We start from the raw sequence: 71,076 nt of genomic DNA, 5'->3' as shown, positions 1-71,076 counted from the left end.
CGTGAACCATGAACTTCCTGATGTTCAAGCTGGTTTTAGAAAAGGCAGAGGAACCAGAGATCAAATTGCCAACATCCTCTGGATCATCGAAAAAGCAAGAGAGTTCCAGAAAAACATCTATGTCTGCTTTATTGACTATGCCAAAGCCTTTGACTTTGTGGATCACAATAAACTGTGGAAAATTCTTCAAGAGATGGGAATACCAGACCACCTGACCTGCTTCTTGAGAAATCTGTATGCAGGTCAGGAAGCAACAGTGAGAACTGGACATGGAACAACAGACTGGTTCCAAATAGGAAAAGGAGTACGTCAAGGCTGTATACTGTCACCCTGCTTATTTAACTTCTATGCAGAGTACATCATCAGAAACGCTGGGCTGGAAGAAACACAAGCTGGAATCAAGATTGCCGGGAGAAATATGAATAACCTCAGATATGCAGATGACACCACCCTTATGGCAGAAAGCGAAGAGGAACTAAAAAGCCTCTTGATGAAAGTGAAAGAGGAGAGTGAAAAAGTTGGCTTAAAGCTCAACATTCAGAAAACGAAGATCATGGCAACTGTCCCATCACTTCATGGGAAATAGATGGGGAAACAGTGGAAACAGTGTCAGACTTTATTTTGGGGGGCTCCAAAATCACTGCAGATGGTGATTGCAGCCATGAAATTAAAAGACGCTTAACTCTTGGAAGAAAAGTTATGATCAACCTAGATAGCATATTCAAAAGCAGAGACATTACTTTGCTGACTAAGGTCCGTCTAGTCAAGGCTATGGTTTTTCCTGTGGTCATGTATGGATGAGAGAGTTGGACTGTAAAGAAGACTGAGCGCTGAAGAATTGATGCTTTTGAACTGTGGTGTTGGAGAAGACTCTTGAGAGTCCCTTGGACTAAAAGGAGATCCAACCAGTTCATTCTGAAGGAGATCAACCCTGGGATTTCTTTGGAAGGAATGATGCTAAAGCTGAAACTCCAGTACTTTGGCCACCTCGTGCGAAGAGTTGACTCATTGGAAAAGACTCTGATGCTGGGAGGGATTGGGGGCAGGAGGAGAAGGGGACAACAGAGGATGAGATGGCTGGATGGCATCACTGACTCGATGGACATGAGTCTGAGTGAACTCCGGGAGTTGGTGATGGACAGGGAGGCCTGGCATGCTGCAATTCATGGGGTCGCAAAGAGTTGGACATGACTGAGCGACTGAACTGAACTAGGTCATGAGGGTAGAGCTCTCATGAAATGGGATTTAGTGCCCTTAGAAGAAGAGGCCGAAGAACTAACTTGCTCTCATTCTGCCATGTGAGGAAACGATGGAACTGGTTGGTATTCAGCAACCAGAATCAGCTCTCAGGAGAGCCCCGCACCTCAGACTTCAGCCTCCAGAACTGGGAGTAATCAATTTCTGTTATTATAAGCCACCCAGCCTGTGGTACTTTGCTATATAGCTGTCTGAACTGATTAAGACAGGAGGTGATATAAAGCATCCACACTAGTCAGCTTTAAACAACTGCCAAGTCCAGAAAACAATGCCAGATTCCCACGCCTGCACTAAGCAAGTGGGAACTTCCCTCCTTTTTCCTGCTCCAACACTGTAAGCATCAAAAACTACAATTAAAAAGATGGAAGAGTAATTTTCTAATAAAAAAAAGATATCCAACATCTAAAAAATAACAGATGGAAGAGGAGGGACAGAGGTGTTGCTGACTGTGTCTCACCTAAGCTGAAGGAGATGGGAAAAGCCTTAATTTTACATCATATTTGGAATGTTAATGACTATATGAACTTTTTAATCACTGAGTTTTTACTTACTCCAAGGGCCCTTCCTGACTCAGGGATCGCACCCATGTCTCTTGTGTCTCCTGTAGGCGGATTCTTTACCACTGCGTCTCCTGGGAAGCTGGTCTATATTCAGGCTTGGATGAATACAGGCTAAGAAAGATCAGGAAAGTCACAGAGCCTGCCTGAAATTTTATCCAGGTGCAGCAGATACAACAGCCCCACCCAGTGAATTTAAAGGCTTAACAAGAGAGAAAGCTTAAGGTTCTTTACAATTATTTCCCATGAAGTATTTGTTTAATGTGACAGTTGTTCAAAATATATATTGATTGGAAGCTATACTCAATATTTTGTAATAACCTGTAAGGGGAAAGAGAAATGCTGGACTGGGTGAAGCACAAGCTGGAATCAAGATTGCCGGGAGAAATATCAATAACCTCAGACGACACCACCCTTAGAACAGAAAGCGAAGAAAAACTAAAGAGCCTCTTAATGAAGGTGAAAGCGGAGACTGAAAAAGCTGGCTTAAAACTCAATATTCAAAAACTAAAATCATGGCATCCGGTCCCATCACTTCATGGCAAATAGATGGGGAAACAATGGAAACAGTGACAGACTTCGTTTTGGGGGGCTCCAAAATCACTGCAGATGGTGACTGCAGCCATGAAATGAAAAAAATGCTTGCTCCTTAGAAAAAAAGCTGTGATAAACCTAGACAGCGTATTAAAAAGCAGAGACATCACTTAGCTGACAAAGGTCCACCTAGTTAAAGTTATGGTTTTTCCAGTGAGAGTCTGACCATAAAGAAAGCTGAGCTGAAGAATTGATGCTTTTGAACTGTGGTGCTGGAGAAGACTCTTGAGAGTCCCTTGGACTGCAAGGAGATCCAACCAGTCCATCCTAAAGGAAATCAGTCCTGAATATTCATTGGAAGGACTGATGCTGAAGCTGAAGCTCCAATACTTTGGCCACCTGATGTGAAGAACTGACTCATTTGAAAAGACCCTGATGCTGGGAAAGATTGAAGGCGGGAGGAGAAGGGGACGACAGAGGATGAGATGGTTGGATGGCATCACCAACTCAATGGACATGTATTTGAGTGAGCTCCAGGAGTTAGTGGTGGACAGGGAGGCCTGGTGTGCTGCAGTCCATGGAGTCACAAAGAGTCGGCCACGACTAGTGACTGAACTGATAAGGGAAAGGAATCTGAAAAAAAGATGGATTTGTATGTATAACTGAATCACTTGGCTGTACATCTGAAACTAACACATTATATATAAACTATACTTCAACTTAAAAAAAAATACCGATTTGTTAAATTGCTCTCCTAAGAAAGCTAGGAACAGAGATGCCATTCACAAATAGACCTTTACTCCTCAGACTGGCTACTGGGGAGAGAGAAGCCAATGACAGACCAGGCTCCACTCTCACTAAAGGACCTGTTTGGCCAGGAGCCACCCCTCTCTACAGGGTGGGGCTGGGGGAACCAATACCTGAGGTTACCCTGAGCAAAGTCTGCAGCTGGTGGAACACCACCGAGCGAGCTGTTCTGAGGATGTCCTGAGTGCCCGAGGCGCTCCCTGGACAGGACGAAGGGGGAACCCTGAGCAGAATCTGGCGCAGGAGGAGCCAGGAGAGAACCTGCTCCATTTGTCTGGATGGGAGGAATTCTGCTCTGGGCTGGCTGGGAGGTCATGCTGAACTGTCCGTGCCGCTAGGTTCTTTGTTCACAATGTATCAGCGATAGGCCTCTTTGTGCCTGGGGTGAAGCAGACTCAAGAGGCCCACAGGTGGGCAAGGGAGGATGGAAACGGACATGTTGGAAAATAATGAAGGAGTTTAGAGGTCATGCCTCTGGATGGAGGCCCACCCTGTTCCCTGGTCGAGTCCCAAGTCTGAGTTCTAGCTGAGCATCAGTCTGAGACCTCTCTCTTTTACACACATACAGACACACACTCATAGAAGCAGCATTAGGAAGTAAAATATAAAACCCCAGGATTTCTAGCATACATCTTCCCCATCGTGTCCTCACTGAACTCGCTGCCTTAAAATATCCCTCCTCAAACACAGCCCACACACCCCCACCAGGTTAACATCCTCAGTCCCATTTTTACCTTGTCCCTTCCTCCAAACTGCTCCTGGAGTCCCCGTTGCCTTCAGACTGTAGCCCAAGTTCTAGGAGGGTTTCAAATCACCCATATTCTCAACCTTCCGTGGCTCTTTCTTCCCAACAAACCTGCTCTGTTTACCCCCAAAGCTGCTTTTGTGCTTCTTGCCTCATTGGTTCACGGGCTTCCTGGGGCGTCAGCCAGGTGGGCAGAGCTGCGGAGAGTGGACTGGACCCGAGACCTGGCCACTGAGTCTGAATCTGCCACCGCCTGTTTGCAGACAGGTGACCTTCAGGAAACCTCCTCACTCTCTAAGCCTCATTTTTTTCTGTCTTAGAGTATTAGACAATGATTTTGATTTTTTTGTTTGCTTCTAGCTCATAGTTCGGAGAAGGCAATGGCAACCCACTCCAGTACCCTTGCCTGGAAAAATCCCATGGATGGAGGAACCTGGTGGGCTGCAGTCCATGGGGTCGCAAAGAGTCACACATGACTGAGCGACTTCACTTTAACTTTTCACTTTCATGCATTGGAGAAGGAAATGGCAACCCACTCCAGAGTTCTTGCCTGGAGAATCCCAGGGACGGTGGAGCCTGGTGGGCTGCCGTCTATGGCGTCGCACAGAGTCAGACACAACTGAAGCGACTTGGCAGCAGCAGCAGCAGCTCAAAGTTAGTTATTTTCCTGCTTTTAAGCAAACCTCTGTGTCTTAGGTCATTTCCAGATCCAAAGTAAATCCAATGACAGTCACTACATCTCTTCTGTTGCTCTTCATACGCATTTTTCTCTCCTGGGCAGCGAAGAGCTTGCTTTCCTTTTATGAGCAAATGTACCAGAAAAAGAAATTTTGTCTTTTTTTTTTCTTAGTATTTTCTGGGTTCCAGTATTTGTGTTTTTATGGCAACAACTTGACTGGAGGCCCTTTCAAATGGTTCAAGTATTTTAAGTTTCTGCTGTCCAAGCTTTAACTGACACAAAAGGCTCTGAGTTCACTTGGGGCCATAGGAACAGGATTCTGAAGGAGAGAAGGGCAAAGGGCTAGTTGCAGTGATGCTTTCAAAACCCAAACTGGACTACAATTTCATCACTCAGGGAGAACTGGAAGCTTTCACATTCCAAGAACTTTGCCAAGAGATGCCTTTATGATTACCCACTTATCTGCTCTAGGTGACTGTTTGGTCCCACTCTGGGTATCAAGGGTCACAGGGTCTATCCTCCTACTTCTCCCATTTGAGAACCCCATTCAGATGGACATACGGTCATCAGAATGGACATCAGTCCTCAGAAACGCAACATCTGCATTAAGAACTGGGTATCCCTGGGTACCAATGTTAGACACTTGTTTTACCAGCTAATTGACTTTGGGCTAGAGTCTTAACCTCCTGGTGCCTCACTTTATTGTCTATAAAAGAGCAAGTGAGACATCCCTGGTGGTCCATCCCTGGCTCTGTCCTTCCACTGTAGGGGCCTCTGGTTCAATCCTTGGTCTAAGAACTAGGACCCTGCATGCCAAGTGGGGAGCTCACACCCCTCCCCCACCACCAAAAATAAAACAAAACTCGGCTTGTAAAGCAGGAAGTCACAATAAGGCCGTCATAATTGAGTAAAATAATGCATGTCAGGCCGTTAGCACTGTCCTTGGCCCTCGTGGTTCACATTGTGCTCGTGTGTGCTCAGGCACTCAGTCGTGTCCGACTCTACAGTCCCACAGGCTGTAGCCCGCCAGGCTCCTCTGGCCATGGAATTTTCCAGGAAAGAATACTGGTTCACATTACAGTAAGATTAATCATCATACCAAGGGTTCAAGGTCGCCTGGATCTGTGCTCTTGAGAGTAGAGTTCGACAATGAGAGGACACAGAGAAAGAACAGAAAGGCCCAGGTTCTATCCTTGCTCTCATTTCCCTGCTTTCAACATGAGTTCCAAAGCACCCCTTTCAGCATTAATGCTATAAAAATCAAAAGTAACATACATGAGGCAGTATGAACAGTTATCATGAGCAGCCATTAGAAAAAGCTTCTGTGAAGGCAAAGGTAAAATATAAGAACTGAGTAGCCTCAGGAAATCTGGATTCCATTCACCCTTGAACTCTTCTCAAAGAGAGTCCAAAGAGTAACATCAAACCAAGAGTAGGACTAATTCAGGGAGGTTTTGGTAAAGTGGAGACTCGGGAATATTTCTCCATCAGGTTTTAGGGAATTGTGAAGAAGCTAATAATTTATTGGGTTTTGTTGGTGGGTTTTGTTGTTGTTTTAATTTTAATTTTACTGAAGGGTAGACCTGGTGTCCAGAGAGAAAGAGCATTCTATCATTGATAAAGGGAGCGGAGGGGAGAAAAAGGTCTGACTTGAACCAGAGAAAGAAGAGAGGGACAGAAGAGGTAGGCATGAGTTGTGGAAGCTTTGAAGTGACCGCAGAGGAAGGGTGCCCCAGACACAGCCAGTGCAGAGCCTGGGTTACACAGCTGCTTCAAGCCAGTCACTGGCCCCTCAGTAATCAAATGAGTATCTTCTAAGATTGTCCTATCCTAGAAGGTTACTCCGAGGATGACAGCAGGCAGCGGAAGGGGAAGATCCAAAGGATGTGTAAAAAGAAAATCTTGATTGCCAAGATACATGTGCTCAGTTACATCCAACTCTTTGCAACACTATGGACTGTACCCTGCCTGGCTCCTCTGCCCATGGGATTTTCCCAGGAAGAATACTGAAGCGGGTTGCCATACCCTCCTCCAAGGGATCTTTCCGACCCAGGGAGCAAATCTGAGTATCCTTTATCTCCTGCATTCACTGCAGGCAGATTCTTTACCACTAAACCACAGGGGAAGCCCTAATTGCTAAGACAGTGGTAGGTAAAAATCCTGTCAGAGGTGAAAAAAATCTAGGAAGTCTCAGGTAGGGAAGTGTGGAGAAGAACAAAGAGAAAAAGAACCTTTCAGTCTCTTCAGTTCAGTTCAATTCAGTCGCTCAGTCGTGTCCAACTCTTTGCGACCCCATGGACTGCAGCATGCCAGGCCTCCTTGTTCATCACCAACTCCTGGAGTTTACCCAAACTCATGTACATCGAGTCAGTGATGCCATCCAACCATCTCTTCCTCTGTCGTCCCCTTCTCCCACCCTCAATCCTTCCCAACATCAGGGTCTTTTCAAATGAGTCATCTGTTCACATCAGGTAGCCAAAGTATTGGAATTTCAGCTTCAGCATCAGTCCTTCCAATAAACATTCAGGACTGATCTCCTTTAGGATGAACTAGTTGGATCTCCTTGCAGTCCAAGGGACTCTCAAGAGTCTTCTCCAACACCACAGTTCAAAAGCATCAATTCTTCTGTGCTCAGCTTTCTTTATAATCCAAATCTCACTTCCACACATGACCACTGGAAAAACCAGAGCCTCGACTAGGTGGACCTTTGTTGGCAAAGTAATGTCTCTGCTTTTGAATATGCTGTCTAGGTTGGTCATAACTTTCCTTCCAAGGAGCAAGCGTCTTTTAATTTCATGGCTGCAGTCATCATCTGCAGTGATTTTGGAGCTCAAAAAAATAAAGTCCACCACTGTTTCCACTGTTTCCCCATCTATTTGCCATGAAGTAATGGGACCAGATGCCATTATCTTAGTCTTCGGAATGTTGAATTTTAAGCCAAATTTTTCACTCTCCTCTTTCACTGTCATCAAGTGGCTCTTTAGTTTTTCTTCACTTTCTGCCATAAGGGTGGTGTCATCTGCATATCTGAGATTATTGATATTTCTTCCAGCAATCTTGATTCCAGCTTGTGCTTCATCCAGCCCAGCATTTCTCATGATGTACTCTGCATGTAAGTTAAATAAGCAGGGTGACAATATACAGCCTTGACGTACTCCTTTCCAGATTTGGAACCAGTCTGTCATTCCATGTCCAGTTCTAACTGTTGCTTCCTGACTTGTATACAGATTTCTCAAGAGGCAGGGTAGGTGGTCTGGTATTCCCATCTCTTTAAGAATTTTCCACAGTTTATTGTGATCCACAAAGTCAAAGGCTGTGGTGTAGTCAATAAAGCAGAAGTAGATGTTTTCCTGGAACTCCCTTGCTTTTTGATGATCCAATAGATGTTGGCAACTGGATCTCTGGTTCCTCTGCCTTTTCTAAAACCAGCTTGAATATCTGGAAGTTCATGGTTCATGTATCGTTGAAGCCTGGCTTGGAGGATTTTGAGCATTATTTTACTAGTGTGTGAGATGAGTGCAATTGTGCAGTAGTTTGAACATTCTTTGGCATTGCCTTTCTTAAGGATTGGAATGAAAACTGACCTTTTCCAGTCCTGTGGCCACTGCTGAGTTTTCCAAATCTGCTGGCATATTGAGTATATCACTTCCACAGCATCATCTTTTAGGATTTGAAACAGCTCAACTGGAATTCCATCACCTCCACTAGCTTTGTGATGCTTCCTAGGGCCCACTTGACTTCACACAGCAGGATGTCTGGCCCTAGGTGAGTGATCACACCATTGTGATTATCTGGGTCATGAAGATCTTTTTGTATAGTTCTTCTGTATCTGTGTCTGTATTTATAGTTCTTTCAGTCTCTACCATGGGTCAAAAAATGCTAGATGGCATTTTTTAAAATATCAATTTTCATGAGATATAATTCACATTTCATATAATTTACCAATTAAGATGTATGATTCAATATTTAAATGCACAATTAAAAATATGCAATTCAATGATTTTTAGTATATTCTGAGAGTTGGGCAACCATCACTGGTATCTAATCTCAGAACATTTTCAAAGCTTCCAGAAGAAACTTCATACCTATTGAGAATCACATACCCCCACCACCATTTTCTCCCAACCTTTACCCTACGGTAACCACTAATCCACTTTGTCTATCTTGGACATTTCATACAAGCAAAATTTTATACTATGTGGTCTTCTGTGACTTGCTTTTGACTTGCACAATGATTGAAGGCAGGAGGAGAAGGTGACAACAAAGGATGAGATGGTTGGATGGCATCACCAACTCAATGGACATGAGTCTGAACAAGCTCTGGGAGTTGGTGATGGACAGGGAAGCCTTGCGTGCTACAGTCCATGGGGTCACAAAGAGTCAGACATGACTCAGCAAATGAACTGAACGTTTCCCTCATGGCTCAGACAGTGAAGAATCTGCCTGCAATGTGCAGGTTTGATACCTGGCTCAGGAAGATCCCCTGGAGAAGGGCATGGCTACCTATTCCAGTATTCTTGCCTGGAGAATTCCATGGACAGAGGAGACTGGTGGGCCTTAGTCCATGGGGTCACAAAGAGTTGGACGTGACTGAGTGACTAACGATTTCACTTTTTAATATTGCCAAGGTTCATCCATGTTGTAGTGTTTCAATACTTCATTTCTTTTTATTGCCAGATAATATTCCATTGTATGGATATACATTTTGCTTATTTATTCATCAGTTGATGGACATTTGGGTTGCTCTACCTTTTGGATATTACAGACAATACTGCTATAAACATTCATATACAAGTTTTGGTGTGGACATATATTTCCCTATGTCCTAGAATATATACTTGGGACCCAAAGTGTTGAGTAATATGGTAACCTACATTTAACTATGTGGTGAACTGTCAGACTGTTTTCCAAAGTGGTTGCACCATTTTACATTCCTACCAGCAGTATATGAGGGTGCTAGTTTCTCTACATCCTGTCAATACTTGTTATTAGCTGACTCTTTGATTATAGCCACCCTAGTAGGTGATGCTGTTAAAGTGCTGCACTCTTTATGCCAGCAAATTTGGAAGATTCAGCAGTGGCCCCAGGACTGGTAAAGGTCAGTTTTCATTCCAATCTCAAAGAAAGGCAAGGCCAAAGAATGTTCAAATTACCATACGATTGCACTCATTTCACATGCCACCAAGATTATGCTCAAAATCCTCCAAGCTAGGCTTCACCAGTATGTGAACCGAGAACTTCTAGAGGTACAAGCTGGGTTTAGAAAAGGCAAAGGAACCAGATATCAAATTCCCAACCTATACTGGATGATAGAAAAAGAAAAGGAATTTTAAAAAAACATCTACTTCTGCTTCATTGACTATGCTAAAGCCATTGACTGTGTGGATCACAACAAACCGTGGAATAGCCTTAAAGAGATGGGAATGCCAGACCACCTTACCTGTCTCCTGAGAAACCTGTATGCAGGTCAAGAATCAACAGTTACAACTGGACATGGAACAACGGACTGGTTCAAAACTGGCAAAGGAGTACATCATGGATACATATGGTCACCATACTTACTTGTATGCAGAGTACATCATGAGGAATGCTGGGCTGGATGAAGCACAAGCTGGAATCAAGATTTCCAGGAGAAATATCAACAACCTCAAATAGGCAGATGATACCACTTTAATGGCAGAAAGTAAAGAGAAACTAAAGAGCCTCTTGATGAAGGTAAAAGAGCAGAGTGAAAAAACTGGCTGAAAACTCAACATTCAAAAAATGAAGATCATGGCATCTGGTCCTATCACTTCATGGCAGATGGATGGGGAAAATCTGGAAACAGCATCATATTTCACTTTCTTGGGCTCTAAAGTCAATGTGGATGGTGACTGAAGCCACGAAATTAAAATACGCTTGCTCCTTTGAAGAATAGCCATGACAAACCTAGACAGTGTGTAAAAAAACAGACATCACTTTGCCAACGAAGGTCCATATAGTCAAAGCTATTGTTTTTCCAGAAGTTATGTATGGATGAGAGAGTTGGACCATAAAGAAGGCTGAGTGCTGAAGAATGGCTGCTTTCAAACTGTGGTGTTGGCGAAGACTCCATAGAGTCCCATGGACAGCAAGGAGTTCAAACCAGTCAATCCTAAAAGACATCAACCCTGAATATTCATTGGAAGGACTGGTGCTAAAGCTGAAGCTCCAATGCTTTGGCCACCTGATGTGAAGAGCTGACTCACTGAAAAAGACCCTGATGCTGGGAAAGACAGAAGGCAAGAGGAGAAGGGGGAGACAGAGGATGAGATGGTTGGATGGCATCACCGACTCAATGGACATGAGCTTGAGCAAACTCTAGGAGATAGTGAAAGACAAGGAAGTGTGGCGTGCTGTAGTTCATGGGGTCACACAGAGTTGGACAAGACTTGGCAACTGAACAACAATAGTAGATGTGAAGTAGTATCTCACAGTTTTCATTTGCATTTCCTTGATGCTAATAATGTTGAGCATCTTTTCAGGTGCTTATTGCAATTTGTATGTCTTCTTTGGAGAAATGTCTATTCAGATCCTTTGTCCGTTTTTTAAATTAGATTGTCATTTTATTATTGATTTATAAGACTTTTTACATATTGTAGAAATGAGATCTTTTATCAGAGATTTAAAAACATTTCATCCCATATTGTGTGGGTTTTTTAACCTTTTTATGTTTTCCTTGGAAGCACAAGATATTTTTACTTTTGATGAAGTGAAACTAATTTACTATTTATCTATTTTTTCCCCCGTCACTTGTGCTCTTAGTGTCATCGTCTAAGAAACCATTGTCTAATCCAAGGGCATAAAGATAATTATTTGCTTCTCTGGGTATTCTGCTGGTGTGTGGCAATTTTGGATGAGCTATAAAGACATTTAATTAATGTGATTATATCTTTATTGCATAAAATGATTCCAACAATAAGAATTTAGCTCCCACCATCAGCCACCCATTTACTCAACTGTTCAATTCCACTGTACACGGGTAGTGATTTTAGAACTGTTAAAATGAGAAGCAACTTATTTTTTATCAACTAGTATACAGGGATTATATACAGTTGTTTTTATCTTTAGTTTCATAAACTCCACTCATTCCCTTTATTCCCCTACTTGCTTCAGAGAGGTTGCTTTATATATTTGTAGCATATTTAGATTATTTTATCACACTTTGTATTTCATGCTGGGTTCCCCAAATCTCCTGAATGATAATTAAAACTTGTATGAATTAGCACTATTTACAATAGTCAAGACATGGAAACAACCTGAATTATCCATCAACAGATGAATGGATAAAGAAGATGTGGTGTGTGTGTGTATATATATATATATATGGAAATCAAATTTGGAGCTCAAATTTCCAACATCCGTTGGATCATATAAAAAGCAAGAAAGTCCCAGAAAAACATTTACTTCTGCTTTATTGACTACGCCAAAGCCTTTGACTGTGTGGATCACAACAAACTATGGAAAATTCTTCAAGAGATGGGAATACCAGACCACCTTACCTCAGTTCAGTTCAGTTCAGTTGCTCAGTTGTGTCCGACTCTTTGCAACCCCTTAAATTGCAGCACGCCAGGCCTCCCTGTCCATCACTAACTCCCAGAGTTTACTCAAACTCATGTGCATCGAGTTGGTGATGCCATCCAGCCATCTCATCCTCTGTCGTCCCCTTCTTCTCCTGCCCCCAATCTCACCCAGCATCAGGGTCTTTTCCAATGAGTCAACACTTTGCATGAGGTGGCCAAAGTATTGGAGTTTCTGCTTCAACATCAGTCCTTCCAATGAACACCCAGGACTGATCTTCTTCAGAATGGACTGGTTGGATCTCCTTGCAATCCAAGGGACTCTCAAGAGTCTTCTCCAACACCACAGCTCAAAAGAATCAATTCTTCGGCACTCAGCTTTCTTCACCTTAGCTACCTATTGAGAAATCTGTGTGCAGGTCAGGAAGCAACAATTAGAACCAGACATGGAACAACAGACTGGTTCCAAATTGGGAAAGGAGTATATCAAGGCTGTATATTGTCACCCTGCTTATTTAACTTATATGCAGAGTACATCATATGAAATGCCAGGCTGGATGAAGCACAAGCTGGGATCAAGATTGCTGGCAGAAGTATCAATAACCTCAGATATGCAGATGACACCACCCTTATGGCAGAAAGTGAAGAGGAACTAAAAAGCCTCTTGATGAAAGTGAAAGAGGAGAGTGAAAAAGTTGGCTTAAAGCTCAACATTCAGAAAACGAAGATCATGGCATCCGGTCCCATCACTTCATGGGAATAGATGGGGAAACAGTGGAAACAGTGTCAGACTTTATTTTGGGGGCTCCAAAATCACTGCAGATGGTGATTGCAGCCATGAAATTAAAGGACACTTACTCCTTGGAAGGAAAGTTATGACCAACCTAGATAGCATATTCAAAAGCAGAGACATTACTTTGCTGACTAAGGTCGTCTAGTCAAGGCTATGGTTTTTCCAGTAGTCATGTATGGATGTGAGAGTTGGACTGTGAAGAAGGCTGAGCACCAAAGAATTAATGCTTTTGAACTGCGGTGTTGGAGAAGACTCTTGAGAGTCCCTTGGACTGCAAGGAGATCCAATCAGTCCATTCTGAAGGAGATCGGCCCTGGGATTTCTTTGGAAGGAATGATGCTAAAGCTGAAACTCCAGTACTTTGGCCACCTCATGTGAAGAGTTGACTCATCGGAAAAGACTTTGATGCTGGGAGGGATTAGGGGCAGGAGGAGAAGGGGATGACTGAGGATGAGATGGCTGGATGGCATCACTGACTCGATGGATGCGAGTCTGAGTGAACTCCAGGAGTTGGTGATGGATGGGGAGGCCTGGCGTGCTGCGATTCATGGGGTTGCAAACAGTCGGACACGACTGAGCGACTGAACGGAACTGAACTGAAAGAACCTACAGGATTATCCCCTTGGGTCTATCCTTTGACATCATGCTGGGAATTTCCTTTATCTCTATATAAACTTGTTCCTCTGCAGCCAGTGTCTTCCTTTTTTTTGGGGGGGGGGAGGGGTTTACTTCTTTCTTCTAGTCCCCCAGCAGCTTCCCAAATTTCACTAAAAATGTTGGCTTCTTTCATGATTCAGAGTTTGGCTCGGTATAGAACTGAACACTTAATATAAATTTTCACTCAGAAAATGTCAAGGGAGTTCCCCCATTACTGTTATCATTGCTGTTTTAGCTCCAGTGTAGTTACTAAGAAATTTTAAGATACTCTGATGCTGGGGCAAGGGTGAAGAGGACAGGGAGGGGAGAGGGAAGAGTTTTGTATGTAATCTATTTGTTTTCTTTAGAAGCTCTTACAACAAATTCTAAATTTTTACAGTGATATAATTTGGTAAGTCTTCTTTTTTTCATACTGCTGGGCATTTGTGGTCTCTATCAATCTGAAGATTCATATCCTTTAGTTCTGGGAAACAGAACTCTGATAATCTTCTCCTTACCATTTTGCTTTTTTTAGAATGCTCATTGTCAGTTTTTAAATTTCTTGAATGAATCCTCTAATTTTCTTATCCTTTCTCTCCTTATTGTTATCTAATTTCTGTGAGGTCTCCTTGATTTTATCTTTTAACACTTATGTTTAGTTTCTTCTTTAGTTTTTACCATCATATTTTGAATTTCCAACCGTGTGCCTCTCTTTCCATGATTATGTTATAGATACACCACATGTGCATGCCCAATTTTTTCCTATTTATTTGCTCAGTCTCTCTCTCTTGTTAGACATTTTCCTTAAATGTTGGGCAGTGAGACAGGCTCCAGAGGTAGGGGATATATGTATACCTATGGCTTATCCACGTTGATGGATGGCAGAGACTAACACAATATTATAAGTATCCTTCAATCAAAAATAAATAAATTTAAAAGAAAACATGTCTGGCAGCTGTTGGCTGGCCATTCATGCATATGAGTAAGGCACCAAAAAGTTAGTTGAAAGTACCATTTATAGGCAGGACTTCACTGTTGGGAGAGCTGGGTATAACTTCTTTGCTACTGGTCAAATTGAATTTTTCCAGAGACTTTATCTCCTGTGTTAGCCTCACCCACCCAGGTACCTGGAACCCCTGTTTCTGAGCCATTCATGGGTTTTATGAGAGAATTCAGCTTGTTTAGGGTGCTCAGTTTTTGCCTTTCTCTGACTATGCCACTCTGCCAAGTCACCCATCACTTTCTACTCTGACTTTCTACTTTCCTGTATGATTTAAGACCTCAGGTGTCTTCTAACTTCATCAAAGACTGAGTTTGCATTTCTTGTATTTTTTCAGATGAGAATGGGACAGCAGTCTCTACATTTTGCCATCTTAAAATCAGAAGTCTCCCAGGATCATAATTTGTTTGAAAAGTTTTGATTCTTACTTGTGATTTTAATCTGCAAATGGAAGAGAATTTGGTTAATTTTCTAAATAAAATTTTTTAAATTATTGGATTGGAGAGTAGTGTTACATCAGGACATTTTTTTTTTATATAGATTTTCAAGATGGCTATGAGTGTTATTTATGGGTTCCATTCCCAACACATTTGTGCAGTTAGGGCTTTGGGTATAAACGAAGTTAGATGTATTGATGCCCTAATGTAACGAAGTATAAAACCTTCCTTTGTGTACAGATACTACTAAACATCTATTATCAGCAAATGTTTTATAATCATATAGTAAGTGTCTACAATGGATGTCTCTGACCAATTACCAATGGAAGTGATCCAGTTCTTCAACAGTATTTACTGTGCGTGCTCAGTTGCTTATGGCTGGCACACTGGAAGTTGAGCTGAAGGGGACGGGAGACTAGAATAATCAATCAAAACCAATGCATCAAAATGACAGCATGAAATACCAATTTACTGAATAGTCAAGCATCAGTGTGTACTTACCGAACAAATGCTGTGTGATTGTGCTACAGGCTGAAAAACAAAAAGAAATTATGGCACCTTTCCTCACCAAAGTTTCAATTCACTTAGGGGAAACACATTACGCACGGGAGCCACTACAATCAAATAAGTCAGACGATAGTGTGGCAAGGCCATCTTCCTAATACTGTGCAGTGTGTAGTGCTGGTAAAATCTGGAGTTGCCAGGGTCCAGTCCACAGCTTCTTGGGTGCTGAGGAGCAACTGCAGCAGCGGCAGCCAGAGAGCAGAGGTCAGTGAGCGGGCAGTCGTGGCGATGGCTACTGCAGTTCTGTGATCTCTGAACTGTGTTTTAGGCAGTGTGCTAAGATTTTTTTTGGCTGACCAGCTCAGGTTCTGGCCTCCAGAGCTCCACTCTCCTGACTGTGGCTGAGGAAGCAGCATTCTTGAGATCAGTTGTGCAGTGTTCCGGGTGTCACACCTAGAGGTTCACCTTGAACCCACTCCTTCATTTCTTCCAACAATTTTGTTAAGCACCTAGTCCCCTGTATTTAATCCCTTTCTGCTTAAAACACCTACAGTGTTTCCTGTCCTGAACCCTGACTGATGTAGAATGACATTAAGAATTTGAAAAGCTTGAGAGGATTAGATACATTAAATGTGTGTGTGTGTGCTAAGTCACTACAGTCATGACCCTATGTGACCCTATTAAAAGTGTACTTCATGGGGAGGGAGGTGGGAGGAGGGTTCAGGATGGGGGACACATGTACACCCATGGCTCATTCATGTCAATGCATGGCAAAAAACACTACAATATTGTAAAGTAATTAGCCTCCAATTAAAATAAATTAATTTAAAACATTATAATAACCATAAACACCATTAAATATATACCATTATGAAAAAAATTTTTTAAGCGTATTTCAAATGTTTAATAAAATTTGATAAACTACTTATATGCTAAATGTTTCAGGATTTAATCTTTAAACGTAGGTATTAATTGAATATTAATCACAGAATAAGTAAAAATAACAGATCTTACCTTTATACAACATATTAGATTATAATAATTAACAATTAATAATTGAGAAAGGAGTTATCTCCTAAGGAGTTACCTTGCTGGCGTCAAGAGGAAATTGCTTTTCTTGGCTGAGTAGGCATTCCCATGTCTTCTAACAGGATCTAGTTAATGTATAACAAAGACTCACAATGCATGCTAAAGGGGAGCAAGGCAGTGGATCAAACCGGCAGAGAGAGAATTATATATTTAGTTTTTCTTATCTGGCCTTAAAATAATTTTATCCCATTGTTTATAATACCTATTACAATGTAAATGTTATGCAAATAGTTTCTAACACATAGCAAATTCAAGTTTTGCTTTTTGAAACTTTCTGTGAATTTTTTTTCAAATATCTTCAATCTGCTGTTGACTGAATGCACAGATACGGAAACTGCAGATACAGAAGGCCAACTATATTGAATATCAATTAAAACATTAGTAAGGATAATAGTATCCCCCACCCAATGAAAGTTTCCCCTTAGACAGTAAAAAAACACAGCTGACATTTAACGCTCCAGTCCCTCAGACAGAATCAGCACTGGAGAGTGTTCAGTGAAATTCATTAAATGAATGAATGAGCAACAACACCATGAAACAGAGTTCATCATCACAATTTTAATGACGAGAAAAGTGAAGTTTAGATAGGTTTACCACTAGGCCAGCAGCTCCTAAAATGGGTATATGCACCCAGGTGGTATGTGATATAATACATTTAAAAATCAAATATCTTTTTATGTGCGTAACAATGAAGTCACATACACAATATATTAAAATGTACACATATGAAAGTTTTCCGCTCAAGAATGTTTTACTGATGGTATAAGTGGTCGGGAAAGTTTGTGGGCTACTGTGGTAGATCAAAGGCAAGTTATCCTGGGCAGGAGTCACATTCCTGTGTTTGCACCCCCATCATTGTGAGGGTATTCCAGAAATGTTCTGAACCAGAGTGAATACACAAATAGATGAATCAATGAATAAAGGATTAACTTAGATGTCCCAGATAATACAGGTAGTAAGTGGAGGTGTCAGGATTCAAATTCAGATCTGTTTAAATCCACAGTCTGTACTTTTCCAAGAACAGGCTCCTGCTTAGTACACCAGACTAGCAAGGGAGAACCTGAGATTTTTCTCTAACTAGGTGGTTAAAAAACAAAACCACACACATATAGATAAGCCCCAAGCAACAAAGAAAAGCATTACATTGATCAGGAGGTTTTTAATCATCCAGTCAGCTTTTCCACAAGGGAGACATTCTCCAGAAACATGGAAAGACAAAAGAACTACACCACATTTCCTCTAGTTACATTTGCCAAAAAAGTTCAAACTACTATACCGTATAGCTGCACTCATCTCACGTGCTAGCAAGGGAGCACTCAAAACTCTTCAAGCATGGCTTCAGCAGTACATGAACCGAGAACTTCCAGAGGTACAAGCTGGTTTAGAAAAGACAGAGGAACCAGAGATCAAACTGCCAGTATCTGTTGGATCATAGAAAAAGCAAGGGAATTCCAGAAAAACATCTACCTATGCTCCATTGACTATGCTAAAGTCTTTGACTGTGTGGATCACAACAAACTGAAAAATTCTTAAGTGATGGGAATACCAGACCACCTGACATGTCTCCTGAGAAACCTGTATGCAAGTCAAGAATTGACAGAACTAGACATGGAACAACTGACTGGTTCAAAATTGGGAAAGGGGTATGCTGAGGCTGTATATTGTCACCCTGCTTTATATAACTTATATGCAGAGTACATCATGTTAAGTGCTGGGCTGGATGAATCACAAGCTGGAATCAAGATTGCTGAGAGAAATAACAGTAACCTCAGATATACAAATGACACCACCGTAATGGCAGAAAGCAAAGAACTAAAGAGCCTCTTGAAGAGGGTGAAAGAAGAGAGTGAAAAAGCTGGCTTAAAACATAACATTCAAAAAACGAAGATCATGGCATCTGGTCCCATCACTTCATGGCAAATAGATGGAGAAAAAGCAGTAACAGTGACAGATTTTATTTTCTTGGGCTCCAAAATCACTGTGGATGGTGACTGCAGCCACAAATTAAAATGTTTACTCCTAGAAAGAAAAGTTATGACAACTTAGACAGCATATTAAAAAGCAGAGACATCACTTTGACAACAAAGGTCTGTCTAGTCAAAGGTATGGTTTTCCCAGTAGCTATGTATGGATGTGAGAGTTGGGCCATAAAGAAGGCTGAACGCTGAAAAATTGATGTTTTTGAACTGTGGTGCTGGAGAAGACTCTTGAGAAGTCCCAGTCCATCCTAAAGGAAATCAGTCTTGAATATTCATTGGAAGGACTGGTGCTGAAGCTGAAGCTCCAATACTTTGGCCACATGATGTGAAGAACTGACTCACTGGAAAAGACCCTGATGCTGGGGAAGATTGAGGGCAGGAGGAGAAGGGGGCAAGAGAAGAACAGATAGTTGGACGGCATCACTGACTCAGTGAACATGAGTTTGAGCAAACTCCAGGAGACAGTGAAGGACAGAGGAGCCTGGCGTGCAAGAGTCCATGGGGTCGCAAAAGTCAGACATGACTTTGTGACTAAACAGCAACAACAGGCTGCATCCTGCATGGCCAGGAGGCACTTCTGTTTCTCTACATGATCCATGGGGAGGATTTCTCAACTTCTTTTCTGCATAGACCAGGTCTTCTCTCTCAAAAGCAAAAATCTAATTTAGGCAAGACTTCCAATCTTCTTTTCTACTAAGCTATCCATCCAAAATATCAAGTTAGTCACAAAACACTTACCTGAGTTTCATTTCTTCCTTCTCTCAAAGAGGAGCGAAGTAGACAAACAGCTGAACCAGAAAAATCCAAGCTCATAGGCGTTTAGAGCCTGAATAAGTTGTTAATTATTGAATACCTCTGTGGGCAGAGCACTCTACTGCTAGTTGATTCCCATGTTGTTTCATTTAATCTTCACAACCCCCAAAATATTATCCCCCTATTTTATATATGAAGAAACAGAGGCTTCAGTAGGTTAAGGGAGTTATGCAAGACCACACAGGTAGTAAATGGTATAGGAGATTTGAACAAAAATCCATCTTATTCAAAGCTTATCTTTCCAATGCACTGGATTGCCGGATTCCAGGATAAGATATGCAGAGAAGTGCCTCTGCCGACCCCTGGTTGCCAACAAGTAACATAAGCAGGAAGTAATCCTTGGCTATTTTGTTAAGCCACTGAGATCTGGGGGGTTATTTTATTATTGGAGCATTACTTAACAGAGGTTGGTTGGTACAGGTATTTTTAAATATAGTGGTGTAAGCTTTAAAAACCACTTTAATAACATGGTTACAATGCAAATCATGCTTAGTGAGAGCCTCTATTACTTCATGCCATCCCCAAACAAGTACTTTCTTTTATTTAAGACCTCAAAAGTGCTTGAAGCTCTGCAGGGAAGACCATGAGTCTGCTAGGGCATGCGTGGCTTCGGTATTCTAATAGTTGCATACAAATTGGTGCAAAAACACCTAAGAACATCCGTTTGAAGGGACACCAAATTATAAGCTATTTAGGGGGTGGTAACTAGCTTGGTCTGGCCCTGTTTATAGCTCATATCAAAAGGGGGCTAATTGTGTGGAATTTCAAAGTCAGAGAGGTGGAAAGACAGTCTCCTTGACTGGGGAGAGACAATTATATTCTCTTAAAGGCAATTAGAGAATCTTAACAGTACACTGTCAGGTGGGAACTGTAACTGGAGCCTCAAATACTCACAGGTGTACTTGCAAAGCAATAATTTTTTTTTTTCTAAAGGAAGCCTTTATTTACTCATTCATTCATTCATTTTTGGCTGCATTGGGTCTTTGTTGCTGCACTCAGCTTTCTCTAGTTGCAGTGAGCAGGAGCTTCTCTCTAGTTGTGGTGTCTTCTCTCGCTGCAGAGTATGAGCTGTAGGGCATTCAGGTTTCAGTAGTTGGTAGCGCATGGGCTTAATTGCCCCAGGTTATATGGAATCTTAGTTCCTTGGCCAGGGATCAAACCCACATCTCCAGCACAGCAAGGCAGATTCTTAACCACTGGACCACCACCAAAGCCTCACAAACCAAGAATTTATAAGAAAAGTTCAAGAAATGTGACTTGATAAAACATTAACAGAAATGCCTATAATTTTTTTTTAAAAATCTGGATTTAGTTGAACTAGGAAAACATATTTTAAGGTGATAAGCAGTTAGTATATCTATAAAGGTGGAAGATATGAATAATCCTTTGGACTATTTCTTCTCTTTTGTGTTAGGAAGTGTATTTAACAGGGCTCTCCAGTTGCACAAATTTAAAATAACACCCACTTACCTGGGAAAAATTATAAAGAAAGCTCTTTCCTGACTGCAGATATTTTAGACTGAGAGGCTGAACATATTAGTTGGGCATATAAATCATTGTTTTTAGCAAAGATATGCTTTACCACTGCAAAATTATTATGGGGAATTAAGAACATATAGATAAAAATACTTATCTCTTTATGGATGTAGATGTTTTTTGGGGATGCGTAGATGCTTGTTTAAGCTGCGGCTTGCACTGACTGTATCAGAAACTGAGATCCACGAGACCATATAAAGGTATTCACACTTGTTTTTCATCACTTACTAGAAGAACTGGAAACTAGAAAAAGAAAAATGTACTGGACCATGTTTGGCTGATGAGGTTCAACCTGGACTATGCAGTGAGAACATGCTACGTGTGTTATTAACTGAACAATCCAGACTTTGGAAAATACCATCAATGTTTGCCCATAAACATTGGAGGCAGAGGGGGAGGTAATATTCCTGCAGAAAACAGAGGAAATCCCTTTAAAAGAAAATATTCTCATTCTCAATCATCTTATATAAAAGGTAAATCCCAAGATAGGAAATGGAGATTCTGAATCAAGGGAAAGAAATTTTCCTCCGCGGAACCTGGATTCTACAAAGAGTAGAAATGGACTTGGAAGGAATTGCAATTGATGAGCTCCAGACCGCATGGATGCAGGTTGGAACCAGACAAGGACGGACTACACAGGTATCCACATCGAGTAGAACCCTGGGGCCACACTGGTGGTGCTAGCACCAGCCTGAAAGCTGCTGGGTTTCCAGAACTGTGGAATACAATCTGCAGATTTTGGAAATTTCATCTACAAATGAAACACTGAGTAGACTTTAATACTTATTTAGAACAAAACCTGTTATGGACTCTTTGCATGCAACATTATTTCAATGCAAGAACAATTACCTGCACTCTTACAACAAGCAATTTTTAGTCAATGAGACAACAAAAAAATGCCCCCAGTTCGAGCAGAGCAGTGCCTCTTCTTCTCAGCTGGACAAGCTGACAGGGCACCTTAGCATTAAACTGTAGTAATGGCTGCTGAATGGCTGGAGAAGGCAATGGCACCCCACTCTAGTACTCTTGCCTGGAAAACCCCATGGATGGAGGAGCCTGGTGGGCTACAGCCCATGGGGTCACTAAGAGTCGGACATGACTGAGTGACTTCACTTTCACTTTTCACTTTCATACACTGGAGAAGGAAATGGCAACCCACTTCAGTGTTCTTGCCTGGAGAATCCCAGGGACGGGGGAGCCTGGTGGTCTGCCGTCTGTGGGGTCACACAGAGTCGGACACGACTGAAGTGACTTAGCAGCAGCAATGGCTGCTGAAGCATGTGTAAGCAACATATCACTTGAAAAAGTGTATTTCTTATGCTTACAACTATTAACAATGTAAGATATTACCCATTAAAAACACCTACGAGAGAGAGAGAACATGACAAAACTGAATTTTTAAATTAGGTTTAAGCAAGCATTACAAAAGCAGGTTTTTCTCTCTTGGCCATAAGTCGGAAGGAACTTTTCCTGTAAAGAGCCAGGCATTTTAGGCTTGTGGGCCATGTATTCTATGCTGCAACTACTGAACTCTGCAAGCAAATTTAGCAAAGTAATTCTGACAATTTTCAGATAATCTTTTAAACCAATAAAGGGGGAAAAAGTCACATTCTCAAAACTTCAAATAAAATTTTTATTGACATTATTCTAACATACTTGACAACAGTATTAACATATAACACCATCATTACTACTACTAATAGCTAACACTTATATGGGACTCACACTATTAATATAAAGCTGGAAAAGGTAGCATTTTTAGCAAATAAAGCACATCTGCTATATTGTCATTACAATTCTTTAAACAACTATTTATTCCAGTTAAGATATATACAATATGATGAACTGGAGTTTTAATTTTTTAAGAGAAAGAACTAAGCAGGAAGCGAGGGAGAGGGAATAACAACAGTATTAATAGGGAAAGGGAGACACGGTGAAAATACATCTCTTTGTAACGGATCATTCTAAGAGCTGTTTTCCAGCACAAACATATACTATTGTTATCCATAATGGGACAATGAAGATGGGCAGAATTAGCCAAAAACAAAATAAGAAGAATCAAAGAATGAGGGCGGTCAGTCCTAAAATAAGATTACCAGGACTGTATTATTAAGATAGTTTATTTGGGCTTGAAAAGTGGCCATGATTACTACACTGTGAAATGAAAAACAATTGTTGTACCCATTGTGTCTATCCACTGACAGAAACACGATACAGTTTCCATAGAAACAACATACTGCTCATCTAAAGTCCCAGTTTGTTCAAAAAACAGTCAGTAAAAAGTCAATAATAGTCATTTTAACAGCAAATTTACTGGTAATAAAGTGAGTTATAACAGAAATTTTTCCTCAACATAGTTTACTAGAGAAGATGAGACAAATATAAATGAAATAAAAAGAGATACTATTATTTTTTTCTTTTTTCAGAGAATATTAATCAAGGAGAGCAAGGGAACAGAGAACGATTCAAGTGAGCGATTTCTAGAGGCAACTGCTATTCACGGCATCAAGTATTCCTAACCTTTGTCTTTTCTTACCTCGTAAAATTAACATATATCCCCAGAAACGACAGTAGGGATTGACATACAAATACTGAAAACAGAACTTCCAGATTAGGGAAGACATATTTCAACACAAATTACCTCAGAACTCCTCCAAGCCTTAATAATGCCTTAAGAGCAATGGTACTAGAGATTCTGCTGATTGTGGAGATATTTTTTTCTCCAGTCAGTTAAAAATTTTTTATCGAGTTATAATTTATATACCATAAAATTCCCTGGTGGCTCAGATGGTAAAGAATCTGCCTGCAATGCAGGAGACCCAGGTTTGATCCCCGGGTCAGGAAGATACCCTGGAGAAGGAAATGCCAACCCACTCCAGTATTCTTGCCTGGAGAATTCCATGGACAGAGTAGTCTGAAAGGCTGCAGTCCACGGGGTCGCAAAAAGTCTGACATGACTGAGCAACTTACACAAACACACACATCATAAAATTCACTTACTTTACTTCCATAATTCAATGATTTGGGGTGTATATTCAGAGTTACATAACTATCATAATAGGTATAGTATTATGAATTAGGAAAATCACTGAAAAATTAGGTTTTGTGATCTCAACCCTTACAGTAACTAACTTTGAATTTCTTTTCCTTCCCCCCACCCCAAGTAATTATTTCCAGGGTACAGTACAGTGCTGACACTACTTTATACCTACTGGACTGAATCGAAAGCATTTAGTTTCTTTTTAAGGAAGTAACTTTACATATACACCAACAGTGTTGAAAACAGGGCAGCTTCTGAGAATTAAAATGGTAAAATCCACACTTAATAAATTAGCTGGTTATGGGAGCAATCCTTAAAACTGTCTGTGAATGTGTAACTGAGAAGTTTAGAAACACTCTAAACCCCTAATTAAGATGAGGATGTAATCTCAGGAGACAAAATTAAGTGGCTATAATTTGGTCAGTAAAACTCTAATCGATTGCCTAGTACACTGTTCAAAGAAAGTTTGCCTACAGAAAGAGAATTGCCAGTCTTTACCCAGCACTATTCCAGAAACAGAGATCTAGAGGGTATGAATTTTCCTGTATTTGAAGAGGCACACTTGGTTGTGGGACAGGCATCATTTATCAGGTTTCACCAGGATCTGAATGAAATATCTCTCAAAATGATCCACCTCATTTTGTTTTGATTCCTCACTTACTTATGAAACTTCCTGACTTGCTTTCTAGACCTGACGAAGAGTTTTCTTGGCGTGTACAATCTGACCATCCCCGTTATCAAAAATCAATCTGCTTCACCCTCTGCCACCAACAAATGAACATAGTTTGATTTATTCGCTTTCTTGTTTTTTACTCTTCTGGACTAAAGCATGCCAGAAAACTCTGAGACACTGATAGTATAAGATCACACTCTTAAATGTAATAATCTCCAAGCTAATATCATCCTGGGAGACCTTGATAAACAGCCATCCATGACCTTCGTCATAGACCTCAGAACCTATAATTTGGTTACAATCAAATACAATAGGCCAATAAAGAAACAAGAATGTTCTATTCACTCTATTAAATTCTACCTTGTATTTCCCTAAACTGAACAAAATCAGAAATGACTGCATTAAATTGGACAGAAAGAAAAGAAAGGGAAGTCGCTCAGTCATGTCCAACTTTTTGTGACCCCATGGACTGCAGCCTACCAGGGTCCTCTGTCCATGGGATTTTCCAGGCAAGACTACTGGAGTGGGTTGCCATTTCCTTCTCCAGGAGATCTTCCCAACCCAGGGATTGAACCCAGGTCTCCAGCGTTGTGGGCAGAAGCTTTACCATCTGAGCCACCAAACTGGATGAGAACAAATCAAATTAAATCTGTGGCTTTCTTATTTCCTGGAATTAAAATACCTTGAAATTAAAAGCAGCTATGTTTAAATCACTGCAGTTATTACTGATTTAACATTAATCAAGAGAAGAGCAACCTGTATAATCATAAATGGATGGATAAAGTTAGAAAGAAACTGTGTTCAGTAAATAACTTATTGAGTACATTAGTACTGTTGAAACAGTGTCCCTTTTGGTTAGCTTCTCATTTCAGGGTCTTCTCTGTCTCTTTTTTGGTCACACCTTGGCATGTGGGATCTTAATTTCCCAATCTGGGATGAATCCAGTGCCCCCTGCGGTGGAAGCTGGAGTCTTAACCACTGGACTGCCAGGGAATTCCCAGGATCTTCTCTTTCTAAGTCACAAGCCCAGTTTAAAAATATGTCAGTGAAGGCATTTGAGTCATTTTAATGAGGTGGATGAACCTAGAACCTATTATACAGAGTTAAGTAACTAAGAAAGAGAAAAATAAATATTGTATACTAACACATATATATGGAATCTAGAAGGATGGTACTGATAAATCTGTTTGCAGATCAGCAATGGAGATGTAGACATAGAGAACAGACTTATGGACAAGGGTGAGAAGATGAGGGAGAGGGTGAAATAAATGGAGAGAGTAGCGTGGAGGAATATATACTAACATATGTAAATTGAGAGCCAATGGGAATTTGCTATAAGACTCAGGGAACTCAAACCAGGACTCTGTAATAACCTAGAAGGGTGGGACTGGCTGGGAGGTGGGAGGGAGATTCAAGAGGGAGGACACAAATATATACCTATGGTTAAGTCAACATGCTACTGGAGATCAGTGGAGAAATAACTCCAGAAAGAACGAAGGGATGAAGCCAAAGCAAAAACAATACCCAGCTGTGGGTGTGGCTGGTGATAGAAGCAAGGTCCGATGCTGTAAAGAGCAATATTGCATAGGAACCTGGAATGTCAGGTCCATGAATCAAGGCAAATTGAATTGGTCAATTGGAAGTGGTCAAACAAGAGATGGCAAGAGTGAACATCGACATTCTAGGAATCAGTGAACTAAAATGGACTGGAATGGGTGACTTTAACTCAGATGACCATTATATCTACTACTGTGGGCAGGAATCCCTCAGAAGAAATGGAGTAGCCATCATGGTCAACAAGAGTCCAAAATGCAGTACTTGGATGCAATCTCAAAAACGACAGAATGATCTCTGTTCGTTTCCAAGGCAAACCATTCAATATCACGGTAATCCAAGCCTATGCCCCAACCTGTAACACTGAGGAAGCTGAAGTTGAATGGTTCTATGAAGACCTACAAGACCTTTTAGAACTAACACCTAAAAAAGATGTCCTTTTCATTATGGGGGACTGGATTGCAAAAGTAGGAAGTCAAGAAACACCTGGAGTAACAGGCAAATTTGGCCTTGGAATGCGGAATGAAGCAGGGCAAAGACTAATAGAGTTTTGCCAAGAAAATGCACTGGTCATAGCAAACACCCTCTTCCAACAACACAAGAGAAGACTCTACACATGGACATCACCAGATGGTCAACACCGAAATCAGACTGATTATATTCTTTGCAGCCAAAGAGGGAGAAGCTCTATACAGTCAACAAAAATAAGACCAGGAGCTGACTGTGGCTCAGATCATGAACTCCTTATTACCAAATTCAGACTTAAATTTACGAAAGTAGGGAAAACCGCTAGACCATTCAGGTATGACCTAAATCAAATCCCTTATGATTATACAGTGGAAGTGAGAAATAGATTTAAGGGCCTAGATCTGATAGATAGAGTGTCTGATGAACTATGGAATGAGGTTCATGACATTTTAGAGGAGACAGGGATCAAGACCATCCCCATGGAAAAGAAATGCAAAAAAAGCAAAATGGCTATCTGGGGAGGCCTTACAAAGAACTGTGAAAAGAAGAGAGGCGAAAAGCCAAGGAGAAAAGGAAAGATATAAGCATCTGAATACAGAGTTTCAGAGAATAGCAAGAAGAGATAAGAAAGCCTTCTTCAGCGATCAATGCAAAGAAATAGAGGAAAAGAACAGAATGGGAAAGACTAGAGATCTCTTCAAGAAAATCAGAGATACCAGGGGAACATTTCATGCAAAGATAGGCTTGATAAAGGACAGAAATGGTGTGGACCTAACAGAAGCAGAGGATATTAAGAAGAGGTGGCAAGAATACACAGAAGAATTGTACAAAAAAGATCTTCACAACCCAGCTAATCACGATGGTGTGATCACTCACCTAGAGCCAGACATCCTGGAATGTGAAGTCAAGTGGGCCTTAGAAAGCATCACTACGAACAAAGCTAGTGGAGGTGATGGAATTCCAGCTGAGCTGTTTCAAATCCTGGATGATGATGCTGTGAAAGTGCTGCACTCAATATGCCAACAAATTTGGAAAACTCAGCAGTGGCCACAGGACTGGAAAAGGTCAGTTTTCACTCCAATCCCAAAGAAAGGCAATGCCAAAGAATGCTCAAACTACTGCACAATTGCACTCATCTCACATGCTAGTAAAGTAATGCTCAAAATTCTCCAAGCCAGGCTTCAGCAATACGTGAACCGTGAACTTCCTGATGTTCAAGCTGGTTTTAGAAAAGGAAGAGGAACCAGAGATCAAATTGCCAACATCTATTGGATCATGGAAAAAGCGAGAGTTCCAGAAAAACATCTATTTCTGCTTTATTGCCTATGCCAAAGCCTTTGACTGTGTGGATAACAATAAACTGTGGAAAATTCTTCAAGAGATGGGAAAACCAGACCACCTGACCTGCCTCTTGAGAAATCTGTATGCAGGTCAGGAAGCAAGTTAGAACTGGACATGGAACAACAGACTGGTTCCAAATAGGAAAAGGAGTACGTCAAGGCTGTATATGTCACTCTGCTTATTTAACTTCTATGCAGCGTACATCATGAGAAATGCTGGGCTGGAAGAAACATAAGCTGGAATCAAGATTGCTGGGAGAAATATCAATAACCTCAGAGATGCAGATGACCACCACCCTTATGGCAGAAAGTGAAGAGGAACTAAAAAGCCTCTTGATGAAAGTGAAAGAGGAGAGTGAAAAAGTTGGCTTAAAGCTCAACATTCAGAAAATGAAGATCGTGCAATCCGGTCCCGTCACTTCATGGGAAATAGATAGGGAAACAGTGGAAACAGTGTCAGACATTATTTTTGGGGGGCTCCAAAATCACTGCAGATGGTGACTGTAGCCATGAAATTAAAAGAAGCTTGCTCCTTGGAAGAAAAGTTATGACCAACCTAGATAGCATATTCAAAAGCAGAGACATTACTTTGCTGACTATGGTCCGTCTAGTCAAGACTATGATTTTTCCCATGGTCATGTATGGATTTGAGAGTTGGACTGTGAAGAAGGCTGAGCGCCAAAGAATTGATGCTTTTGAACTGTGGTATTAGAGTAGACTCTTAAACCTCCCTTGGACTGCAAGGAGATCCAACCAATCCATTCTAAAGATCAGCCCTGGGATTTCTTTGGAAGGAATGATGCTGAAGCTGAAACTCCAAGTACTGTGGCCACCTCATGTGAAGAGGTGACTCATCGGAAAAGACTCTGATGCTGGGAGGGATTGGGGGCAGGAGGAGAAGGGGACGACAGAGGATGAGATGGCTGGATGGCATCACTGACTCTATGGACATGAGTCTGAGTGAACTCCAGGAGTTGGTGATGGACAGGGAGGCCTGGCGTCCTGCGATTCATGGGGTCGCAAAGAGTCAGACACGACTGAGCGACTGAACTGAACTGAAGTCATGTTGATGTAAGACAGAAATCAAACCAATATTATAAACCAATCATCAACCAACTAAAAATAGATAAGTATTTAAAAAATAAGGCAATAGATAAAATATGTCAATGAAGGATGATTTAAAGGACAAAAAAGTACACATACACAAAATTTTGTCAACTATCACAGAGATTTTAAGAACTACCAAAGCTCCTCCATGGATCTGTTGAGGAGCAAAGTAAATCTGTATTTTGGGATTACTGAGAAACATTTACTAAAATATATTCAATCAACTTATAGAACTGAAAGCATGTCATCTTTTTTCTTTTTAATTTCAAAGGCACCTAGATTTCTCCACCTAGTTTTAATAACGTTTTATAGTATCTTTATAAAACTGCCTTACAGCCCTGAGGAGAGGGACTATTACAAATACATACATAAACTGAAGAAAATCATCCTTACCCTTAGGGTGCAGAGCTGTTTTAGCATATTTATGACTGCAGGTTTGTTGTTTTAATTTGAATTCATCACTAATAATGTAAAGTTCCAGCATTTCATATAAAAAACCAGATTTCAAATAGATATCTCTATAGGAAAAAATGTAGAAGTTCTAATCTCCCTGGACCTGACTAGCAGATCAGTCTTGAGCAGCAACTGTGGTCTCCAGCGGCCACAGTAGTTCTCACAAGTTCATTGGGCTCATTTATATTACTTGAGAGGCCTGCTAATGAGTTCAAAACAAGGAACTTCAGGATTCTGCATACACACACGCAGGCGCGTGTGTTTTTTCTCGTTCTTTGAAAAAGGATGGAGAAGTAACAGGCACCATTCTGCAGCCTTCAATGCACCTTTCCGCTGCGTTGGGCCTAGTAATAGGCGATGAAAAAAGAGAGAGATCTGGGTCCCGGTTGGTACCACCGATTGGTCAGAGCAGGAATCGCCGCCACTAATAAACACAAGCAGTGTTGAATGTAGTTATTAAATATATACAAAGCTTGGTGCTGAACCGAAGGTAGAACGGTACTTGATGTAGAATTTAAGGAATCTAAGCTCGGCTCCCCTATATTACACACTCGTCTAGGCAGCGCACAGGTTCACAGGAGACGAGGCGGAAACACAGTGATGGCTTGCCTCTGCACAGAATCACAGACAACGCCGACTCCCAGACTGGGCGCAGTCTCCTAAGACGCGCCCGTTTCCGGAGCAACCGCCCAGTCCCTCCCCCATTGACTCCGCCCCCGGGGGCATCTTTCCCGCCCAAGGCCGTTAACCCCGCAGAGCATTGTGGGATAAAGCTATAGGCTAGGTTTCACTAAATCCTTCCAAAGCGCCTTTGCTTTAAGAGACTTATTCCTGGGGAAATTGATTATTCTTTAGGACTCGACAAGATTAATAACCCTCTTTTACAAGGGCTCTGCCCTAAATCTTTACCACAGGGCCGGTCACTTCCTTTGCAAAGCTCTCGGCACCACGGGAACGCGGGAACTTTTTTCCCTTAGCGCGGAGGGTGACGTCGCGCGTGCGCCAGCGTCCCTTTCGCTGCACACCCGTTACGCTCTTGCGCGTGCGCAGTGAGATCGAATAGCTGCTTCCTCCCGCTTCTCTTCTTCCCTCCCCCCCATATCCGTGCGCCGAGCTGATAAAGGCGCCATTTTGGAGGGGCCGCGGGAGACGTGGTGTCGCGGCGGGCTCGCTCTGCCGTTCGCTAGGCTTGGTGGGAAGGCCTGTTCTCGAGTCCGCGCTTTTCGTCGCCGCCATGTCGGGAGGTGGTGTGATTCGTGGCCCGGCAGGGAACAACGACTGCCGCATCTACGTAGGGAACTTACCTCCAGACATCCGAACCAAGGACATTGAGGACGTGTTCTACAAATACGGTGCTATCCGCGACATCGACCTGAAGAATCGCCGCGGAGGACCGCCCTTCGCCTTCGTTGAGTTCGAGGACCCGCGGTGAGGCGGCCAGGGACTTGCGGCCTTGAGGATATAGGTTGGAGTAGTTGGGGAGTGCTCCAAGGCCTTAGAGAGAATGGGGACGTGGGCTCTGAGGTTGGGAGCAAGACGAGTCGGCCGCGCACGAGTGAAGTGAGGAGCCGAGTCGGTGAGGCTTCCCTGGTGACTGGGCCCCCCGGGCGTCTCCAGAGCCGGCTCGCGGGCTCGGAGCGGGAAACTGAGGCGCTGAGGGCTGCTGTAGTGGTCGGGAGCCTGGCGTGCTTCTGGGTGGGGGAGGGGCCGTCCCTATTATGCGGCGCATGTGGGCTCTTCCACCCCGGGTGCGCATGTGCGGGGCGCTGCTGGCTCCCGGACGGAGGTGGCCACCCCTCCCGGCCCTTTTTCTTACCCTTCGGCTTTCTGTAATCACGCAGGGATGCGGAAGACGCGGTGTACGGTCGCGACGGCTATGATTACGATGGATATCGTCTGCGGGTGGAGTTTCCTCGAAGTGGCCGTGGTACAGGCCGAGGCGGCGGCGGGGGTGGAGGTGGCGGGGCTCCCCGGGGCCGCTATGGCCCCCCATCCAGGCGTTCTGAAAACAGAGTGGTTGTCTCTGGTAAGTTGACCGTTCCGCGCCGGTCGATGTCCCTTTTGGACAGATCCTACACTTTAAAGTTTTCCTTGCGTGCCTAGTTTGACAAATGCTAGCTTTCATGGTAGGTCTTTAAATTATTTCAGTCGCATGGATGAATTTAGTAACCAGGAATTACTGTATTTGAGATTTAACGAATTAGATTGCAGTGTCTAGAATATGAAGATCATTACTTTGTAAATAATTTGGGGCTTTTAATTCTAGAATTTTGAATCATTAACCTAGGATGTTAAAACTAATCATTAATTTTAAAGTAGTCTTGGTTCTAATGTAAATTTTAACTTTAATGTGAAATACTAGGATAACTGTTGAAAAAAAATCTTTTTCAGGACTGCCTCCAAGTGGAAGCTGGCAGGATTTAAAGGATCACATGCGTGAAGCAGGTGATGTATGTTATGCTGATGTTTACCGAGATGGCACTGGTGTCGTGGAGTTTGTACGGAAAGAAGATATGACCTATGCAGTTCGAAAACTGGATAACACTAAGTTTAGATCTCATGAGGTAGGTTATACACTTATTCTTTTTATTGGCCAGAATTGGATACAGTGGTCTTAACTGTGGAATTTGAAGGTAAGATTCAGGCAAGGGTGTCCAAGTAAACCCAGTAAAGTGCCTCTGGTTTAAATTACGTTGTATTCATTCAGCATGCCTGAAGACAGGTGAAAGCTTAGATCTTTCAATCGAAAGTTCTGTCTATTCAATAGGGAGAAACTGCCTACATCCGGGTTAAAGTTGATGGGCCCAGAAGTCCAAGTTATGGAAGATCTCGATCTCGAAGCCGTAGTCGTAGCAGAAGCCGTAGCAGAAGCAACAGCAGGAGTCGAAGTTATTCCCCAAGGAGAAGCAGAGGATCACCACGCTATTCTCCCCGTCATAGCAGATCTCGCTCTCGTACATAAGATGATTGGTGACACTTTTTTGTAGAACCCATGTTGTATACAGTTTTCCTTTATTCAGTACAATCTTTTCATTTTTTAATTCAAACTGTTTTGTTCAGAATGGGCTAAAGTGTTGAATTGCATTCTTGTGTAATACCCCTTGCTCCTAACATCTACATTCCCCTCATGTCGATAAATTGTATTTTAAGTGATGTCATAGCCAGGATTGTTTAAATTTAGTTAACTCTCCATGCTCTTCAGACTGTGATATTGTGTAAATGTCTATTCTGCTCTGGTTTGTGTGAACTGGGGTGTTGGGGGTGTTTGTGGTTATCTTACCTGGGGAAGTTCTTATGTTTATCTTGCTTTTCATGTGTCTTTCTGTAGACATATCTGAAGAGATGGATTAAGAATGCTTTGGATTAAGGATTGTGGAGCACATTTCAATCATTTTAGGATTGTCAAAAGGAGGATTGAGGAGGATCAGATCAATAATGGAGGCAATGGTATGACTCCAAGTGCTATTGTCACAGATGAAATTGGCAGTATTGACCTTATACTAAAGGCAAGGGTTTAAATTGATTATGTGTACATCTACCATAAAACACTTGTAAGCATCTTAATGCAGTTACCTTTAGCTACAATTGCTTTGCTCTTTAAACCTTGGCAATTGTGGCAAAATTACATTGCCCATTTTGTAACTATTTTGCTCCCTTCCCTTTTTTATTTTAATAGGGACTAATGTGGGAAGAACTGGCTAATTTGTCATAATGCTTAGTTACAACTGTTAATGTGTGACCTGCTGTTGGTGTACATGTGGGTACAGGGTGTCTTTAATTCCAACCAGATAGAGTATAATATCAATACTGCTAAATCTGCATGTCCTCTGTGTGACTGATATAGCGTTGCTACTTCATTTTTTAAAGACAAAATGAAAGCAAAATATAGAATTCCAACATATTGGTGTAGATAATCTAGTTGGGAATAATTTTAAGTCTCACCTTCCCCTTTAAACTAGTATTCATAATTGACTCATGTTTAAAATACTTTTAATTTACAAATTAAATTACAAATGGGAGCATTAGATTTAGTTTAGACTTAGGGGGGTAGCAGTACCAGTAAACTTTTCAACTACGTAACTTTTTGCAACCACAAAACCTGTAATACGCTGTACAGTAACAAGTGTTGGCATTATCAGTTGAACTGTAAATATAAAATGCTTCTTCCAATTAGTCTCTATGATGATTAAGTTTCTAAAATTTATCAGAACACCATTCAGAAACTTGTTTTGGGGAATTTGATAGTTATTGATGTACATCTGTTAAACTGATGACAGACATAACTCATCATTCCCCAGAAACCTTTTTTGATTACAGTATCTAACATTTTGCCTCCTCTTTTTTGGTTTTGCTGGTTATAAAGGTTTGGATTGGAGAGGGCTCACTGGATCCCAATCCTTGGAGCTGGATCATTGGATTCAAATCATAATGTGGATAGGATAGGGAGGATGAATTACAAGGATTCATGGAGCGGGATCAGATTACCAGGAACATAGGAGTGGATTCCTGCCCCAACCAAACCGCATTCGTGTGGATTTTTTTTTTTTTTATTCAACTTAATTGGCTATTCCAAAGATTTTTTTTTTCCTATTTTTGACGATTGGAGCCCTTAAGATGCACGATGGAATTGTGTTTTGCATTTTTGGTAAAAGGAGCAAAGCGAGGACCTGGAGATATACGCTGGAGCAATCTCCTTGGAAGGATTCAGCACGAGTAGATGGTAAACATTTAAAGGGGAAAGGGGGGGTTTGTTTAAAATAGTAAATCAGTAAGTCACTTCTAAATTTAAAGAAAACAAAATTGGAGTTGAAGAATAAGTAGGTTTCCAATTGGCTGTTGCCGTTTTTCTTTGAAAAAAATAAACATTTTTTAAAAAACTATGCATGGTTGTCCTTTTTCCTCTTGTAAGATTTTTTTTACTGGGTGACTAGTCTCAGTTAATACTTAAAATTGATAAGATTCTGATTTTTTTGTGTTTGTGTTAGTAAATTAAAGGTTCTTGAAAGGAATTTGCTAATAAATGGTATTATCTTACTGTTAATTGTAAAAGTCTTCAGGGGAAGATAAAAAGTGAGAATAAGATAGTTGTGTATGTAATGTCGTAAATGAGGGGTGATTTAGTTTCTGGAGGATAAGCTGCAAAGCTCTGGTTAAAAATGACTAAATTTATGGATACTGCTTATTTTTGGTAATTAGCATAGAGTTTTGTGTAAAATCAGGTAATGACTAGTGAATGTTGGTATTATTAGCCTTTGAGTTTCTCAGTGAAAATAGTTCATCTCAAAAATTGGTAAGTATTAAAATTCAGCACAGATTATAATTCTTAACACAGATTACATTTACTGTTTGAAATCTGAATAGCACACTGGAAGATTTAACTGTTTGAGTGAATCATTGCTAATAAAAAGCTGGGCATTCTTTAGAATTTTGCCTTGGAACTCTTCTTAACCATAAAGTTACTATCCAGAACATACCAAAGCAGTGATGACATCTTGTCATCTACTAGTTTTTGTATCTTTACTTGGTAGCCCCTTGGTGCTAAATTTTCACTTAGAGTTGGGGGAAGAAGGGGGTTTTTACTTAGTATTCCTGATCTTTATTCTGATTTCCTGATAGCTAGTCACAATCATCAGACCACTTTTTGTGCATCTAAAAGATAGCTAAATCATAAGATTTCCCTGGAGTGTTAATTGTAATTGGAAGCAGGATTTAAGGCTGCTATTCAGGTGATGTGATTTCAAACCTAGGAGACACTAGAAATCTTGGTAGTGGAGACAGCCTAAAGATTTGCATAAAGTCACCCAGCCAGTACATTTAAATGCACCTTGTGGAATGTCATGAGGAAGAGAAAGGATAGTAAAGTCAAGAATAGGATTCCATTTTTTAGAGCATTTTGTATCGATCCATTAAGGGAGTAACTAGTTTTAATGTAGGAATTCAAAATATAGTGTTCAAGAGTAGACAGTATGTAAAACTAGGCTTCATCTGAGTTGGCAAAAAAAGTTCAAGTTTTTTTGTAAGACATTAAATGATTTTGGAAAGAGCTAGACTTTTCTGGGCCCTGAGTTAATTAGTATTCATTATTTTGGAAACAGGACCAAGATGAAAATTGCCCTCAGAAGTTGAGTGCGTTTAAGCTAAGTTGAAAGATGAGCTCTACTTTAGGAGAGATAGTGGTCCCAATCAGATTGAAGTGAGATGGAAAATACTACTTGCCTGTATGTAGGCTTTTTAAGATTAGAGAAGATTTAACCTGTGTATGAAAGGGGCCAGGTTTTCCAGTTCAGTAGGAGTAGACTAGACGACAAAATGTAAGAGGAGATGCAGACTATGTGACAGTCTTAGGAAATGGACCTTAAATCTCTACCTATATTAGCAACTCTTAGAAGAAAGTCATACTTGGGGATTAAAACAGTCTTGGATTTTCTGCTTTTCTCCGTATTTGTGTGCCCTTAGATGTTGTAGGGAGCTTATAATTTATTTTCTAATCAAGGAAAAGTTTAAGAATTATTTCTCATAACATCAGATTGAGTAACCAACCTTGCTGTTCAGCCTACATCCTGGAAACAAAAGGTAAGAAACCCATTTTCTGGTTCCTAATTGTTTGGGATCTGAATTTTATGTTTAAAATTTAAGTTTAGTAATTTTTAAAAAAAATGCTGTTTGGAATGTGAACAGATTTCCTTCATTTAAAATGTTTTTCCCCCCTTAAGTTTTATAGTTTCGAATGTTAATGTATCTACTCATTGTAGTGCTTTAACTTGAATATGATTCTAGGTTTTAACTTTCTCAGTTTTGTCTTTGAAATATATCTTGCTTGTTAAGGTACTTTTTTTTTCTTTTTTTCAAGTTTCTGTGAATTATTTGTGTGCTTTTTTGCTTCCTTTGTACATGACGTTGTAATGAAATCACAAGTTACATGTCTGTATTTACCATAAATAGTATTAAAAGGAAAGAAACTATTAGACTGAAGTTCTGTTATAACCATTCTTTGGTTTAACCTATTTCTGTCAGGGTATAAAGAATACAAAGAAAACAGGTTCTCAATCTTTTATCCCAGAACTCCAAAATCTTCTGTTTAGCAAATTGAATGTAAAATATGGCCAAAATCAATGCATTTGTTTTGTACTTGGTGTGACTAAGAAATACTAATGTCAGTTGTCACAGGTTGTGCTGAGTGTTAATGTGGTAAAGGATCTATGTATGAAACCTTTATAAAATGCAAAACACTCTGGATTTCAAATACATCTGCCCCAGAGAGTTTGGATAAAGGGTTGTAGAACCGTTACAGATTACACGGAGTGAAGGCTTCTGTGTAGTTTGGGCGTGTGAGTGAAAACAAACCCGGATACTCTGATTTCTTTATTAAGCTGTTAGCTCCACATCTCTTTAGGCTGAAGCAGCCACCAGAAAAGGTATGATACATTTTTTAATATTCTGTTGTTCTAGTGAACTTGTAATTGTCTCCACTGAAGGAAATAAATATTCTGCCATTCCATGCAGTGGAATACTCTCTTTGGGGGTAATTTTTCCCAGCACCTATTTTTTTAAATAAGAATCTGATCCTATAGGAAAGGGTGGGATTGGCATGAAGTAAAGGGAGGTTATAAGGAAAGGTGTTCATTTTGTCTCCTGATTGTTGAATAAATAGTAATCCTGGCAAAAACTTTGCTTAAAATGTAGATCCAAGAACTTACAGTATACTTCAAACAGCTTATCCATGTGATTATACTTCAGATTGAGATTGGGTTGGGGGGTGCTGCTTCTAACTTTGAAAGCTATACCTGAAAACCTTTTAATGTGATTTGTAGGGGTGAAAGGAAAGATCTTTTTCTTATACAAAAGTTCTTGGTGCTGCTTAGGCAGAAAAAAATCTCAAACATTTTGAAATAGATCACTCACTGGCAAAAGAGAAAACATAAGGCGATTGCCATTTATGTAGGTATGTAAAACAGAAGAAACGGTTGAGGAGATCCTGGGTGACATTTCTTAAAAAGGTTAAAGTATTTTACCTTTTTATAATTCCTGATAGAATTATCAGTGTAAAGATAGTAGAAATTAAGAGCTATACAATGCTTAACTCATCTTCACCGAATATACTCTGAGCAAACAATTTTAAAGGTATGCCAGATGTCTAATGAGTTGTCTGGATGGATGTTATTTTGTTTACCATGGTCTTATTTCACTCCCCGTATTTGAGTAATGTTAGGAAAAAAATCACATAGCCGCTAGAGGGTGCTATGATGCCAAATTAACCAGGAAATACCCTAGGGCAAAGAATGGTAACAGCAAGGTGGAAACTTAATCCTGTATCAGCTCCAAAGTTGGAATTTTTTGGTGGTGTTTTTTTTTTTTCCTGTAGCTCTACCTTTGCCTCTCCATCCATCTGTTGGTCAAAATCCTTTGCCTTTTCCTTTAGGTTTTGAATAGTACTTAATGAGTACCAAGCTTGTATAAGGGCTTCCCTGGTGGCACAGAGGCTAAAGCGTCTGCCTGCAATGTGGGAGACCGGAGTTGGATCCCTGGGTCGGGAAGATCCCCTGGAGAAGGAAATGGCAACCCACTCCAGTATTCTTGCCTGGAGAACCCCATGAACAGAGGAGCCTGGTGGGCTACAGTCCACCGGGTTGCAAAGAGTCAGACACGACTGAGCAACTTTCAAGCTTGAATAAATCACAAAACTGTCTAGCTTCTGGGACTTAGGACAAAATGCTGAAGATGTGAAGCTGCTTGTTTTTCTGCCTGCCTTGTACATCTCCCAAGTATGTAATAGTAAGGCCAGAAGTGTAGGACTCAGGTACAGGGGTGCCACCCATTCCCCCTCCTCCCCCCTCCAGCCATGGAATTGGTCATGTGCTACACAAAACGAGTATCCTCTGAGAAACCGTCATATGGTGTGAAACACTTTCTGGAGTGAAAAGTCTTATTTCTTGACATTACTGAGACTTTTCAGTGATTGTTACTGTGTCTCACAACCCTATCTGTTCATCAGGTTGGCTACTTGAATTTTTCTGTTCTACAGAACAGGCAGAGTATCCTGTAATCAAAGTGTCAGTACAGACTTCTCTGTTAGGAACTAACACCTCAGCGTTTGTCATTCCCACCTCCGTTCAACTTTACATTACAAAAATGTAAAGGACACAAGCTTTTTTGTCACTAAAAAGTTTTTTAGGCCCACTTGTGATACCATTTAGTCAATATGGGAGCACTTGTCTTCAGACACAAATGTTAAAAACTGCTTTGAAGAATAAGACACCAAAAGAGGATAAATACAGGTATTCTAGAAGAGAATCACATTTACACACATAACCTTGCCTACCAAGCTCACATTTTATGTAGCAAGTTAGGCTACCAAAGATAGTTGCTAACTAGTGAGATAGCCTTGCTGCAAATTGGATTGAGTACTGAAAGTGCACTAAATTATCCCTTAATTCAAGAAATGTTAGCTCTGACATCTTAACTTATGAAGAGACTAAATCCTAAATTGCTCAACTGAAAATCTGGAATTCCCCTTTATAAAAGAAAAAGGCTAAACTTGAAGGTGGTTTTAAGTGCCAGATGACATGGCAGAATTGTACCCTGAAGTGCTGGGTGTTAGGGGAGCCTTTGTAAGTTTAAGATAAGCTTTCAGGTTATGTTTATTAAGGTTTAATCCTTATGAATGGACTACTACATCAGTTGACAAAACATAACCTACAGCCTTTAACTGGGACTTGGAGTCTTGGACTGAATCTAAAGCTGTTGATAACCTCATCCCAGTATCAAAAGTCATCTCTCTGAGAACTTAACACCTACCATACTGCGTTGGCACAGACTTCATGTATATCTGGTATGGCATATGTTACCTTCTATCCATTTATCTGCTTCATCCCGATTTGTGAGTTTTTTTGGTAAGGAACCAAGACAGTCCGTCACCTGATAGTAGTCACTGAAAAAGCACTGCTCATCCTTCCCCACTGTTCTGCATAGCACTTTTCTGCCGTATCTTAAAACTCAAGCCGGTATACCTCTAGCCAGTGAATTGTTTATTGTCTCTCCTAATTTCTAGCGGGTCATACCTGTTTTCCCTTCCTTCCCTGCTCTTCCATAGCACAGTGCTGTGAATTGTTTATTGTCTCTCTCCTAATCTCTAGCGGGTCATACCTGTTCCCCCTCCTTCCCTGCTCTCCCATAGCACAGTGTTGTGAATTGTTTATTGTCTCTCTCCTAATTTCTAGCGGGTCATACCTGTTTCCCCCTCCTTCCCTGCTCTCCCATAGCACAGTGTTGTGAATTGTGCAGATCCTCGAAGGATCTCTCAGTCCAGTTGCTTAGGAAGAGAAACGTAGACGTTTTAATCACTTTACTTCCCTTTCTGAGTATCTTGAGTAAGTAACCAGTAAATAGACTCAGGTTCTTCTGTTTGCAAGTTGGAAGTCAGTCCTTCAGTTGATAAAGAAGAAGCTAAGTAACATTAAGACATTTTCCATCCTTCTATCTCCTGATATTTCTAACAGTTTTTGGAGAATTTTGTTTCTTGAATTACAAAATAAGTGACATCCACAACGTTAAGGGGCTTCCCCGGTGGCTCCGCGGTGAAGAATCCGCCTGTAGTGCAGGAGGTGCTGGTTCAGTCCCAGTCAGTAAGAGCCCCTGGAGGAGGGCATGGCAGCCCACGCCAGTGCTCTTGCCTGGAGAATCCCACGGACTGAGGAGCCTGGCGGGCTGCAGTCCACAGGGTCACAGAGGGTTGGACATGACTGAAGCACCTGAGCATGCACAACTTAGACGAGATGTAAGATGTTGGTTAACAGTACACTACAAGTGTGCACGACAGTAAGTGTGCTTGTTGACAAGCTCACTACAAAAACTGATTGCTGTGTTCTCTGACACTGCAGAGTAAACGTGTCGCATGGTGAAAATCAAGTTCTGTGTCTTAATAGAACCAGTTTTTAGCTACAGTGCATTTGTGTCTGTCACTTCGCAAGAATAAGGTTTAGTTTACTTCCCAGATAGAGTGCTTCAAAATGCTATTTGAATTTGTCTCCCAACTTCATCTGCCATGCTGACATCTTTGTCCGCACACCCAAAATCATTACTGAAGAAATGAAAAACCAGTTAACTGGCCACCTCCATCCTGGCCATCCAGCCTGATCTCCCTAGAACTTGCTCATCTAGTATGAAACAGTGGAATGTAGTCTACAATTTATCACCATTTTCAATCACATTTTCCCTGCTCTGGGTGATCTGGGAAACATTTTTTACTGATCATGATTGTTTTTACTTCTATATATTTTATATGTTTTCAAACTTTTCTGCCCTTATTAGTAGTCACCCTGCTGCTTCAAGTCCTTATTACTGTCAAGTTATAGTTAATTTCTGAAATTATAAAAACCAAGCTTCGAAACCCATAAAATAGCTGTGTTCTCTGTGATGCATTTAGTCTCACAATTTTATTACTGTTGAAATTTGTATGTTAATTTTTTCTACCCAGTAGAATTTTTGTTGTATTGGTATTTCCCAGTGAGCCAAATGTTTACTTACTAGATGGAGTTCTTCAAAACGCTATTTGGATTTGTTTTCCACCTCCAGTTGGCACAGTTTAATAAATGTTGATTGACAGAATTTTAGTACTCCTTAAAAGCAAAATTGTATAGAAACCTAGTCCACAAACTATTGGTTGACTGGGTAGATTATTGGAGAAAGTGGTAATCCTAACATTGCATCAGATAATTTCTCAGCTGTGAAAATAGGAAGTGCAAATTACTGTTGACCATTCATGTTAGAGGTGCTGACCTGCCACACTGTAAAAATGACTATAGGCAGCCTTCTGTATCTGCAGTTGATGCATCTGCAGACTGAACCAACCCTAGATTGTGTAGCACTGGAAGGAAGAAGCACACAAGTGGCCCTGCACGGTCCAGCCTGTGCTCCAGGGCCAGCTCATTTAAACGCTAGCTTAAGCCACGTATAACCGTGGAAACAAGTACTGTCCCCCAAATCAGTCTTGCAAAGTAAAAAAGTTGCCTTGTTGCAAGACGTGCCACACTTCAGTGCAGATCCTCTAGAATTGATGTGTCTCCTTTAGGAGCAGAGGGGTTCCCTCTGGCTTTCTCCCAAAGCGAAAGCCAGTTGTGTCTGACTCTTGCGACCCCATGGACTATGTAGTCCATGGAATTCTCCAGGCCAGAATACTGGACTGGGTAACCTTTCCTTTCTCCAGGGGATCTTCCCAATCCAGGTCTCCCTGCTTTCTCCTGGATTTTCCATTATTAAGCATAATTCTTACAGAAGAAGCCTTAAATTAGTTCTGAATTTAGTAATCCTGTCTCAATGAGTTTCTACAGTTTTCTCATTAGGGTTGAATTATTTTGGTTTTTTATTAGTAGTTATCCATAAAGAGATTTATAGATAGAATGAAGAAACTGGGTAGTATATTTACTGGCTTGGGAATCTTAACATTACTCCAGGACCCTGACCCTGATCCTTAGGCTGAGAGAGGATCAGCTAGCATAAGCAGTTCTCAAAGCCATGGACTCTGGAAACTCACAAATCTTGAGAGCACTCACATTACTTTTGCCTTTGAAAACTTCCCTTCATGATCTGCTAAAGACTAAAGCATTCTTAGTCTAAAGAATGATCTAAAGAAAGACTAAAGCACTAATTGCATTGTGTTTCTGCTTTGCTTTGCTTCAGCATGGTGTCACGTAATGTGTACACCTCCATGTTGCCCTTAAACTGTTGTCTGATTTCATGTATGTTTTGATTTCCTCCAGCTACATGGTAAACTCCTAGAGACCAAAATCTGTATTAATAACTTTCTGACACTTTTTCTAAGATGCTTGGTGCACAACACTGACCTTACTGTTTATGTATGAATACGGTCATGAAATCCTCAGCAGGTGAACTGCATAGCTTAGATCTTACATGTAGTGTGGTCCTCCAGTCAGATTGGGCTTATTCCCAAAGTCGTGACTTCAAGAGTTTGTGCCATTTTCTACCTTCTTAGTGGAGAAGTTAGAGGGGGAAATGCAAGGACATAGGACAAATACTTAGTGGAAGTAGTAGCTGGTTTTTTTGTGGTTTTTTTTTTTTTTTTTTTTGGAGTGCTTTGACTCTAATTCTCCAATGTTTCTAGCCTTATTTTGGAGTTGGAGGAAATGAACTCAAAGATGTTAAAGTGACAGAACTTGAGTCTATGTCTTCTAGTGACAAGCTCTTGTTTATTTTATTACTATATTGTTTTTTTTTTTAAACCGGCCTTTTTCCAGTGGAGAGGTTGAGGGGAAAGAAGGCTTTGACCCAAGTGGTCACTATCTGTAATACCCACTGGATGCCACCAGGGTGCCCCGTGGTGCTGCCTTTGATCCATGTTCTTAGCCAGGTTGATGGGGCTGTTTCAAAGTGTTCATCTTGTCACAGTGACCATCGCCCAGAGCCCAGCAGTACAAAGTGGGGTACTTAGCTCCCTGGCTTTCCAGTGTGCAGTGCATAGCCAACATCAGAGAAGCCCTTGCCCTCTTTTGACCCCTTCTGGTCACACTGGCCCCACAGAAAGCAGACCAGACAATGACCAGAGCCTGGCTAGCTACTCTTACCAAGCTACAGTCTCAGAGGATAGTAGCAGGAAAAAGACCCTGAGAATTGATAACTGTAAACATGCACTTGTTTTGTTAGCTAAGTGTACACTTAAATTCTTATTAGCAAGATAGATCTGATACACAAAACCATATTGAGTTGCTTTATCAGCTTTGAAAGCAACGTGTGATGACTTTCTGGTTTGCAGTAACAGTCTGCGTTATACTTGGTCCTGAGCGTACAGCCTATTAGGCATTAGTTGTGATATTCAGCCCTAGATGACAGCCCAGTGTCAAAGCTGTCAGTTATGTGAGAACCAATGAAGTGAAGTCTCATTTAGCACGACAAGTAGCCCCTTTAATGTTTTCTTTTCTTCCCAGTGCTCTTATAATCATTTTGTATAAACATTTAACTAGTCTATAATTATTTCAAGTTTTGATTTCTCTATTGGAGGAGATTCTTAAACATATTCCAGTGACTGACTAGTACAGTTCCTGGCCTTAAATAGATGCTTCATAAATATTTCCTTACTGAAAAAGGATGATAGTTATGGCATAGTTCTACACATGAGCCATTTTTCTAAGGAGAGAATCCACATTAGGAGGTCTTTGTTTTGTCCAATCCATTATGAACTGAAAAGTTAGTATCTAGGGTGTCTTGGCTAGCCTTTCAAAACCTAGAATATATCATTCTAGGTTGGAAATAGCACAGCCTGAATTTTGGGCTGAAGCTGAGCTAATTAGATAGCATCCATGCAGTATCTCTAGAACTAGGTGTTTACCAGGTTTCTTAAAACCATGGGGGAGACTTAAACTTTACTGATTGAAGCTGTAGTCTTGGGGTGCCTTTTCCCTCTCCCTTTCCTGTTTTCTCAGGTACATTTCCATCCCCAAATTCCTGTGGTTTTAAGATCACTGTGGAACAAATCCCAAACCTCCCTCTAGCAGTCGAGGTTTCCTTTCAGTTTTTTCAGCTCTTCTGTGGGGAGAAAGCTAAACACAGATTGTATGAACGTGAACCTTCCATAAGCTTTGCTTAAGTGATCAGAGTAACTGATCTTTAGCTAACTGAGGTTTCCTTTCAGTTTTTTCAGCTCTTCTGTGGGGAGAAAGCTAATCACAGATTGTATGAACTTGAACCTTCCATAAGCTTTGCTTAAGTGATCAGAGTCACTGATCTTTAGCTAACTGAATGCGTATAGAACATACGTGGGGGCTTCCTACGGCTTCATGAGTTTTGCTAGATGCACTGTGTAGGTCCTGGACAAGTTAGGGATAAAGTTTATCAATTCTAATGCAAACCAAAAAAATCCCCTTGTCCCTGAGAAGCCTAACTAAGCAAAACTAGTTATCTAATTTAGTTTTAATAAATTTTGTCTGAGGATAATTCTTCCATATGTGAAGAATAAACATATGCCTTTCCCATCTAAAGAATAAATTAGTGAGAGGCAGAGTGTGTGTGTATTGCAACCCCCAGGATTCTTATTTCTGGGACTGCCTTTTACCTGATGCTTTGGACACATTTTCGCTGGCTTGAATTGAGTACTTGCCATCTGCTGTCAGCATTCACTGCTGAATAAAAGGGGAGGAAGGGGGAGAGAAAGTGAAATGAGAGGTTGTGGGGTGGGTGAGGAGTGAGGAAGCTGGAAAAATAAGAGGAAGCAGCTGGGAGCTGGGAAGTTGGGGAGGGACTTAATGTAAGGTCAGTAAACAGCTTGCAGAGGACAGGGTCAGGCCCAGGGGTGAAAGGCTAATTAACTTCTGTCAACTAGTTGAGCAGAGCTTTGTGTGCTTTGTTTTGGAGACTAAAATTACTTCAGAGGAAACATCTAGATTCTCTGAATCTGATCCATTTTCCCTGTGTATCATAGTAAATTGTTCGCCAAGTCAGAATCTATCCTGCCCTCTAGGAATTGTCCTCTTCAGGTCTAGCAAAGAGCTTGTGCCACAGTTCAGGAAATCGGGTGAAATGCTTCACATAGTATGAGTAGATAGCAGGTGAGCTTTATGTTTTAGTATACAACTTAAGGATTAAAGGCTGAGTACAGCTGTTGTCTCTGTACAGTTTAAAAACCAGCTTGCCAGGTTCCCTGCACCTGCTTATATACTGGGCCAGGTGACTGACTGTAGAACTTTAGGCAGCTTCTGTAATAGTTCAGAGATCTCTCAGAGTCAAGAAACATCCTTAAAGAAGCAAATCCTGGAGCTTGTGCCAGATCTCACGCTGTCCTGGCCTCGTGTTGCCATCTCGGCATTGCTGTCAGGAGTGGAGCACCTACCTAAAGCTTAGCCTGTTTTGTGATGCCACATCAGTGTCTTAGGCCGCCACTGCTCATGTCCCTCCCTCAGGGAGCATACTCAAAACCGGTGTCGTCATTTCCTGTTTCTTTCACTGTGAAGAATAGAGGGATCCTCAGTTGAAGATCAAATTGACCCAATGAGGCTTTTTTTAATCTAAGCCAATGAAAGGAAGAGGAAGGAGCACCCATTCAGAAAGAGGGGGTCATAATATAAGATCTGCAATGTATTAACATGGTAACTCTTTGAAGACTAAGAGAAACAGAATCCTGTTTGAATTCTGAACTATGGAGTCTGAGATGAAGACGAAATTGACATGTTTCTGCTGGAATTTGGGTAAAGAGTGTTTACTCAGTATGTATGTTCTTGCTCTGCCCCAGTCTTCACAAGAGCATCTGGACAGGCATTAAGCACCATTTTTAGATTTTTTAATTTTTTGCAACTGGATCATTTTTGTGGTGATGGAGATAGATGACTGCTAGCACTGTGTGTGTAGTGTCGTTATATCCCTGTCTAACCAGTGGAATGTAGTGGGTGGAGGCTATACCACTGGAAAGAGCTTTTCCTTTGTACCAGAGTGCCTGCTTGTGTAAGGATTTATGTTTTTGACTATTAGCATGATGTCACTGCACTAAGCTTGCTAGATTGGTTCAGGCCCACAAAGTTTGCGTGACCTGTCAACTTTTTTCAAGCTCAGCCATCACCCTGGGATTGGGGCATCTAAGGGCAGGGAGGAACAGGTGTCCAAAGGAGAAATGCTGGTGCCTGAGAGTATGTTTTCCAGTTGTATTAAGTTTCTTACTTGGTGTATTTTTGACCTGTCTTAGTTTCTTTCCTTCTTGTGTCTATGCTGTTTTGCTTGCTATTTGTTGTATGTCCTCTGTCAGCCATTCAGGAGTTGTAAAATGGAAGGTGTTTCTACTCACATGTTTTATGGGTGGAACTGACGGGTTAAGCATGGTTTGTAGCAGCAGCTTTCAGAAAGAGTGAAAGGTAATAAATGTGTTACCATGGCTTTGGGTAGGTTTTGGGTATCTGGGGCATATGGCCCTTCTTAGAAACAAATGAGTATTTCAGGACCCTCAACTACCAGTAGGTCTTACTAGGGAAATGGGTAGATTTGTTCCCTGTCCCTTTGTTCCCCATGACTATGTTCCAGCTGTTAAGGGATTTAAGTAGGTATTTACAGGGGAAAAAAGTGTTGTTTCCCCTTCCTCACCTTACCAGTTAAGACTAGTGATGACACTTTAGGTGGTGGAATTGAAACACAAACCCAACTTCTGACCACATGGGCCACAGGCAGTTGGCTTAAAGCCCTTAGTGTGGGGAGGTGGGAAGGGCAGATTGACTTCTGCTTTCTTCTCAGAGAAGCTTGGTTGTTTTCGTTTTTGTGTCTCGTGTGTAGGGGGGCGGCGGGGGAGGTGCAGGGTGGAGACGGGAGGCGTTAGTGGGGTGGTGGTTACCTTTGGTTTGGTCAGGTAGAGTGTGTGTCCTTTCTCTTCAGTTGCATTGAGGCTGTTAAGGGTATCATTTCTCTAGCTGATATTTTTGCAGCTAGATTTTGCAGTCTTGATTTTTACTAGAAGATCTGTTAGCTCCAGCTTTCTTACTTGAAGCATTAGTTCTTAACTGCCAGTTTGAAGCTGCTCCTGAGTAGACGGTCTCTATGAAAAGTTTTGGATTTGATTCGGTGTTACTTTCTAATGTTTGCTAGAAGTTGTCTTTGGAAATGCTAATCTTAATAGGTCTCTTCCTTTGTCATGTGTCATTAGCCTTTTGGCTGTTTACCTTAGGGCTCTCTGAGGGAGAGGCGGGTGGGGCACAGGGGAAAACTGGTTACTCTGAGAGAGAGAAAGAACTGGTTCAGGGCTCTTAGGCAGAATCCCCAGCCCTAGACTTCATCTGGAACCATTCGATAGCACCAATAAAAACACCTTCTTAGCACCTGTTATATTCCAGGGAGTGTTCTAAGCTTTTTATACAGCTCTCCTTCAGTCTCCATTTCTCTCCCATCCACAGTCCTGTCTGTGAGGCAGGTATTTACTTTGTTCTCTTTCCAGATGAGGAAATTGAGGCCCTGAAAGATTAAGTTACAGGTTATACACACTGGGGCAGGGAAGGTGGGAAAGAACCTGAACAAGGTGGGAAGGGAATCTGAATTTTATTTGGGTGGATGTAGGCACGTTTTTTCCTTTTGCCTTAGACACCAGACATTTCAGTTATTCATCATATCTGGAGGTAACACTGCTAATCTTAATAGGTCACTGAGTAGGTCAGCTGATGCACTCACTGAAAGTTGTTTACAGTAATCAAGATGAATTTATTCTCTTTAGACATTGCTGTGTTTTGATTGGGCCCCAGTATGGTCTGTGGAAGCAGGCTTGAGAGGGGTTCATTTCGTTTGTAGTTAAAGATTCTGTTTGTCCTAAAGATGGAATCTTTGATCTTCCTGATTTCATTATATTCCTCAAAACACTCGGAGCTGATTGTTTTTGAGTACTCGTTCCAAATTTTGGATAGTTTCTTTGGAAAATAGCCTAAGATTTAACATTTCATCCGAATTTAAAAGATTGTTCATTTTTCTTTTTAAGGGGAAAGAAAAATCGGAGCAATTGGGAATTCTGGTTTCATCTCATGGATAGAAAAATGAGCCATTTACGTGAGGAAAAGTGATACTTCTGAATCCCGCTCTTCAGTAATGAGAACTAGACGGTTTTCACTTGACGTCTACTTTGTGGTAGTGGGGAACCCCCTTTCCAGAGGTTTTTGAGAAGGATTGCTAACAAGGGTTTTCTAGATTCTGGGGGAAGAAGTTCAAGAAAGTCCAGCAACATTGTCATTAGAAAAATGGTCTTCATCCAGTGCTAGTCTTAGAATCCTGAAGCTTCATTTTCAGCACAGTTTGAAAGGCAGCAAAGTAGAAGAGGCTGTACAGGGGAGGAGAAACACTGAGGAGAGATGTATTACAGAGACCTTGAAGTCCGTGTGTTAAGATAGGAAAGAAGCAAGAGACCCGCATTCACAAAATGAAAACAAAAGAATGTGCAGTGTCTCAGGTCAGAGCCAAAAGGTTTTAGCTTACCTAGTTAATTTCTTAGGTTTACATCTTGGTTCTTTCCTTATCTTATATGTATATATAAGCTTAGGCTTCCTGAACCATTTATTTCCCTTTGCAAAAGAGACTAAAGGACATTTTTTAGCAGACATAAAGGGCCACTGTAGCAGTTTAGCTGGAGTGTAATCAGAAACTATTCATCATTTTCTGTCCCCTCCTGTCCTAGGCTGACTGGTTCCCTGATGTGTTACCTGCTTCTGCCACTGATTGAAACTGCGGAACTTCTCATTCGTCCCCAAGACTTCCAGTAGGGAATCAGCTCTAAAAGAAACCAGACCAACGTTTGCCAGCCCCTTCATTCTGGTGACTGAGGAGAGGAGAGTGGGCAGCGGGTATACATGTGTAGTGGACGGAAAAGAAACACAGACTGTCAGATTACTGTGCCTCTTCAGTTTCTTTTACCAGTCAAATTCCACAACCGTATTATTTTTATTGTGTATGTATGGGGGAAACTGGAGATGGTGACCTTGATTAGAATGTGACTTAAGAGGAATAAATTGGGGGGGGGGGGGTAAGAGAGTCAGTTATGAAAGATGTTGAAGTCGAAATAATGTGACTGAGGATTTTTTTTTTTTTTAAACCAGAATTCATAAAAAAACTTGACAGAGCCTGCCCCCTCATTTCCCGCCACAGGAGACTTACAGGACTGGAGGCAATTGTTTAATAATAGCCTGTCTCTGCTATTCCCAATAGCTACCTCTATGTGAGGAATGGATAGAATGCGTTCAGGGCATCATCGTGCAAAGCTCCAGTAGCAGTGACGCCTACACGGAAGACTTGGAACTGCAAACAGAGGCTGGGGTCACCTCAGTGGCATCTGACGCCGTCCAACCAGAAGCTCGATTTTTGTTTGGGGCGGGGGGTTGGGGAGTGTGAAGAAGCAGACTGTACTAAAGAAGTAAAACAATTTCGTGTCTATACTTTCTCTTCAAAAAAAAATTTGGCGGGGGGTGGGAGAGGGGGGTGTTAAGTAGGATTTCACATCATATCTGAAGTTAGGAGGAGGATGGGGAAGCTCAGCCCTTCACCCAAGAATAACCCAGTAATGACACCTCTGCGCGTGGGAAGTGTTTCCTTCTGCACAGGGAGGATCTGAGGCTGCACCCCAGTGGGATTCCCTGCTTGAGCTGGAAGGCCACTCAGAGATGCGTGTCGCGCCAAGAGTGCGGAGGTTTCGCTGGGATGAAATACCAGCCGGGAGAGACACTCCAAGTCGAAGGGGCTTCCTCCAGCTTGGAGGTAGGGGCCGTGCTGCGCAAAAGGGACCGGAGAGCCTCGGGACCGCCGCAGCCCGCGCCTTCCGCCGAGGGCCTGCCGGGGACGCGATGCTGCCGGGCGCCGGGCCCGCGTCGTCGCCGCCGCCGGCGCGGCCGTGCCCAGCGAGGCCGCGCCAGACCCTGGCGTCCTCCATGTTCCCTCCCGGGCTCCCCCTGCTCCGGCTGCCTGGGCCGCGGACCGCAGCACCACACACCCCCGCGGGGGGGGACGCCGCGCCCCATCCCCGCCCCCGGCCCCACCCCGGCCCCGCCGCGGGGGCCCGGACCCCACCGCCGGCGGGCACTGGCTGAGCTCCGAGGCCGAGAGCCGGCCGCGGCGCCGCGCGGGAGGGGTCGGGGCCGCTGGGGGCGGCGGCGGCCGGCTCGGGGCTCCCCCCCCGCCCGCGCTCGCCGCGGCGGTGGTGCGTCCCGGAGGTTACCGGAAGTGGCCGCGCTCGGCGCTGCCATGTTGAGGAGCCGCCGCTGCCGCTGCCGCCGCCGCCGCCGCCGCCGCTTTGTTGTCGCCTCCTCCGGCTGAGGAGGCGCCCCGAGCGGGGGGAGTGGGGAGGAGGGGGGTCGGCCGCCGCAGCCATGGAGGCCAACTGGACCGCGTTCCTGTTCCAGGTACTGGGGCCCCCCCCGGGGGGGCACGGGGGGGACAGGGGGGCCGGGCCCGGGGCTGGCGGGCGGGCGGGCGGGCGCTCCTCCTCCCTCCCTCCCGGCCCCGCTCTCCGGCCCGGCCTTAATCCCCCTTTGTTTTTCCGCCCGCCCGCCCCGGCGGAGCGGGGCTGCCGAGGGGAAAGGAGGCAGCCTCGCGGGGCGCGGGGGAGAAAGCAGGCCTCGGGGTGACCCCCGGGCCCCCCCAGCACACACACGCACACGCACACACCCTTCGCTCCCGCCCCGGAGGGGAAGGGAGGAGGCCGGCCGCTGTCACCGCCCGCGGCCCGGAGAAAGGAGGGCGCCGGGCCGCTGGGGCGCGCGGTCCGCCTGGCCGCGGCGCGCCGGGCCGGGGCCCACGCCGTGGGGTGAGGGGGTCCCCGGGTCCCACTCCGTCCCCCCCTGCTTGGTCTGTCTTTCGCTCGCTCTCCGTTCTTTCCGCCTCGCTCTCTTTTTGTGCGTGTGTTGACTTTCTGACACCCCCCCCTCCCCGTCCCCGCGAATAGCGGGTATCCCTGGGCTCCCCGCCACTCCCCCTTCCCGCCGCCCCCCTCGTGTTTACCCGGTTGGGGGTGTTGTGACTGTGTGTCCCCTCCCCAAACTTTTTCACTGGCTTTACGTGTTTTCTCTCGCAAGCCTCCGCCGAGCCTTGGCAGCTGACACCCGCTCCCTCTGTCCAGCTCTCCCGCCGGCCCATTCAGCCCGGGGAATCCCCCGGCCGGGGGGGGGTGCGGGGGGGCCAGGGCGCGGGGAGGCCCCACCTTCTCCCGGGGCGCGCTTCCCTCTCGTCCCACCTCGAGCGTCTCCTCCAGCCAAGTGGGGGAGACGGCAAGTGGAGAGAGCAAACAAAGTCCGCTTACAGAGCCCCCAGATGAGTCATTCGTGGGGTGTTGGTCTTCATTTTTGGCAAGAAACTTGAAGGTGACTGTAGCCGATATGTTGGCAGTCCTCTTGTCGGCCCACTTGAGGTGGGGACCCCTATTTAGAAGACCGAGAACTTTTTCTTTCTTTTTTTTTTTTTTTCCTGCTCCGTTTCTGTTTGCAAACGAAGCACTTGGTGGGCAGTAGTAATGAGCTCACCGGGAAACTTTGGAACCGGAGGCTAGGAAGCTCGTCACTTTAAGTGCGTTCTTCCCGCCTCTTTGCGTTATTTTCCTTCTTTGAATAACTTCGCGAAATCCCAAACGCATAGCTTGGGTGCTTGAAACCTTTTGTGACTAACCAAGAACGGATGCAGAATTTTCAAAAATAATCCTCCCACCCCCCTGGACCCATCCCAGTGGAGTTAATATAGGGAACTGGATAATTCAAACGTTTCCTATTGTGTAGAGATGGTTTATTGTTTGAAGACATATTCTTTGGAATGTAATTTGCTTTTTAAGTAATTGTTGCATTATATTCAGGCTTCTTAAAATTGAGCATACTCAAAATTGTGGAATTCACTAACTTGGCCTTTTTCTCATTCTGATCTAGTATTGTTTTAACGTGCTTTGATGAGCTTGATAATGAGATAAGTCAACTTAAAAATGCATTGGAAAAGAAATGATATATAACCAGCTTGCATCCAGGTTGGTGTGAAGGTGGCAAATGCCCTCTTGAGAAAAAGCTTTCAAATGGTCATTTTAAAATATGGGATTAATGGGCCACTGAAGTGATTTTTCACATGAGGAATGACTTAGATTTACCATATTACACGTGCTCTCTCTCAATGGAGATTGGAAAAAATTGAGAGTTCTTTATGTAAAAGAAAACCCCCTTACTGATTTTTGGAAAACTGTTGAAAAATCTTTTGGAATACTTTTATTATTCTTTTCCTGGGGAAAGCAAATGCCAAGCATTTATTGATCAACTTTTTAATTAGATTTTATATTATTTAATTTTTTTCAGCTATTAAAATCTTTTTTTCCACCTGATGGAGAAGTGTGAAAGCTAATATTTGATCCTGGGCTTGGCAATGTGTGCAGTGATAATTTAGAGCCGAGGACAGTTGAATGGGTAAAGAGAATATTTCAGTCTTTTCTCTGGAAAGGTATGAATAGACTTACTCAGTTCCAGTTTTAAGTAATTTTCACTGGGGAAATGGAGAGTTGGACTCTCTTGTTGTTTCCTGGAGCATCTTATTGAATTTATATTTTAAAACAGTTTTAATACCTGCTTGCTTTCCAAATAACCTGGTGGAAAGTGAAAGCCGTAGCTGTTAAAATGTTTGATGGATGATTCTCCTAACAGGACATTCAAGATATGACTCACTGATGCTAATTTCTTTCAGTACAAAATCTTTTACCCTCTGGCACTGGAGATTTCATGGTGCCACATCCTACCACCCTGGGTGATGAAGTAACATTTCTGTTTTGTTTTTGCCAGCCCCATAAGAAAGCTTGGGCAGGGTTTTAAAAAAGAAAAAAAGCTTTGCTGTTGAAAGAGATGGGAGATAAATTTTGGTTTGATGATGCTAGTCAAATAAAAGTCTACGCAGAAGTTGTATATTTTTTAAACCACCTAACTGAAGACAGGCCATGGTTGTTATTTTACTCTGTCTCTTCCCCAGAGAACAAGTTGGGGAAGCCCAGCTCCCCTCTTAGAAGGCTCCATGTAGAAGTGTGGGGACCCTAGGAACCCTCAGAGAGTGATTCTCGTAGTGGTCGAGGCATTCTACAGCATTTCACCCGAGAAGCAGGGGCCTGGCGTGACCCTCCTGTGAGAGTGAGCGTCAGCAGTGCTGTAAAAATGCTTTATGCTGCCACAGACATCTGAATTGGTAAAATGGCAGTAAGTGCTTTTAGTACTCCCTCGAACTCACGGCTGTTTAGATTGAGAAATGCCTCTGAACACTATAAGTCTGAGCTTTGTCCAGAAGATTTGCGTTTCCTAGTATCTGATCTGATAGCCTTTGAAATTGTATATCTTGAGCTATCTTCAGCTATTAACCTTTTATATACTATATGGAAGCTTGGGTATCCTACACCAGGTTGGAGATGGGGTAAGATTAGAGTCCAAAATCTGTAAAAGTGTCTACTGAGGTCACTTGGGTAGATTCTGAAAATTATAGGAGCTCCCTAAATTAAATTAAAAGTGGACTGTAATTCAGTATGAGCACTAAGTCCAGAAAGAGAACTCATAAGTAAGCACACAAGGAAGATTCAGTCAAAATTATTAAATTGAAAATGGTAACTCAGTAATATCTCCTGATGATTTAGGGGAGTCTGGTTCTAGGCTTAGTTAACTATTGTGCTGCTATCAAGTAAATATGGGGCTATGTGGTAGATGTTCTTATTCATCAAAAGAGGTGTGTCTGTGTGTGTCTGTGTGTGTGTCTGTGTGTCTCTGTGTGTGTGTATGTGTGTGAGTGAGTGAGTCTTGTCTGTCTCCATGGTTTTTTCTCCTTAATGGAGTGAACTGTAGGACTTGGAATTATAGAGTACGAAAGGTAAATAAGTGTCTGGAGTCTCTAAGATGATGGGATGGACCCTTCCAAAGATGTTGTATCCTTAAAATATTTGGAACTCTTACCTCTGAGTGCATATATCCTTTTAGGATTACAAAACTCAAGCATAGAGGCTCAGGGTTACTGTCAAGAGTTTCAAAATTCATGTTGATCAAGTACAACATATTAGAACTATTTCAGGAATTTTTTTCCCCATCATTTCCTAAATGTTTATCATTATGGAGGTATGGACAATTTTGGAAGAATCAAATCCAAGAAAGTAATTACTCATAAATACCAGGAACCTGATCCACAATGAAATGTTGGTTTCAGTGCAGCTAAAGAAAATTTCCAAACAGTGTCCAGCCCCCAGTTCTGGAGGAGTGGAAAGCACTTTATAACAGCGAATGTCCAGTACTTTAACAGGACTTAGAACCGCTAGAAGTAGATGAAAGCGAAAGGAATTTAAATTATTTATATCTCGTTTTCTCTTACTAGTTTGAGTTTAGGGTTTGAACTATTGTTGGTAAAGGATGAGATGAGATGAACTGAAAAGCAACTGACAGGTGTCTGCTGGGGGCTGCCTTCACAGACACCTTCCAGGTTTCATTTCAGCCAAATCTTTTAGTAGAATTAAGTGAAAACTTTAAAAGTAAACTTAACAACTGGCATATATAGTCAGAGAACTAGTGCCTGTCTTTTCCTAGATAAAATAAACAAGTAGATGATAATATGTCTGTCTGTGTATGTGTGTGAGTGTGTGGCTTGTGCATCACTGCAGTAAGGTACTGTTAAACACTGAAGTCTGAAGTGTAATTTTTTTGACAAGTTATTTAAACTTGGTTTCAGCACTGACAGACTAAGGCAAACTGATTTCGTCAGCTGGTATCTCCCTTATGAACCAGGGTGGTGTGTAGTTTAGTCAGCTGTTTGAAAGCAAGATCACTGTCAGCAACTTATTTGCAAAAGTTTTGTGTCTGTGCAGTGATTTTAAATGCTTTGTAATGGGAGCTCTGAGAGTAGCTAGGTAGTTGCTGGATCTCTGCCGCAGAGAGTAGCTTACAGGCTCATTGTTTCTTCTGGTCTCTGTTGTCTGAAGCATGTTGTATTTGGAGGGTCGTTGTGAGAGGCCGAGTTTCTGAAGTGTGAATGTTTGATTTTAGGCCCATGAAGCCTCCCATCACCAGCAGCAGGCAGCACAGAACAGTTTGCTGCCCCTTCTGAGCTCTGCTGTGGAGCCCCCTGATCAGAAACCATTGCTTCCAATACCGATAACTCAGAAACCTCAGGCTGCTCCAGAAACATTAAAGGATGCCATTGGGATTAAGAAAGAAAAGCCCAAAACTTCCTTTGTGTGCACTTACTGCAGTAAAGCTTTCAGGGACAGCTATCACCTGAGGCGCCACGAGTCCTGCCACACAGGCATCAAGCTGGTGTCCCGGCCAAAGAAAGCCCCCACCACAGTGGTCCCCCTCATCTCCACCATCGCTGGGGACAGCAGCCGAACTTCGCTGGTGTCGACCATCGCAGGCATCTTGTCCACAGTCACTACATCTTCCTCGGGCACCAACCCCAGCAGCAGTGCCAGCAGCACAGCTATGCCCGTGACCCAGTCTGTCAAGAAACCCAGTAAGCCTGTCAAGAAGAACCACGCGTGTGAGATGTGTGGGAAGGCCTTCCGAGACGTGTACCACCTCAACCGGCACAAGCTCTCCCATTCGGACGAAAAGCCCTTCGAGTGTCCTATTTGCAATCAGCGCTTCAAGAGAAAGGACCGCATGACGTACCACGTGAGGTCTCACGAAGGCGGCATCACCAAGCCCTATACCTGCAGTGTGTGTGGGAAAGGCTTCTCCAGGTAGTGCTCTTTGCTTTGTGTTTTTCCTATTATGGTATCAGTACAATCTCTAGATCTAGAATGTTTATGTGAGGCTAGATACGTGCAGGCCTGCCGTATTAGAGGAGGTTGGTGACAGATAAAGTATCATACCTCCAGGGCTAACTCCAGTTAGGTGTGGTTGACAAGTGTGGCATAGGGATTAGCTAATTATTTCATTTAAGAAGTGCCTTGGTGGACTCAGGCCTTTATTCGGCATATCAATACCTCTTATCACTGCAAAACCAGTGCTGAATTTTCAGTTCAGTTGGGTGACTGGTCATGAGGTTCACTGCACAAATCAAGGAAACATATCCTGGAAGCTGGGATGACCTTGGATACTCTTAAAGCTTTTAAGAGAGCGCGTTTTTCCATTTCTCTGTGGTTACTAACATTTCACTAATTCTCATTTGTAAAGGCTTTTTAAAGTTAATATTAATAGCAGTTGTCTCTGGCAAGTGGTAGTAAATTTGGGGTATTCTGTAACTGTAAAGAGCCAAGCCCTAGAATGATTTGATGTTGACTAGAAGAGAAAATTAACAAGGAAAGGACTAAGGCTTTTGTTTATGGTAAGAGAGGTAAGGAGGCTTGCACTGGGGGTGGGGGAGTTGTAATTCTGCTAGCTTTCTTTAAAATGCCCCCCACCCGTATCTGCCAAGCATGTAAACATCACAGTAAGTAGCATTTCTCTCTGTGTGTTCCATTACATCTTCTGTTGAAACTCTCTCTTTCACAGGCCTGACCACTTAAGCTGTCACGTAAAACATGTCCATTCAACAGAAAGACCCTTCAAATGCCAAGTAAGAGTTAAAATGACTTATCCTTAGTGTAGCGCTTAATGCACATTATCCAGAAGGTCTGAGCCAATCAAATCTGACCATTCTTGAGTAGTCTTAAAATCACTGACTTGAGTAAATGTGGTCCTTTTGAATTCTAGTTTTATAAAACATAAATGACAGCTTCTGTTTCTGGGAGGCAAGATCATTTAAAAATGTGAATAAATGTTGTTTTTGTTAAGCTACATTTCCTTTTTCTTGGGCAGCAGTGTTTAGTTATAAGAAAAAAGAAATGTATTGTCTTGCAAAGGTCACTGTGTATTTGAAATGAATGAAGTGCTTTAAATTAATTTCTGGGCTGATGGTTGAGGTGGTTTGAACTATAATAGAAGAAAATAGGAATGTTTTCCCAAATGTAACCACTTACTGGATTTTTGTCTACTATTGCCACATTGGAGCATTTTTAATGACATAAATTATGGTAATGAAAAGTTCAAGAATCTTAATGAAATGACTGTGTTAGGTGTCAGTTATTCTGTTTTTTACACAGAAAGTCTTTTTGTGCTACTTTTAGTTAAATTTGTTACTAACATTTTATTAAGTAAATGATTTGAGTTCTAAGAAAAATCCAATTGGAGGAAGGAGACTAGTGTCATTGAGTGAGTACCTGCTATGAGGCCGTGGGCAGGCTCTTAATCCACCAGTAATTTTGTGAGGTAGGTATTACCTTCATTTTACAGATGAAATGAATTCAGATAGGTTAGCTAGCTTGCTGAGTATTACACTGTTCAGTGAGATAGGAAGCTGGATTTGAATCCAAGGCTGACGTACTCTACAGCTCACATCTTTTCACTACTCGTTTGATACTTTTTTCTTTCCCTCGAAATGTGGAGTCCAAAATTGACCAGGTGTTTTGTTATGAGTACAGTTTTACGTAAGACATGCAATTAAAACCCAACTGATTTCAGTCTGCTTGCTTACTTGGGTAGGGTAATACCTTAGAATATAAGTACTTTAAAATGAGTAGAACAGGATAGTCTATATTTAAAAAAAGTTTTCCTCCCTCATGCAGACATGCACTGCTGCCTTTGCCACCAAAGACAGGCTGCGGACGCACATGGTGCGCCACGAAGGCAAGGTGTCCTGTAACATCTGTGGGAAGCTCCTGAGCGCAGCATACATCACCAGCCACCTGAAGACGCACGGGCAGAGCCAAAGCATCAACTGTAACACGTGCAAACAGGGCATCAGCAAAAGTAGGCAGCACCTCGGCTCGCGTTTCTTGCTGTGTTTCAGACTGATGGGAGTATAGATTTTTTTTTAATCATGTATTGAAGATATTTTCACTTGTGTTCTCAGGACTGTATTAATATTCGTCTTACTTGTTTCCTCCTGTTACTCAAGTACACAAGGACACGTCAGTGGAGAGTGTATGTCAGTGTTGGAAACACACTTAACATGCGTGTATGCAGGCAACACTGACACGCTTGCCACTAATTCTGCCTTTATTCCTGCACTGTCCGCTAATAATACCCGTCTCAGAGGAGCACAGTTTCCCTGCAGCTGGTTTTCAGTGTGTCCCTTCTTCCGGAGTTTGAATAGAAGGCTTTAGTTTGTTAGAATTGTGGCAGAAGTGCCTCCTAACTCCTGATTGCATTAATAGCCTGTCCTCAATAACCTAAAGATAAAAGCAATGTTAAATACTTTTACTTTCCAAACCCAAATCTATACAGAAAAGGTTTATCATATCCCTTGAAATGTTTAAATGCTTTGCTTACCTTAAATTCAGAGCCGGAGACAGAATATTCCACGGACCTGTGGATAAAATTCCGTACTTGAATTTACCGAGGCCCTTTCTTTAAGATCTCCCTAACCACTAGAAGAAAGTGTTTTCCTAATTCTGTATTCTGTTATATATGTGCTTTATGTGGCAGAAACATCAGATTCTCAAAATAGCTGGCCAAAAGTGAATGGGAAAGAATGTTAATGTGTTTTAATGTTATTTGTTTTTGCGTCTTTGTAAGTATGTTGGGTTTATTATCTAGCATGTCAAACTTTGTTAATTTTACAGAAATTTACTTTTAATGTACATTGTTGTGATCAAATAGCTTAAGTATATTAGATATTTTGATGAGCATTAATTATTCCATTCTAATATTACCCAAGTTCAATTTTGAAAGATACTTGCTTTTTAATGTAGCAAAGAATTCTTCTATATTGATTTTCCCTAGCTTTCTGGATTTTTTTTTTTTTTTCAATTTATCTATTTTGACCAATAGAGACATAGCCGCACAAAAGATGTACTGGAGTAAAAAAGTTATTGGGTCAAATGATAAAGATGGTAGAGGCGTGAGGAGTCAAGGTATCTTAAGTTTTGGATTTTCGAAAAGTAGCCCACACTTTTTCAGGGTAAATATGGTGTTTCTGGTTTGTCTTTGGAGTAGCATGCATGAGTGAAGAGACCAGCAACCAGAAGCAGCAGCAGCAGCAGCAGCAGCAGCAGCAGCAGCAACAGCAGCATGTGACAAGCTGGCCAGGAAAGCAGGTGGAGACATTGAGGCTGTGGGAAGAAGCTGTCAAAGCGAGAAAGAAAGGTAAGACGAGGCGTCCGGTGCCCACAGCATGGCTGGAAGAGTGTTTGCATCTAGTGCATGCCGGGTGGCAAAGGAGAATAGCCACAGCGCAGAGATTCCTGCTTTATGGAAACACTTTATGGAGATACTCTATGCTGGGAAGTATCTGGTTGAGTTACTAGCAGCAAAGCTTCTAAGCTTCTGGATAAAGTTTTCTTTTTCCTAGGAAATAAAAGTTCTCAGTTCTTCTTACCATGTTCTTTCTTTTGATTTACTTTTCGTTAAAATTTGGAGCCACGTCTGGTACTTTGCTATGTACACTCAGAGTTCCTTTTTATGTTCTTTTTATGTCAGCCTCCATGCATTAAAGGCTCCTTTTTTTTTTTCTTTCTAAAATATTCTCACTCTTAGAGGTAGATGAACTATCCTTCTGTGTGCATAAGTTCGTTTTCTTACAATACAACGGTGCTATTTTCTGCTCTTTAGAGTTGTTTGTGAATCGTATTATTTTGTATGTATTTCAGACTCTGTAACGCCAGTGTCTTTTCTCTCAGTCTCACCCTTAATTTCTTTCTGTCTTGTCACTGGGGCTGGCATTAGCTTAACATGTGTGTACTTCAGTTGATAGTGACTTGACTGTAATTGTTACTGAAATTTTGAGAATGGTTTGCTTTTCTCTCATATATATAAAGAAGCAGTGGAGTATGTTTTCAACACAGCTTTTTAACTTAGTAGCTATAGCTTTGGTTGTGCAGCCGTTTCAGTTAAGTCATTTTGTCAGAGTATCATCAGCCACAGGACAGATTGCTAAATTCCTTTCTTCTTCCCTCTCCCTTGTCATGTCTTATTTTAAATTCTTGAGGAATCCCCTGCATGTAGGCTCTGCTGTAATCCCTTTGCTGTGTAGTTCCTTCCATCCTCTGCTTTCATGTAGGGCAGCTATTCCCTTCCTCTCAGATCCCTTCCGAGCAGCCTGTACTTGGATAAAGATAAAAGGAATAGCATTCTTTTTCATGCATCAGCTGGCATTGGACGGCTTCCCTGGTGGCTCAGAGGTAAAGAATCTGTCTGTAGTGTAGGAGACACAGGAGACACGAGTTCAATCCCTGGGTCAGGAACATCCCCTGGAGGAGGACATTTTTGCCTGGAGAGTCTCGGGGACAGAGGGGAGCCTAGCGGGCTCCAGTCCATAGGATCGTAAAGAGTCGGACACGACTGGAGCGACCTAGCACGCGCTGGCGTTGGAGGAAAAGAAGGGAGCAGTTCAGATAGGCTTTCCACTTGGCGCTGCTTACTTCTGTCTTCCAAATGGACATTGTCATTTTGATGAAAGGTTTTGTGATAGGTGGAGTGGAGAATGGCGGGTAGGGGAGGAAAGTGTGTCTGTGTGTCTGTGCCATGGTGATCGCTTGGTGGGTTGAAAACATGGAGCATGTTTTACTCACAGAAGAAGTAAAAGCGGTTAAGTTACAGAGAAGGACAGGGTTAGATTCGAGAGAAAGCACGGTAGGGAGACGGGGGACGGGGGAGTGAAACTTCACAGGCCGCAGCAGGAGGAGAATGCTTTTAGCGGTGCTGCCATCGCCTCAGAAATGAGCTGGCCTCTCCCTCATTCTTTCTCTTTTTCTGCACGCTTCTGTTTGGTATTGTATTTCAGTGTGCTTGCACAATAAGACTCAGTTGTTTAGATCATCTTCTGATCTCCATGAAACAGAATGCTATTATAGTCCCATTTGTAATGTGAATCTCTTTGGAAATGGCCACTGGTGTTAGAAACTTCTGTGTTCATGTTAGTAAATGTCACATTTGGGGGAGAAGAGACTCCTGACCTGAAAACCTGAACTTGAATCAGCACGTCACTTTTAAATATTGGGTTTAAATAAGGTAATTCAGTTTCCAAATGTGGATGACAATCAGATCATCATTTCAGGAGCTTCTTAGATGTACAGATTTCCCAGGTTCCATCTAAATCTCAAGATTGAACTTCTTGGGGAGCAATTTTTTTTTTTTAAGTGCTCCTTAGATAAATGATTTTGATCATCAGCCAGGTTTGGGAATCCCTGATAAGGAGTATGGAGCAGTGCCAAGGTTACATCATACTCATCAAGGAAGTGCTGCTCATTGACACAAGGGTCCACCTGAGATGATTTGACAACACGTGGCATGTGGGCAGACCTCTATCTTTAGTCTCAAATGCATTTCTCCATTTCGACAACCAAGTCACAGCACCCCCATCCATCTTCTTACTGCTCTTTGCTGACACACCAGCAGATGATGCTGAATTTTGGTTGAGGGGTGGAGTAGGGGGGTGTCACCCCAGAGGAAAGTTTTCCTTAAGAAGTGCTCAGGCTTTGCTGATAAGAAGGACCACGATCCCGCAGCTCACTGCAGGGTCTGCTAGCCTCGCTAGTCCCCTTTGGTATGGTTGGTGGTTTGTCATAGGTACAGTTAAATGTCACTGGGGGTAAAGTAGGTGATTATGTTAGTTTCAGAGAGAGAAAAATGAGAGGAGAGGAGAACACAAACCTACTTGTTTATGTAGGATGCTTGTTCTTTCTTAACATCATTAATAAATGCAAGCAGAAACAACAGGGTTATTTAAAATGATTTGTCTAAGACTGAAATAAACAGATGATTATTAAAATAGCTTGTTTTTCCATCCCTATCTAATGGATTTTTAAGCCCTTAACAGAATGTGGCTTCACCTCTGAGAAAGCTTTAGAGTCCATAGCATCGAGAACACACCCCTGTCTGCTAGTTACAGTGTGCCTTATAAGAAGGTTTTTCCAGTTATCTGCTGTGTAACCATCAGCCCAGCTCTGTGTAAGCAAGCTCTTCTAGCCCAGCCTGCGGGCGCTTGGCTCTTCCCTGGAAAGTTTGTAGAACTCAGAGGAGCCGCATGAAGCGTAGTGATAATACTTAGCCCTACTCGATATCTCTGCCTCGCAGAGTGCCTTGTAGAAATTACCTGATCTGCCAGCATCATTGTGAGGTAGGTAAGTAAATCTAAACTTGAAACCAAAAGCATCAAGGCTAAGCCAGTTTGCTCAGTCCTTGTGGAAGGCCCAGTGTCAGAAAAGAGAACTGCCCTCACGCTGGGATTCCTGACCCCCAATTTTGTGCTCAGAAGGAGCCTCCCTTCCAGTTGACCCTGGGGTAGAAAACTGTAATTTAACTTATTAAATGTTTGTCCTTTTTAATTAAGTTGATTCAGAAACTGAATTGTGTTCACTGTGTTCAGAGTCTAAAGGCCCTTTTGTCTTCTTATTTTAGAAGCTGCTAACCTGTGCCAAACCTCCACGGCTGCTACGACACCTGTGACTCTCACTACTCCATTCAATATAACGTCCTCTGTGTCATCTGGGACTATGTCAAACCCAGTCACAGTGGCAGCTGCAATGAGCATGAGAAGTCCAGTAAATGTTTCAAGTGCTGTTAACATAACCAGCCCAATGAACATAGGGCATCCTGTGACTATAACCAGCCCATTATCCATGACCTCTCCTTTAACACTCACGACCCCCGTCAACCTGCCCACCCCCGTCACTGCCCCGGTGAATATAGCACACCCTGTCACGATCACGTCTCCAATGAACCTGCCCACGCCTATGACGTTAGCTGCCCCTCTCAATATAGCAATGAGACCTGTAGAGAGCATGCCTTTCTTACCCCAAGCTTTGCCTACATCACCACCTTGGTAAACAGTGTTATAAAATCAGAATATGGGATAAAGTAAATATTTACCAGCAACTTACTTTTAGTTTATTAAAGCAAAGAGTAAACCATGAAATTGGGAAATTTCATTAGTTAATAATAGTGTAGTAGCATTTTTCTCCAATTTGGCTGGGATTGTTCAAAGTAGGGTATGTATGTCACTTATCATTGGACCACTTTAGTTTAATCAGAAATTCCTTTTAGCTGACAGCATTGCTTAAACAGGATAGTAGTTGGCAAGATGAAATGCCAGAATTAAAACCAATCATAAAAAAGCAAAATCCACTGCAAAACAGCATTACTGTTTCTAATCCCAAGAAATCATTTTATTCTAAACACTAGCAGAGCTCTTCTCCCGAATTGAACAAGGTGGATGGCTGACTTTAACCTGAAGTTCTAAATCCACGGATTGAGAGCTAGTGTAGAATTGTCTGTGTGTGTTTTCATGAGTAAATACATGCATTGTCGTAATAAAATGCATTTCAGAGAATATGCATTTTACCTTTGGGAATACGTTAATTTCAGGCAGCATTCCCTATGGGAAAGGTGATACCAGCTCTGATATGCAAAGCATATGATAATTTATCATTCTAACTTCAACATGTAATAGGGATTGTGACCTGATATTTGGAGATGTAAATATTGCTCAGCATACTAATCCTGATGAAATACAGCATTGTAGTCGACTTTTTAAAAAAATTAAAAACAAAAAAAAACAATATACACATTGTGTTTTGGTAAGAAAAGGCCGCAACTGGCAGAGGAGGAGTCAGGTGTGCGGACAGGCAGACTCCTAACAAACGGATGCCAGCGGGACTCCTGTTCAGGGGTCACGGAGTACTTCGGAACAGTTAAAATGTATTTGCTTTAAATTGGAAGACGCTGGAGGCACTGGGATGTGATATGCCCCTCTCTCTCCCAATCAGAGCCTGTTGATGTTTCAACAGGGAAAGATGTGTTAGTTGCTCACTAGAGTTTATGTCTTATATTAAATTGTATACAGTTTTTATTCTAACCACTAACTAGGTAGTATGCCCCTTCAGAACAAGCAGAGTCTATCTTTTTTTTTTTAATTTCTCCTTCCATTTCTTAATCAAGTATTGTGCAGATTTGTTCAACTTTGTAAATACAGACATCACTTTTTTTCCTTTGAGAAAACACTTGTATCAGCTTTGTGGGGTTTTCAGGGAGACAGCTGTCTGCACTCCCTGTAGAAACCCAGCAATGATTGTGCACGTTAAGACATGTGCTTTTTATTTCTTAGCAGGATGTTTTTATCTCTGTACATAAAGTAGAAACCAAAAGCTAGGGAAACAGATATTCTCCACCATCATGCCAGACATTGATGTTTTTAAAGCATTGTGTTTTTTTAAAAAGTTACTAAAACCAAGACGCTGTGATTTTTTTTTTTTTTTAAGTTGCAATATGTTTTTGGGTTTTTTCCTTTTTTAATCTTGCAGTTAAGAGAAGTGGACATTAGTTGTGTTAATCTTGCAAAATGTTTGCAGGACTATCAAACTGGATGACTTCCATTTATGCCCCACTGTGTCAGTTCAAGCATCAAAATACCTTGCATCTGAGGCAGACTTCCTACATCAGGGACAGGTATCTGTGTGTCATTATACAAAGCAGTTCGAGGGGGTTGAACTACGTAGTAAAAAATAAAATAAATAGTACTTAGTGTAAAATAATTTTATAAATGATCTTTTGTACTTTAGGACATTAAATTGTACAACTTTTGTATATATAAAAGCTTAGGAACTTTCTGTTTAGCAGGAAGGCAACACATTCCTACACTTTTAATGTATATGTTTGTTATAATGTCCATGTAAACATGCCCTATGTTTGTGCCTTTTAATTAGTTTGTCTCAATAAACAAAATGTAGAGAAAAATATGTAGCTATGACTTTGTTACAACTGTTCCTATCCACAGTACCAAGATGGTTTGTTTTAATATGTAGAGCATTATGTGTGGACTACTGGAAGGACTCGTGTAGGGAAGGCCCACGCGTGGCCCTGCTGAGGCCTGGACTGGGCAGATAGTGGCCACATTTGGAGGAAGCCCATGTTTCCTGGCACGCAGGCCCAGTATGGGGTTCCGGCTCTGCTCAATGGGCCGTGTCGTCTCTGACAGCAGGCAGTCCAGTCCTCCAGGATGGACACAGCCCAGCTTCCTCCACAGTGGCCCGAGGAGCAGTCCTCAGTGGGGGCAGGTGTGGCCCCTACCCCCAGGCTAGAGTGTGGTCGTCGGAACCCTGAGAGTACTAGTTCTTTAAAAAAAAAAAGATATATACTAGAAATGATTGCTTTATCAATTCACTGTATAATAAACAGGAGTGAGACTTCATTGTATGACTTCGGTTAAAATGCTATTTTGTATGCATCCTTTATTCCCTCAAGCTCGTCTGCAATAATAAAGCCACGTCGTGTCTTCTTTGGGAGGGAGAGAGTTGGCAGGATGGAGGTGGCAGTGGGCCGCTGAAATGGCGGGCGTGGGGGTGAGGGGGCACCAGAGTAGGTTGTGGTGAAATTCTCCTGTCTTGGAACTGGAATTGAGTTTTGATGCTGATGAACTGATTCAACCAAGTGTTGAAGGCACGACGGCCATCGCTCACAAAAAAGCAGAGTTTGTTTTTCTCTTCTGGTTGTAACCTGGTTAAGAGCGTCCCCTTTATCAGATTGGCAGCTAAAGAGTTGTATTAGATAATCCTCAAATCTGACATCCAGCCTGTTACGCTCTAGGGCTCGCTTCTTGGCCTGCATTTTGCCTTTTATTGTATCCATTTCCCTCCTAAGGTGTGCTCCTAAACAAAGGTTTCTATGTAAGCAGATGGATGATTTTTCCTGTCAATACCAGCACTGTATTATTAACATGCAAAAACTGCAGATTTATTTTGACAAATTAAAGTTAACCAGTCACAAATGTTATGATGGATTGCTTAATACCTCAGAAGCTTCACCAGCTCACCATGATGATAGAGAAATTTTTGAAGAGCTGCTTCTCCAGGTGTACACATCTTGATACTGGGTGGCAGAGAGAGGGAAGGACTAGTGACCCCTGGGCCGAGAGGGTGGGGCTGCGCCAGGCTGGCTGCAGGAAAACTACTCCCCACCAGTCAGCTGAAGTATTCCCAGAGATGGTTTTTTAAACTTTTTTTTTCTTATGCTCTAAACCCAGCTGCTTTACCTGAAAGGGGTTTTCGATTGGGTTGCCTAATCATTTGTGTTCCACAAGGTTCATCAGATGTCTACTGAGTGCGAACAATGTGCCAGGCACTGTTAGGCAGTAAAGGGCATAATACAAAGATGAAAAACTGGTGGCTGCCTCCAAGAAGGCTGTTAAGAGAGAGAACGCCACGTTCCCAAGTGACAGTATCAGCAGACAGCAAATCAAGATGCATCTGACACCAGTTAATAAAAAGCTTTGGATACCTACATCTGTTTTGTATATAACCGAGGCTTTCCAAACTTCCTCTGATAATTGACTTTAGTCTCTTTATTGACCCAGTGAAAACAGCTGGAGGAAGAATTTCTTACATTGCTTTTGTTTGGAATGGGAAGTGTCATTTCACTGAGTTGCTAGTTAACAGTGCTTGCTGTCCAGGTGTTTCTGCTCTTCTCAGGGAGCCCTGCAGTTTGGTCCTCTCTGAAAAGACTTGGATTCAGGAGGTTTTCCCTATAGTATCCTCAAGTAACATTGGACTAAAGGACAGTCCAATATGTTCATGAATTACCATTGAACTTTCCCCTCCCAGCCCTAATAAAATCTGGCCTTCAGCCCTGCACTCTTTCCATTTCCTCCTTAAAGAGTCCTGTAGCCTGAAAGAAGGCGATTTGTCCCCATCTGGGCCTATAAATCTCCCCCACAGCTGATCTGACCCTGGCAGATTACTGGATAATCTCCTTCCCAACCCCCACTCCACCCTCCTGACCTGTTAAAAAGGGGAGCCAGACCTCAGTGTGTTACGGTTCAGGGCTGAATACTGACTGAGCTTGTGCACTGATCTGGACTACAGCTTCTCTTGGCTGCTCACTTTCAGGCAATCGAAGGTCCACGTAGTTCCCAAGAAAGGAACGGAGGGAGGGTTAGGGCTCTGCTTCGGGTCTCTGTGTGGTTAGCACTCTGCTGCGACCACTCCACCAAGGGGTGGCCAGTCAGCTCTCACCTTCCCAAGACAGGCACTTGACCCATATCTTGGCCCTGGCCCCTGAGGGTCAAGTACTCTTCCTTTACAAAACCTTGCCTATCATGGTAAGGGATGGATTTTCACACTTCAGGTTCTGTGTCACCTCTGACTTGCATCAGAACTTCAGGAATTTTCTTCATCCCCGATGATCTTTAACTTGATATCCCACCTCCTTCCCAACCCTTAAATACCTCTTTGAAGACTACAAAGAAGAACTTGAAGTCACTTGCTGGAGTGAATCCTTTCTGCCCACCATGCAGGAAGAATTGTGTGAATTGTGTGGAGTCTCTAAGTTTACATTGTTTATGGAATTTTCTCAAAGTGAGGTCCACCTGCATTTGGCTTTCCACCTAAATGTCATTTTTCCCCTCAGCACATTTGTAAAGAGCCTGGGTAAGAATTAGTAGGCTAGTGATAGACATTTGAGGACGCCATTCTCTTCTGCCAGGGAGCAACTTGGCACAGCTGCTGGAGAGGATGGGAGGACCAAGGGGAAGGGAAGGAACTCATGTCCTTCTGGGGACTGTGCAGCGGCTCTGTCTGGCAGTCAGTGCCCGGGTCCCAGGCTGGGAGCAGACATGCCAGTTCCAGAGACTGCTTGTGCAGAGGAGAGCCAGCCTCGGAGACTGGGACGGGAAGCTAAGTGTTGGTCAACCTTGGGGGCCACCAAAGCCACCACAGTTCTTACAGAGTCAGCCTAGATCCACTAGAGATCAGGCTGCAATGAGCCTGGATCCTCAAGGCCTTTGCTCACGAGCCAAGAAATTCCTAGCTTTGTTAGTGGTGGGAACAGAGCCAGAGGGAAATCAGCTTTGCTTGTGAGGTGAGGGAGAGAAGGAAAACTGGGAACTTGGAGGTTAGAATGAGGCCTAGGGAAGGGAGAGAGAGATATTTGGGAGAAAACGTCCTTGTGCTTCCTGCGGTATACCCCCGCCACCCCGCCCTTCCTCCCCTCTCCATGCATCTGCCTTGGGCTGGACGTGATTCCTCAGAGGGCCCGAGACAGGCTGTGAGGCTAAGCCGGCTGTGTTGATCTCAGCTCCAGTCAAGGGGCAGAAAAGAAGACATGCTCTTCTTGGTCAGAAAAAGGACAAAACCAGTAGCTGAAAAGAGAGGCAAGATTCAGATGATCTGTAGGGAATTCCTCCTGTGGTGGGCACCCAGGAGCCACTTCCAGCTGAGGAGGTAGGGAGCCCCCTTTCTAGAATCCCAGAGCTCCATCCCAGAAGCGCAGGCCTTGATTCCAGGGTGGCCTGCCCCATGCAAGGGAAGTCCTGCCACTTTGTCAACACCAGAAACTTGGTGGCTGTCAAGGACGTCTGAGGAAGAAAACTGGGGAGAGGGCGGCGCTGTGGAAAGAGGAAGGAGGAGAATCTTTGTATATTCTGTCCCTTAGCCCTAGAATGTCCTCCCACAAGCAGCCGCCAACGCATGTGCTCTGTCGTGAACCCCTGGATATTCTGCAAATCTAATATTTCTCCCTGCGAAACCTTCCCTGTAACTTTTATTTAGACACTTGGTTCATTCTTCCTTGGTATAACAGGAGGAGTTGGGAGTTATCCAAATAAAGTGGAGGTGGTCCAGAGCTCCACAGAAGGGAGGCTAGTTCTAAAATTGGACTATATATTCCAGAAATTTTGCCACACCCCCTAAACCTCTGGTTCCAAATCTGTGGGACCATGGCACCCTGCTGCCGACTTGCCCTTGTGTATCAGTGAGTCCCAGTGTTCAGGAAGCCTGAAACACAAGGCTCCGAACACCAAGGCTGGAAACAGCAGCCACAGGTAAGAGAGGCCCCAGAAGATTCAGAGCAGGGTGAGGCCTGGCATAAGGGACAGCTTGGGAGGTGCTGTAATTCAGGGTTGCAGTTGAGAGCAGGGGCTTGGAATCTGGCAGGCCTGGGGTATAAATCCAGGCTATGCCAGTTGGAAATGTGTGACCTTGGGCAAGAGATGTAATCTCTGTGGCCCCAGTTTCCTCAGCTGTGAAGGAAAGAGGATAGCAGTTGCAATATAGTAAAGATTTTGAAGATCTAATTCGTGTAAAGTGCTTTGTACAAAGCCTGATAGAGAGGCTGCTGCTGCTGCTGCTAAGTCGCTTCAGTCGTGTCCGACTCTGTGTGACCCCATAGACAGCAGCCCACCAGGGTCCCTCGTCCCTGGGATTCTCCAGGCAAGAACACTGGAGTGGGTTGCCATTTCCTTCTCCAGTGCATGAAAGTGAAAAGTGAAAGTGAAGTTGCTCAGTTGTGTCTGACTCTTAGGGACCCCATGGACTGCAGCCTACCAGGCTCCTCCGTCCATGGGATTTTCCAGGCAAGAGTACTGGAGTGGGGTGCCATTGCCTTCTCCTGATAGACAGGAAAGAGCCTCAAATTCAATATCCCCCACCTGCACCTGGGTGTCCTATATCCTATGTAGTAGCAGCACCATCAGCTCACTCAGAGGCACCAACTGTGTCCACCCAAAGAGCAAAGGAGCTGACTGCCTTCCTGCATGACTTCCCCATCTCAGACGCTGAGATTCTGAGGGCTGGCATCCAGCATGGGAACTGGAGTCTCATCTCAGGGAATGAGAAAGTTAGATGGGAGACACATCTAAACCGTAGCTAACTGAACCCTGCCGGATCTGTGGAAGGGAGGGCTCCAGTTACACCGAGGAAATATCCAGGCTGGGAGACCTGTAAAAAATGTCAGGATGTGTGCCTCTCTGGGATGGTGCATCGTGCTTCAGAGAAGTTCCTTCTCACTGCATTTACCAGCACTCACTATATCCAGAGAAACTGGCTGTACAGTTTCCCTAGGCAACCGAACCATCCTAACAAAGAGTTAGTTCTTCTTATAGCTTGCTGCGAGCCTGGCACGGGCCTGACCTCCTTCCTTCCCAAGAGGAAAAGGAGGGCCACCACCTACCCAGGCAGGATGTGGGGGAGAAACCTGACATCCTTCGCAGACCTGCTAGCTCTCCCCTGAACCTACCCTCATCGGCTCCACCTGCTCTCCTGAAGGCATCCTGGACTCAGCGCTCTGAGAGGCATCCTGCATAGCTCGCAGAAAATGTGGCTTTTGCAGGGCTGGGTCTGTCCACCTACTGCAGTACCCAAAGTGCCCAAAGTCCGATGCCCTCCACAGGTTGGCCAAATCTACTTTGCCAGCCTCGTCTCTGCGATTTCCTCCCGAGGGTAGACTAGGGTTAGAGCCGGGCGGGTGGGAAGCCGAGGCAAACAAACAACTCTGGGCGTGTCAGCCCCGCCCCGACCAGGGCACTGCCGAGTCGGGATTGGCTGATGTCGCCTGTTTTCTGGTTGGTCGGGGGAGGGTGCTCATTCACAGGGAGCGCTGCTCCACTCGCGCTGGACGTTTCCAACGCTGCTTCGCTTTCTGCACTCGGCACAAAAGTTGTACCCCCTTCTATGTAAACACATAAAATCAAGGTCTATGATGTGCCTCCCAATATAACGTTGGCCCCTTGAAGGATGGCCGAATCTGTCAGCTTGCTGTATCCTATTTCTAAATCACACACGTGAGGGTGATTGGGGAGAGGCTTGCGGGAAGATGCTGGGGGCTGCGGTTTGTCTCCCCCGGGGGAGCCTATGGCTTACCTGGGGGCCATTTGTTGGGTTAGCTTTTCAGAAGACCCATTTCCCCTTTCTATCATCTACACTTATCCTGCCTCTTGAGAAACCTGTGTGCAGGTCAGGAAGCAACAGTTAGAACTGGACATGGAACAACAGACCGGTTCCAAATAGGAAAAGGAGTACGTCAAGGCTGTATGTTGTCACCCTGCTTATTTAATTTCTATGCAGAGTACATCATGAGAAACGCTGGGCTGGAAGAAGCACAAGCTGGAATCAAGATTGCTGGGAGAAATATCAATAACCTCAGATATGCAGATGACACCACCCTTATGGCAGAAAGGGAAGAGGAACTAAAAAGCCTCTTGATGAAAGTGAAAGAGGAGAGTGAAAAAGTTGGCTTAAAGCTCAACATTCAGAAAACGAAGATCATGGCATCTGGTCCCATCACTTCATGGGAAATAGATGAGGAAACAGTGGAAACAGTGTCAGACTTTATTTTTTTGGGCTCCAAAATCACTGCAAATGG

At 42.7% G+C, this 71,076-nt stretch overlaps 2 protein-coding genes and 1 long non-coding RNA gene across 22 annotated transcripts; all 3 read left to right on the top strand.

Moving 5' to 3' along the window:
* Nucleotides 1-30,293: 30,293 nt before the first annotated feature.
* SRSF1 (serine and arginine rich splicing factor 1) lies at nt 30,294-34,419 on the top strand. 2 transcript variants are annotated; one of them, XR_011259689.1, is made up of 5 exons: nt 30,294-30,967; nt 31,381-31,565; nt 31,931-32,103; nt 32,307-32,986; nt 33,903-34,419. XR_011259689.1 is itself a non-coding variant. In XM_069602591.1 (4 exons), exons 1-4 carry the CDS (start codon nt 30,774-30,776, stop codon nt 32,499-32,501), a joined length of 747 nt encoding a protein of 248 aa, XP_069458692.1. In that variant the 5' UTR covers nt 30,294-30,773; the 3' UTR covers nt 32,502-34,419. The 2 variants fall into 2 exon arrangements, 1 of the variants encoding a protein (XP_069458692.1); XM_069602591.1 differs by having other exon boundaries at nt 32,307-34,419.
* A 13,527-nt stretch (nt 34,420-47,946) lies between these two features.
* LOC138447149 (uncharacterized) lies at nt 47,947-49,416 on the top strand. The gene is made up of 3 exons (XR_011259688.1): nt 47,947-48,449; nt 48,675-48,944; nt 49,202-49,416. It is a non-coding gene; the product is annotated as an uncharacterized lncRNA (long non-coding RNA).
* A 607-nt stretch (nt 49,417-50,023) lies between these two features.
* On the top strand, nt 50,024-65,715 carry VEZF1 (vascular endothelial zinc finger 1). Of its 19 annotated transcripts, none has more exons than XM_069602585.1 (9): nt 50,071-50,388; nt 51,898-51,992; nt 52,312-52,419; nt 52,973-53,193; nt 55,012-55,706; nt 56,461-56,524; nt 57,573-57,756; nt 58,945-59,094; nt 62,347-65,715. In XM_069602585.1, exons 4-9 carry the CDS (start codon nt 53,188-53,190, stop codon nt 62,772-62,774), a joined length of 1,527 nt encoding a protein of 508 aa, XP_069458686.1. In that variant the 5' UTR covers nt 50,071-50,388; nt 51,898-51,992; nt 52,312-52,419; nt 52,973-53,187; the 3' UTR covers nt 62,775-65,715. The 19 variants fall into 19 exon arrangements, with proteins under 19 accessions (XP_069458674.1, XP_069458684.1, XP_069458670.1 ...); XM_069602580.1 differs by having other exon boundaries at nt 50,218-50,388; nt 58,942-59,094; XM_069602576.1 differs by having other exon boundaries at nt 50,225-50,388; nt 57,555-57,756.
* The last annotated feature ends 5,361 nt before the right edge of the window (nt 65,716-71,076 follow it).

This window comes from Ovis canadensis, chromosome 11, assembly GCF_042477335.2.
Source record: "Ovis canadensis isolate MfBH-ARS-UI-01 breed Bighorn chromosome 11, ARS-UI_OviCan_v2, whole genome shotgun sequence".
Taxonomy (NCBI): Eukaryota; Metazoa; Chordata; class Mammalia; order Artiodactyla; family Bovidae; genus Ovis; species Ovis canadensis.
The sequence above is the reverse complement of the archived record's forward strand: the minus strand, read 5'-3'. Positions and strand labels throughout refer to the sequence as shown.

Coding starts and splice junctions, on each gene's coding strand:
- SRSF1 (XM_069602591.1), top strand. CDS start 30,774: ATGTCGGGAGGTGGTGTGATTCGTGGCCCGGCAGGGAACAACGACTGC. Junction 30,968..31,380: donor GTTGAGTTCGAGGACCCGCG/GTGAGGCGGCCA, acceptor GTAATCACGCAG/GGATGCGGAAGACGCGGTGT. Junction 31,566..31,930: donor AAACAGAGTGGTTGTCTCTG/GTAAGTTGACCG, acceptor AATCTTTTTCAG/GACTGCCTCCAAGTGGAAGC.
- VEZF1 (XM_069602590.1), top strand. CDS start 50,356: ATGGAGGCCAACTGGACCGCGTTCCTGTTCCAG. Junction 50,389..55,011: donor GGACCGCGTTCCTGTTCCAG/GTACTGGGGCCC, acceptor GTTTGATTTTAG/GCCCATGAAGCCTCCCATCA. Junction 57,757..58,941: donor CAAACAGGGCATCAGCAAAA/GTAGGCAGCACC, acceptor TTGTCTTTGGAG/TAGCATGCATGAGTGAAGAG.